This window comes from Gossypium arboreum, chromosome 12 (assembly GCF_025698485.1).
Source record: "Gossypium arboreum isolate Shixiya-1 chromosome 12, ASM2569848v2, whole genome shotgun sequence".
Classification (NCBI taxonomy): Eukaryota; Viridiplantae; Streptophyta; class Magnoliopsida; order Malvales; family Malvaceae; genus Gossypium; species Gossypium arboreum.
This window is the reverse complement of record NC_069081.1, coordinates 6822405-6894493: the sequence shown is the minus strand read 5'-3', so window position 1 is coordinate 6894493 and position 72089 is coordinate 6822405. Positions and strand designations below refer to the sequence as shown.

The 72089-nt window shown below is 36.1% G+C and overlaps 2 protein-coding genes and 1 long non-coding RNA gene across 3 annotated transcripts; 2 read left to right on the top strand and 1 right to left on the bottom strand.

Moving 5' to 3' along the window:
* Window positions 1-6894: 6894 nt before the first annotated feature.
* LOC128285700 (uncharacterized) lies at window positions 6895-7334 on the bottom strand. The gene is made up of 3 exons (XR_008276242.1): window positions 7268-7334; window positions 7071-7141; window positions 6895-6961 (listed from the first exon to the last, which is right to left on the bottom strand). It is a non-coding gene; the product is annotated as an uncharacterized LOC128285700 (long non-coding RNA).
* Window positions 7335-51416: 44082 nt separating this feature from the next.
* LOC108478904 (uncharacterized) lies at window positions 51417-52676 on the top strand. The gene has a single exon (XM_053022874.1). The coding sequence runs from the start codon at window positions 51834-51836 to the stop codon at window positions 52674-52676; it is 843 nt and encodes a 280-aa protein (XP_052878834.1). The 5' UTR covers window positions 51417-51833.
* A 672-nt stretch (window positions 52677-53348) lies between these two features.
* On the top strand, window positions 53349-54472 carry LOC108479038 (uncharacterized). The gene has a single exon (XM_017781470.2). The coding sequence runs from the start codon at window positions 53579-53581 to the stop codon at window positions 54470-54472; it is 894 nt and encodes a 297-aa protein (XP_017636959.2). The 5' UTR covers window positions 53349-53578.
* Window positions 54473-72089: the final 17617 nt, after the last annotated feature.

Here is a 72089-nt window from a genome sequence, read left to right as displayed (position 1 = left end):
CCAACTGTGCAACCTTCCCAAAATGTACAAAGCAGCCGTTCCTTGCACAAGTTGAAAAGATCACCTATTAAGGGACATGGACGAAAGCATCAGCCCCGTAATGTGGAGAAGCGATGAATACCCTATTGAGAAGGCTAAGCCCTGATTCTAAGCCTCATAAACCTTTTTGGGAATTTTGACAACCGTCGGCTAGATTAGATTTAGTGGCTCATGATTTTTGGGGAAAAACAAAAAATAATAAAAAGGGAATTTTTATTGAAAGAAAATATGGGCAGAACAAAAAGGCTAAATTTATGGTGGAGAAAGTGTTTACAGCAAAAGATAGACCCAATTTGTGTCACTTCATCCCCTATTTATGGTACTAAGAAACCTAGTCTATTCCTAATTAAATTCTAAAAGATAAATACAAATAAATAAAGATAATTAAAGATAAATAAAAATAAATCCTAAATTCAAATCTAAATAATTATCCTTAATAATTATCCTAACATAATTAAACATTATATAGAATCTTGTGCTATAAAATCTCTTCTTTTGCATTTTTTTCCCCAAAAGTCTTCCACACTTTGCATTTTCGGCACCAGTTTTCTCCTACTTCGCATGTTGGCCCACTTTATTTCCAAATTCACGCTTTTCGCTTTTAAATTTACTTTTCTCTTCAATTTAGTCCCTAAAAGATAAAAGACCATAAAATAACCCAAATTAGTAGGATCATACTCAAAATAAACATGCAATTAGCACATAAAATATGTCGTTCTAGAATATTATAAAAAAATTTGCATGAAATTAAACAATCTTATCTTGCATTTAAGCCCGTCTATCTTAGTCTAATCTCGAATTCTTTTAATCGAATCATATGATGTGCCCGATATCACGTCAGGGACGCTTGGAATTCCCAGTAATGGGACTTATATTTATATATAGAGAATTGGTACTTGTATATATAGTAAAAGATAGATCAACAATGGAGCACCAAATTTTGTAGAATGCATATCCAAAATTCATTGAAAAATGTAAAGGGCTCGGAAATAGAACATTTTTTTCTCTTGTTGAGATGATAATGGTAGCAAGGCCATGGTTAACTTGGTAAGAGAGATTGAAACCGTGACTTGTTCCATGTTTGAGAATTTGTTATCCCTTATCTCAAGGCCAAAAGAACAATGAAAGAAGACTAGCTGGTTGTTAGTTTCCAGAATCGAATAGTAAACAGGAAAAGACATGTTGGTTTTTTTACACAGGAAGAAAAACAGAACCAAGTTATCTGGATGAAATATGAAGCTCTTGTTGAAGCTAGAGCAACAAAGCAATAATTCTGGATAAAGTATGAAATAAGTTTGAGATTCAAAGACTTGAGAGTTGCAAGGAAAACAATAGAAAAATAGAAGCTAAAAATGAGAAATTGAGAGAATAAATTTTTCCATCTTCTTACAATAATGTATGATGTACATATATGGTACTATTACATTTGAAGAACAATATTTTTAACTTGAAGAAGTGAACAAACTTTAAATGCATCCTAACGATATCTTAGAACCTGTCTAAAACTGGAAAGTACTTGACCATCTTTATCCAGTCAAAAAGTTTTCTGTCAAATCATATACAGGTCGTTTGTTACAAAAACGTACTTCATCCGGATAACATACGTGCTTTTGTAGCTGATGTATTTCATCCGGTAACATATATACTACTGTTTGTTGCCACCTTTAATACTCATCCTTGGTTACAAGACAACAGACTCCAATTTGCTTTTTCAAATACCCGAACCTGGTAGCAGCTAACGACTTGGCCAAAATGTCTGCCTATTGAACTTTTGAGTACCAATGGACCAAGTTTATCTCATTTGACAACTCTGCCTCCCTCACAAAATGGTATTTGATCTTGAAATACTTAGTTTTTCCATGAAACACAGGGTTCTTGGCAATTGCAACAGCTTACTAATTGTCAACTTTGATCTCTGTTGCTTTTGGTTGACCAGCATTCAAGTCATCCAACAGCTTTCTAAGCCAAATTGCTTGATTAACAGCAGTAGCAGCTGCAATATACTCAGCCTCTGCAGTGGATTGAGCTACTGTTGTTGTTTCTTTGAACTATGGCTAAAAACTCCTGATCCTAGAGTGAAGAAGTATCCTGATGTACTCTTCATGTCATCAGTTGAGCCATCCCAATCACTGTCTGAATAACCAACTAGCTTCTGCTCTTCAGCTCTCTCAAACTTTACACCATAGCCTAAGGTTCCTTTGACATACCTTGAGACTCCTTTTGTAGCTTTAAAATGAGCTACATTGCAGCAATGCATGAATCTCGATAGAAGACTAACAACATACAAGATGTCTAGCCTTGTTGCTGTCAAATAGATTAGGCAGCCAACCAAACTCCTATACCCCTTTTCATCCACTCGATCATGCAACAGGAGTGCTAGCAGGCTTGCACTTTGACATGCTAAATTTGCTTAGAACTTTTTGTGCAAATGCTTGTTGGCTTATGAAAATGTCATGCTCATTCTGATTCACTTCCATACCAAGGAAGTAGGTCATCAAAACAAAATCAGTCATCTCAAAAACATCTTGCATCTGCCTTTTAAATTCTTCAATCAGCCCACTTCTGCAACTAGTAACCAATAAGTCATCCACATAAAGTGAGACTATCAGCAAGGTTTCTTTCTTAGCCTTCTTCACATAGAGTGTGGGCTCACTAATGCTTTTCTCGAATCCCAACCTTGACAGGTATGCATCGATCCTATTATACCAGGCCTTTGGAGCCTGTTTTAGGCCATACAAAGCCTTCTTGGGCTTGTAGACTTTGTGTCATTCACCAGTAACCTTAAATCCATCAGGCTATTCTATGAAGATTTCTTCCTTGAGAACTCCATTTAAAAATGCTTATTTGTCATCAATTAATGGACTTTCCACTGCTTCTGAGCAGCTAAGGCGAATAACAGCCTTATGGTGTCTAACCTTGCAATAGGTGCAAAGGTTTCAAAAAAATCAACTCCTTGCTTCTGACTATACCCCATTCACAACTAGCCTAGCTTTGTGCTTGTTCAGAGACCTATCTGTATTTTTCTTGGTTCTGAACACCCATTTTACACCTATAATCTTCCTGTTTACTGGCCTATCAACCAGCTCCCATGTATCATTCTTATGGATCATTTTCATTTCAGCTTCCATGGCCCTTTTCCAACATTCTTCTTTAGCAGCCTCTTCAAAATTGGAAGGTTCAACAATTGCAACATTACATCTTTGATAGATGTCAGCAATGGTTCTGGTGCCTCTCACAGGAGCAATATCAAAATCTTCATTTTTAGGCTCATTTTCAACTAGTTCCAAACTGCTGTCAAGCTGATCTTCTCTAGTCAACTTTGCATTAGCATCAATCCAGCTCCATACTCTTCCTTCATTAAAGCTCACATCCCTACTCACCAAAATCTTCTTTTTGGAGGGATCATACACCCTATAGCCTTTATTGGTGCTGCTGTAACCAACAAATGTTCTTGGAACCGCCCTTCTTTCAAGCTTGGTTCTCCTCTCAGCTAGAATAAGAACATAGCAAACACAGCTAAACAACTTTAGGTGTGAAACAGAAGGCTTGATTCCATGCCAAGCTTCAAAAGGAGTCTTTTCTTTCACAACATGAGTTGGCAGCTTGTTGAGCAGGTAAACTAAGGTATTGATAGCCTCAGCCCAAAATTTGTTTGGCAGCTTACTCACAAATAGCAAACATCTAGCCATATCGAGTACAGTTCTATTCTTCCTCTCACATACTCCATTTTGCTGAGGAGTATAGACTGTTGTTAGCTGGCGGTGAATCCCAGCTTGCTCACACATTTTCTGAAACCTTTCAGACAGATACTCAGTGCCATTGTCAGTTCTTAAAGCCTTAATCTTGCAGCTAGACTGATTCTCAGCCAGTGCTTTGAATTTGCTGAAAGCTTCAAACACTTCAGACTTCTGCTTTAAGAAATAAACCCAACAAAACCTGGTCAGATCATCAATATATAGCACAAAATACTTACTTTCATTCAAGGAAGAAGTCTTTATTGGTCCACGGACATCAGAATGGACTAACTCAACTCTTTCTCGAGCCCTTCATGCCACATTAGCAGGAAAAGGTAACCTGGTTTGCTTACCAAGCTGGCAAACCCCACAGACAGTGTCCTTGGCTTCAACTTTCGATATGTCTTCAACCAAGTTCAACTTGTGCAACTGATCAAGTGACTTGTAATTAACATGGCCTAATCTCCTGTGCCATAGACCATTATTATCAATAAGGCTGGTGTAAGCCTTCTTTTCAAGTTGATTGACATCAAGCATAAAACACCTATCAGTCATTGCTACTGTGACCAACTCCTGACCATAAGAGTCTTCAACAATGCATGAGCCATTCTTAAAAGCAAGTGAGTAACCTTTTTCTACAAGCTGACAATGCTAAGTAGATTTTGATCTATGTCAGGCACAAATAATACATCAGAAATCACTTTGTTACCTGACTGTGTATTGATCACCACATTGCGCCTGCCTATGGCTTCAATCAAGTTTCCATTACCAATCTGATATTTGAGGCAAAGCTTTTGTTGAGCTCGTTGAACAGTTTTTCATCAGCTGCCATATGGTGTGTGTAGCCACTATCTACTATCCAGTCACATCTGACCTTACTTGAGGTTGCAAAGCAGAAGGCTGTAAAAACATGCTCCTCCTGAGCTTGAAGATCCTCAGCAGCCTGAGCTTGCATTTGCTGCTGAGCTTGTGCCTTCCCTTTGTTTTTGCACACCCTCTCAACATGTCCTAACTGTTTGCAGCTCCTGCACTGAACATCTGGTCTGTGCTAGCAGTTCTTCTCCAAATGTGAAGTCTTCTTATAGTGAATGCATGGTGGAAACCTCTTCTTCCCTGCATCTCTCCTTGATTTCTCCATTCTATCGACCCAAGGTTTTCTTCCCCTTTTGACTAGAACCTGAGCCTTCCTTGGCCTTTGCTTGGAAAGCTCTTTCAGAATGCTCTTCCTGCCTATTGGCCTTCCTTTGCTCAAGTGCATATAGGGAATTTACCAACTCAAACAATGAAATGGCTGATAAATCCCTCGAGTCCTCTAATGAAGAAATCTTTGACTCAAATTTCTCAGAGAGAGTTGTAATGACCTTTTCAACAACTCTGCTCACACTGAAATCATCACCAAGGAGCCTAATGTTGTTGACTATGGCCATTATCCTATTAGAGTACTACTTGATGGTCTTTGACTCTCTCATCTTCAAGTTCTCAAAATCTCTTCTAAGGTTGATCAGTTGTTACTGCCTTGTCTTGCTTGACCCCATAAACTCCTCCTTTAGCTTTTCCCATGCTTGCTTTGGTGAGTCACAAGCCATTATCCGAGTGAATATCACATCAGATACCCTATTTTGCAAGCAAGCCATTGCTTTATGTTTCTTAGCACACTCTTCACTGTGTTGCCTCATCTGAGCAATGGTTGGATTGGCCCTCAATGAAGGTGGTTCAACATCATTCTCGATCACACTCCATAAATCATGTGCTTGAAGGTATGTTTTCATCTTGACTACCCAAATATGGTAGTTTTCACCAGAAAACACAGGTGGTGGTAGTGGTGTAAAACTCATCCTTACAGCAAACAAACAGACACTACAAGAGAACAGACTTTTAGCGGCGCTTTTTTTGCCTTTAAAAGCAACGCTAAAACTATTAGCGACGTTTTCACAAGCGCCGTAAAAAACGCAGCTATAGCAAACGCCGCTAAAGATCATGACTTTTAGCGGCGCTTTTCCCACAAGCGCCACTAAAGACCATGACCTTTAGCGACGCTTTTTCCAAAAACGCCGCTAAAGACCATGACCTTTAGCGGCGCTTTTCCTGCAAACACCGTTAAACACCATGACCTTTAGCGACGCTTTTCCCGCAAATGCCGCTAAAGAATATAACCTTTTAAAAAATATATTTTAATTAAATAATATTTATTTTCTATGATAAATATTTTATTTTATTTTATTTTTAAATTTGAACTTTAAACTTTATACTTTTAAGGATAAATAAAAAATATTAATTAAATTAAATTTTCTATTAAAATTTTAACTTTAAAACTAAATATAAAAATTAATGAATTTAAATTTAGAATTTAAATATTATGTTTAAATAAATAGGCAATCTACCTCACAGGCTCACAGCTCATCTGATCTATATAATTAACTCGGCCAATAATAAAAGAAGCTACAAAACTCGTAATAATTAACCATCATGGTTAAAGAAGCTGGTACACAACGCAGCTACAAAACCCTATTTCCATAACACAATTCAAGTTCTGACTAAGATGAATGACCATGGAATGCAACATTAAATAACGCTTCACTTGAAGAAGTACTAAGCCTTGGCTTTTCACCTTGAAGAGATTGATCCTCTGCTGCACCTTCAATATCTAAAGGAAGCAAAACCAAATTATCGATTCATCGTCACTTTGGCGAGATAAATCTAGTTACAATCTATTATCCACGCCGAGGTGCTGGATTCTAGACTCTAGAGTTTGATATTAAGAGGGCACAAACATTTTCCGTGGTTTTACAATATAATTCAACACAATTTACAATCAAATATTAAAGCTTTGTTTATTTTCTCAAGTCAGTAGTCCGTGAGCTAGAAACACCGTAGCGAAATATGTTTAACGAATGCCAAAAGTTTTAAAAAGAAAATCAACATAAGAAAAGGAATCAGAGCCTTCTACAAAGATTAGTGACAAGATCAACAGATACATCGAGGCATGACCGACACATCACTGTTTAACCACCAATCAAATACACAATCAGAGATTCTAAATTTCCACTCCTCACTAAATTTAAGTAATTAATCGATAATCACTAAATTCACACTCAAATTAAATTGCCTAACTAATAAACTCATACCAGTTCCATGAACTTTCGTGAAAACATTGATATCAAAACCACCGGAAAACCTTCCTCCCTTGCCTTCGTCAACCAATTAAAAAAAAGAAAACAAAAAACAAAATTCAGCGAGCTAAATTCAAAGAATCAACATGCAATAAAATGATGATTCGATTAAAAACTCGAGACTCACCGTAAGAACAATAGCTTTAACATCGTTTTGCCTCGTCGCCTCAGCGAATTTCTCCTTCAATCCATCAATTACTGCAAAAATTCAAAAAAAAAAAACAAATCACCGAATCATAAATAAAAAATAAAGAAATGAAAAAACGGGTAAATCAAAAGCTTTAATTGGAATAGCTAGAACAACGGAATGTCTAGAACGATCACCTTATGACCTTTTATCCAAAGCTTGAAAATTTCTAAAATATGCCAAAAGATATATAGGGAGCCAATAACCAACGAAAAGACAAAGATGGGAAAGAGAAGTTAGACAAAATTTATTTTATCTTTTTTTCATTTACTATTTGTTCATGTATATATTACATTTCTATATATAATTATTTTTATTCTTTTATTCAAATTTATGATCTCAACTATTTGAGACCACAAAATATTTGAAAGAATATAAAGTTTGAATGGCATAAAATTAACTAAAAAGTCATGAAAATTTTGAAATAAAGAATGGAAATTTTTTATTTTATATCATTTTAATATTATTTTATATGAATTATGTTTTACTAAGTTAGACCTTATATTAGAATAAATATCTCATGTCAACTTTTACGAGATGATTCGTGAGATATGTACATAATAAAGGGTGTATCTAAGGGAGTATCCTTACCAAAAATAAATTAATCTTGGATACATAATGGGCTGGATAGATAGGGGTAAACTATGATGAGTGTTCAAGTGGATTTGAACAACTTACATCTTTTATCGCAGCAACAGTGGTAGTCCAAACAGCAGCTTTCAAGTGATGCATTCCCAGCAACAGACGTTTCCATCGCAAGAGCAGTAGTTCCAGATGTAAAAGTAGCAGTACTTTTAATATTTGAACATTTGACTATTGGTATCATTAAAAGAAACTTTTCACATTTACAAGTTCATTTTAGACCATAAAAATTTATTACTAACCAATCAAATAAGCTTTTATCTCTCCATCGAGATTAGTGTTATTTTGAACGAATTCTTTTTGCTAATGTGTTCAGTAATTAAACCACCTTGTCTTCAAAAACACTAATCTCGGTTAACTTTTCTTGTTTTCCTCACCTAACAAACATTATCCTTCGCTATCAACCATCCCATACCCCGTTTAACAAAATTACATACTTCATGTTGTTGAGACATAAATAAAATATACAAAACATTTATAGATTTCCTGAGCCCATTCAACATGCAGCACTTCAAAACTCAATCCAAGAACCATGGTTCATACAGAACAAATATTTCTTGCAGAGCATATTTTCCAAAGAACTAATTACTGAAGATTTATTTTTCCCCTTTTAGTGTGCCATAGTAAATTTGTGGACCCTGAGTATGCTAGTAAATTTTCATTTAGAAGGATTGAGCATCTCAGAAATATGCAAAAGGAAATGAAGATAATAAACTAAGAAATGCAGTTCCCTTTTCATGAATGCCAAGACAATGAGAGAACATTGCAGGATTTAACAAACATGGTTGGCGTAACTGATATGTAACACCCCGTACCCGAGACCGTTGCCGGAGTCTGACACGAGGGGTTAACGGGCTTAATCCACTTACTTGCACAGTTCATTTTAAAAATTTCCAGACAGCCGGCTAACTGTGTCACTATCACCTTAAAAATCATATCTTGAGTTCCACAACTCGAAAATCAGTTTCGTGATTTTTCCCTGAAACTAGACTCATATATGCATCTACAAATTTTTTTCTATAAGTTTTGGTCAGGCCAATTAGTACATTTTATTAGTTAAAGTCTCCAATGTTACAGGGATTGACTACACTGACCTTTGCGCATTACGACTTGGATATCTCCCTGTACAGGGCTTCAATACTGATGCTGTTTGTTTCTAAAGAAACTAAAGTCGAAAAGGAATCTGTACATATATGGAATGGCTTCTAATTATCTCTGGTAAATTTATAATGAATTTCCAAATTCGGAACAGGGACTCCAGAAACCGTTCTGGCCCTGTCTCACGAAAACTTAAATATCTCTTAACATACTATTCATATGATCGTTTTGTTATTTTCCAATGAAAATAGACTCGTAAAGGTTCGTTTACATAATTTATTCACTATTTAATTCCATTCCTACTATTTTTAGTGATTTTTCACATCCACGTCACTGCAGCTGTTAGCATCTGTCTTTGAGGTAGGCTTTACCTATTTCATAGTTTCCATGATTCAACTAGCCCTTTAACATAAATAGCACAAAATATGATCATGATTAACCATCCCAATGGCTAATCGTTTCCAAACATTTCCATACCTCTTAATGAACAACATACAATGATTATAATACCATGCCCAAAGTATACTTAAGCCATTTTCGCATGGCTATCCAAATTTACACAAAACCGAAAGGTACATGACCTACAACAAAAGGGTAGTCCTATACATGCCATTTCAAAGTTCAACCAAAATATACCGAAAGGAGCTTTGATAGTGTGGGCGACTTGGACTTCAAAAATCCGAGTCCGATAGTGAAGAACCAAAATCTATAAAACAGAGAATCAAAGAAACGGAGTAAGCATTTAATGCTTAGTAAGTTTGAGTCATGAATTTAGACACAACCAAAGTATAGCATTCATGTAGCTAAATAGATAATTTCATATGCACAAATTCTCAATATCATACTTACTTCACATTACCAACCCTTATATTCATACACAAAGATCAACTTAGCTAAAGGCGGTAGCTCATTTATCAACCGGCGAATACTTATTTGTAAGGGCTCAACTAATTCAAAGCACATACGAAACATACCTCATTGTTGGGATTTCACAAGCGTATTAACTGAAATTTTTACAGCAAGTTCATTCATTCCGAACCACGTACCTTCAGAGTTTAACCGGATATAGCTACTCGTTCAAATGCCTTCGGGACATAGCCCGGTTATAGTAACTCGCACAGATGCCTTCGGGACTTAACCCGGATTTAGTAACTCGCACAAATGCCTTCGGATCTTAGTCCTGATTTAGTAACTCGCACGAATGCCTTTGGATCTTAGTCCGGATATAGTCACTTAGCACAAAGCCTTCGGGACTTAGCTCGGACATCATTCGAATAACCATGCACATTTATCAATAAATCATGACACATTCGTATTTCATTTTCATTAGCAAAACTCAAACACAAGGCACTTTTCACACTTGCAATTTCGGCTCAATAGCCACACACAAGAGCATGATTTTGATTTGCTTAAAACATGATCTAATCAAATCATAATTTAAGCTCTATTACTCAAGAACTTACCTCGGATGTTGTCGAACGATTTCGATGGCTATTCGACCACTTTTTCCTTCCCTTTATCGGATTTAGATCCCCTTTGCTCTTGAGCTTAATTAAACAAATAAATTGATTTAATCATTTGAGCATCGAAAAGAGGAACACAAGGCACTTAGCCCATATTTATACATTAGACATTAAAGTCACATACATGTGAAATCATGCATCAACTCAACATATTAACCCACACTCCCTTCTAGCCGATTGTCCTAACCAAGATAAAGGCATCAATATGCTTGCCTCTAACCGAATGCATGCAACACTAATCTTCTCATGTGGTCGAGTATGCATGTATATGTTGAGGCCAATTATATGCTTAATACTTCCTACAAGTATGGTTACTTGTATTGATTATATCTCGCTTCGCTTCAAATTCAAAACTCAAGCTAATACGCATTTATACACTAGTAATCCAATACTAACATTTTGCATTTCATCTTACTACCATTTCACATCTACTTTCTACCATGGCTGAATGCATCAAGACACCATTTACCCTTGCAAGGCATAAATTTCACCATCAAAACTAACAAGCTTATAATCTCATGACCGAAATCTCTAACAACACCAATTAAAATACTTCATGGGTTTGAGGTAAAACCAAGAAAGAAACTCATGAATGTCGAGATATAAGCACTAACATTGTTCATCTAGATTTAGCATGACACAACATCCATCACCCTTATATTTACCATAGCTGAAAACCTTACTCATTCCAAAAATTCAAATCTCAACTTGGTCACAAAAATAACTTGATATCTCACCAACACAACATCAACACCAAGCAAGAAAACAACACCCAAGGCCGAGTATCATCTTCATCACATAGCAAGATTTAGACCATGGGCTAGGTAAAACTCAAGCTAACAACTAAAACATGCATGCATCTCATGGACAACATCAAACATACCTTAGTCTAGCAAATCACCATAGCCGATTTTCTCAAGCTCCTCCCTTTCCTTTCTTTCCTCTATTCGGCCAAGGATGAACCAAAGGATGAACACTTGTTTTTTTTGTTTTTCTCTCCTTCAACTCACGGCAATGGGAGGGACAATCACTCACATCCTTTCTTTCTTTTTTTTTTTTGTTTCTCATCCTACTAACACTAATATTTTATTGCCCATGCCCTTTATTTTATTAATCCTTACATAATGCATTACCCCAACATGTTTATGACATGTTTTTAGCCATAACATATTGTCCACCCATGCTCATGGCCGGCCACTACATATTAGGGGGGGAAAATTGACATACAAGTCCTCCCTTTTGATTACATGCACTATTAGATCCTTGTAGATTAGCCTATCACATTTCAAAAGTGTCACACAAGTCCTTTTGACTAAATTCACATGCAATTTACTAAATCGAAGCTTAAAATTTTCGCACATTCATATTCACATATTTTAGACCATAAATATCACATTCAAATAATTTGGTGACTCGGTTTAGCGGTCTCGAAACCGTTTTCTGACTAGGGTCACTTTAGGGCTGTCACAACTCTCCCCCACTTAAGAAATTTTCGTCCCCGAAAATCTTATCGGTAAATAGGTTTGGGTATCGCTCTTTCATAGAGTTCTCAGGTTCCCAAGTAGCTTCTTCGATTCCATGTTTGAGCCATAACACTTTTACTAACGGAACCCTTTTGTTTCGCAACTCCTTCACTTTACGAGCTAGGATGCGAATCGGTTCTTCTTCATAACTCATATCGGGTTGGATTTCAACCTCTGATGGATTAATCAAGTGTGACGGATCGGATCTATAACGTCGAAGCATTGAAACATGAAAGACGTCGTGAATCCTTTCAAGTTCAGGGGGTAAAATCAATCTATACGCAACTGGACCGACTCGTTCGGATATCTCATATGGCCCGATGAACCTCGGACTCAGTTTGCCCTTACGGCCAAATCTGAGTATCTTTTTCCAAGGTGAGGCCTTAAGAAACACTTTGTCTCCCACCTGATACTTAATATCTCTTCGTTTTAAATCCGCATACGACTTTTGACGATCTGATGCTGCCTTCAGACTTTCACGAATTATTCTTACTTTGCTCAAAGATCTTTAATCAAATCCACTCGAAAATTTTACTCTCACCGAGCTCGGTCCAAAACAATGGCGTACGGCATTTACGCCCGTACAAAGCCTCGTAAGGTGCCATCTTAATACTTGATTGAAAACTATTGTTGTAAGCGAATTCAATCAAAGGTAAATACCGTTCCCATGAACCACTGAACTCGAGGATGCAACATCTCAACATATCCTCAAGTATCTGAATTATCCGCTCGGATTGACCATCGGTTTGAGGGTGAAAGGCGGTGCTGAAATGCAACTTGGTACCCAAAGCTTCTTGCAATTTCTTCCAAAATCGTGAGGTGAATCTCGGATCTCTATCCGACACGATAGAAATAGGTACCCCATGTAATCTCACAATCTGAGAAACATACAATTCAGCTAGTTTATCCATTGAAAAATCCGTGCATACGGGGATAAAGTGAGCCGACTTAGTCAATCTATCAACAACGACCCATATCGCATCTTTCTTACTTGCCGACACTGGCAACCCAGATACAAAATCCATCGTTACTCGATCCCATTTCCATTCAGGTATCATGATCGGTTGGAGTAAACCCGTAGGCACTTGATGTTCGCCTTCACTTGCGACATATTAAACACTTCAAACAAAATCGAAATGTCTCGTTTCATACCATACCACCAAAATCGACATCTTAGGTCGTTGTACATTTTCGTACTCCCGGGTGGGTGACATTCGGCTACAATGAGCTTCATTCGAATTATCAAAATAAGTTCGAATTTCTTGGAATACACAAACGATTTCGAACCTCAAACAATCGTCATCATCAACTTGAAACTCGATTCCATATTCGAACACATTCAATTGCTTTTGCAACCAATTCATCATCGACTTTTCGATCCTCACGAATTTGATGAATCAATAATGGTTTGGCTTTTAATTCACTACTAACACATTGTCGGGTAGAACAGATAAGTGTACATTCATCGTCAGAAGTTTAACAAAGGATTTACTTACTTAAGGCATCCGCAACCACATTAGCCTTTCCGGGTGATAGTCAATGACAAGCTCATAATCCTTTAATAGCTCGAGCCAACGTCTTTGTCACAGATTTAAGTCTCCTTGAGTCATCAAATATTTGAGACTTTTGTAATCCGAATACACATGGCACTTCTCACCAAATAAATAATGTCGCCATATTTTCAAAGCAAATACGATGGCGGCTAATTCGAGATCATGAGTCGGATAATTTTTCTCATGTGGCTTTAATTGTCTCGACGATAGGCCACAACTCGACCTTCTTGCATCAATATGCAACCTAACCCAAGTAGGAGGCGTCACTATAGATGACAAACTCTTTGCACGATTCGGTCTGCACTAAAATTGAGCTTCATCAAATAAGTTTTCGATTGATCAAAACTTTTCGACATTTTTCCGTCCATTCGAACTTAACATCTTTTTGAAGTAGCTTCGTCATGGGTGTGGCTATCATCGAGAAACCTTTTACAAACCATCGGCGAAGAATCGACAAGTCCCAAAAGCTCCAAACCTCAATAATATTTCTGAGGCTTCCAGCTAAGTATGGCTGAAATTTTGCTCGGTCAACTCGAATACCGTCGCGGTTACCACATGACCCAAGAAGCTAACCTCTCTTAACCGAACTCGCACTTCATCGAACTTAGCATATAATTGCTTATCCCGTAAAATTTGCAATACTAATCTCGGTGCTCAAAGATGTTCGGTCTCATCTCTTGAATAGACCAAGATGTCGTCAATGAACACAACTACGAACCGGTCCAAATCTTCTCAAGATCCGATTCATCAAATCCATTAATACCGCAGGGCATTAATGAGCCCAATCGGCATCACTAAGAACTCAGAGTGGCCGATCTCGCTCGAAAGTAGTTTTGGGTATATCCGAATCTCGAATTCAAGAATCGTAATACCCGATCTCAAATCTATCTTTGAAAACACTGAGGCTCCCTTTAGTTGATCAAACAAGTCATCAATACGCGGTAACGGATATTCATTCTTTATCGTCACTTTATTCAACTGACGATAGTCAATGCACAACCTCATGGTTCCGTCCTTCTTTTTCACAAACAATACTGGTGCACCCCAAGGTGAGAAACTTGGTCGAGCGAAACCTCTATCCGTCAACTCTTGCAACTGAGCTTTCAATTCTTTTAACTCGGTTGGTGCCATACGACACGGAGCTATCAAAATTGGCGTAGTCCGTGTACAAGCTCAATACCAAACTCTACTTCCGAACAGTGGTAAACCCGGTAATTCTTGGGAAAAACATTCGGTATTCACAAACCACCGCACAGATTCGGTTTCTTTTCCAATTCCTTTTCATCAAGTACATACGCAAGGTATGCTTCGCACCCCTTTCTTACATATTTCGGGCCAACATTGCCGATATTACGGTGGCAACCCTTTAAGTCCGTAGACTCAACTCGAATTATCTCGTTATTTATGCACCTCAAATCAATAGTCTTGCTTTTGCAATTCACAACCGCATCATGCACGGTCAACCAATCCAATCCAAGAATAACATCAAATTCATCGAACGGCAAAAGCATCAAGTCCGCCGGAAAACAGAACCTCGAATTACTAGGGGCATTTCTTACACACTTTGTCAACAAGCACGAACGACCCAAGGGATTTGACACCGATTACGAACTCAAGAGACTCAATAGGTAGAGTCTTACTGGATGCTAAGGTTTCACATATATGAGAATGAGTAGAACCAGGGTCAATCAAAGCAATCACATTAGTATCAAAAAGAGTAAAAGTACCGGTAATAACATCCGGCGAGGAAGCATCCTCGCGCTGCCAGATTGCATAAGCCCCGGCAGAGCACGAGCCTCGGATCTGGTCGCAGATCTCTAGATCCTCTCTGACCACCACTAGTATTGCCCGTATTTCTAGATGGTCTACCCCGAGCAGTGGTAGCACCCGGTTTCCCACTCTGATTTGCATTCTATTCAGACCACCTTGGGCAATCTTTGATAAAGTGGTCGGCTGACTCGCACTTGTAACAGGAGCGGTCATGGAACCTACAACTCCTCGAATGCCATTTACCACAATACTGGCATTCCGCTCTGTCTCGACGGTCATTTCCAACACTGGCGATCGAAGTGACTCGTGTGCTTACAAGGGGTCGATCGCGATCTCGTCTAGAAAGGCCCGTAGTGTCTCTAGATCGCCTAAGCCATCTCTAAATTTCTTCGATGATCGTGGGAAGGGTTTCCAAGACCTCTTATGAAACTCCCTTGCTCCCATGTCACTTTTCTTTTCTCCATATCGAGCTCCTCGGCTTTGCAAGCTCGCTCAACAAGTACCACAAATTCTCGGATTTCCAAGATGCCAACATACGACTTTATATCATCATTTAGTCCATCCTCAAACGCTTACACATTACGGCTTCGAGGAAATGCATTCTCGCATGCATCTGGCTAAGCCTCACAAATTTCCGCTCATAGTCGGTGAACCGACATGGAACCTTGTTTGAGTTCAAGAAATTCCTTCCATTTTGGTCAATGAATCTTTGACTGATATACTTCTTTCAAACTTCGGTTTGGAAGAACTCCCAAGTTACTTGCTCTCTGGCACGACAGTCAACGTGTTCCACCAATAGTAGGCGTAATCACGTAGCAAGGAGATAGTACACTTTAGGCACTCATCGGTGTGCAAGATAGTTCATCTAGTACCGGATAGTGTTGTCCAACCAAAATTCAGCTTGCTCGGCATCATCGCTATCCGTAGCCTTAAATTCAAGAGCCCGTGTTTTTGGATTCTATCAAACTGGGGCTTATTTGACCTTATTTGGTGGGCCATCGGAGGCATTGTAGGTACAGGGGTGGTATTTGTCGGGAATGGAGGTTGTGGAACAGTCAGATTAGTTCGAATGTATTGGTTGAACCAATCATTCATCACGCTTATAAAAGCTTGCCTAGCCTCATCATTCAATTGCTAGCAATAGGTTGAGAGTCCGCCGGCGCTGTCTCTTGTGCGGGAGCAGCGCTACACTCTCAAGATCATCACCACCGCTTCGGTCGGGATCAGGATCCATTACTATAAATAAACATATTTGCAAATGTCGAAATCACCACACTATCAAATAATCACATAAAATGGCATGTATAGCTAAACCCAACGCATTATAGTAGTCCTAGAATCGACTAAACCGTAGCTCGATACCAATAAAATCTGTAACACCCGTGCACTTCGAGACCGCTGCCCAAGTCGGACACGAGGGGTTAACGGGCTTAATCCACTTACTTGCATTCATTTTAAAAATTTCCAGACGGTAAACTTCATGTGTCACTATCACCTTAAAAATCATATCTTGAGTTCCACAACTCGAAAATTAGTTTCGTGATTTTTCCCTGAAACTAGACTCATATATGCATCTACAAATTTTTTTCTAGAATTTTTGGTCAGGCCAATTAGTACAGTTTATTAGTTAAAGTCTCCAATGTTACAGGGATCGACTATACTGACCTTTGCATATTACGACTTGGATATCTCCCTGTACAGGGCTCAATACTAACGCCGTTTGTTTCTAAAGAAACTAGACTCGAAAAGGAATCTGTACATATATGGCATGGCTTCTAATTATCTCTGGTCAATTTATAATGAATTTCCAAAGTCGGAATAGGGACTCCAGAAACTGTTCTGGCCCTGTCTCACGAAAACTTAAATATCTCTTAACATACTGTTCATATGATAGTTTCGTTATTTTCTATGAAAATAGACTCGCCAAGGTTCGTTTACATAATTTATTCACTATTTAATTCCATTCTTACTATTTTTAGTGATTTTTCACATCCACGTCACTGCAGCTGTCAGCATCTGTCTTTGAGGTAGGCTTTACCTATTTCATAGTTTCCATGATTCAACTAGCCCTTTAACATAAATAGCACAAAATATGATCATGATTAACCATCCCAATGGCTAATCATTTCCAAACATTTCCATACCTCTTAATGAACAACATACAATGATTATAATACCATGCCCAAAGTATACTTAAGCCATTTTCGCATGGCTATCCAAATTTACACAAAACCGAAAGGTACATGACCTACACCAAAAGGGTAGTCCTATACATGCCATTTCAAAGTTCAACCAAAATATACCGAAAGGAGCTTTGATAGTGTGGGCGACTTCGACTTCAAAAATCCCAGTCCGATAGTGAAGAACCAAAATCTATAAAACAGAGAATCAAAGAAACGGAGTAAGCATTTAATGCTTAGTAAGTTTGAGTCATGAATTTAGACACAACCAAAGTATAGCATTCATGTAGCTAAATAGATAATTTCATATGCACAAATTCTCAATATCATACTTACTTCACATTACCAACCCTTATATTCATACACAAAGATCAACTTAGCTAAAGGTGGTAGCTCATTTATCAACCGGCGAATACTTATTTGTAAGGGCTCAACTAATTCAAAGCACATACTGAAACATACCTCATTGTTGGGATTTCACAAGCGTATTAACTGAAATTTTTACAGCAAGTTCATTCATTCCGAACCGCGTACCTTCGAGTTTTCTTGGATATAGCTACTGTTCAAATGCCTTGGGACATAGCCCGGTTATAGTAACTCGCATGATGCCTTCAGACTTAACCCGGATTTAGTAACTCGCACAAATGCCTTTGGATCTTAGTCCGATTTAGTAACTCGCACGAATGCCTTCGGATCTTAGTCCGGATATAGTCACTTAGCACAAAGCCTTGGGACTTAGCCGGACATCATTCAATAACCATGCACATTTATCAATAAATCATGACACATTCAGATTTCATTTTCATTAGCAAAACTCAAACACAAGGCACTTTTCACACTTGCAATTTCGGCTCAATAGCCACACACAAGAGCATGATTTTGATTTGCTTAAAACATGATCTAATCAAATCATAATTTAAGCTCTATTACTCAAGAACTTACCTCGGATGTTGTCGAACGATTTTGATGGCTATTCGACCACTTTTTCCTTCCCTTTATCGGATTTAGATCCCCTTTGCTCTTGAGCTTAATTAAACAAATAAATTGATTTAATCATTTGAGCATCGAAAAGAGGAACACAAGGCACTTAGCCCATATTTATACATTAGACATTAAAGTCACATACATGTGAAATCATGCATCAACTCAACATATTAACCCACACTCCCTTTTAGCCGATTGTCCTAACCAAGATAAAGGCATCAATATGCTTGCCTCTAACTGAATGCATGCAACACTAATCTTCTCATGTGGCTGAGTATGCATGTATATGTTGAGGCCAATTATATGCTTAATACTTCCTACAAGTATGGTTACTTGTATTGATTATATCTCGTTTCGTTTCAAATTCAAAACTCGGCTAATACGCATTTATACACTAGTAATCCAATACTAACATTTTGCATTTCATCTTACTACCATTTCACATCTAGTTTCTACCATGGCCGAATGCATCAAGACACCATTTACCCTTGCAAGGCATAAATTTCACCATCAAAACTAACAAGCTTATAATCCCATGACCGAAATCTCTAACAACACCAATTAAAATACTTCATGGGTTTGAGGTAAAACCAAGAAAGAGACTCATGAATGTCGAGATATAAGCACTAATATTGTTCATCTAGATTTAGCATGACACAACATCCATCACCCTTATATTTACCATAGCCGAAAACCTTACTCATTCCAAAAATTCAAATCTCAACTTGGTCACAAAAATAACTTGATATCTCACCAACACAACATCAACACCAAGCAAGAAAACAACACCCAAGGCCGAGTATCATCTTCATCACATAGCAAGATTTAGACCATGGGCTAGGTAGAACTCAAGCTAACAACTAAAACATGCATGCATCTCATGGCCAACATCAAACATACCTTAGTCTAGCAAATCACCATAGCCGATTTTCTCAAGCTCCTCCCTTTCCTTTCTTTCCTCTATTCGGCCAAGGATGAACTAAAGGATGAACACTTGTTTTTTTTTGTTTTTCTCTCCTTCAACTCACGGCAATGGGAGGGACAATCACACACATCCTTTCTTTTTTCTTTTTTTTTTGTTTCTCATCCTACTAACACTAATATTTTATTGCCCATGCCCTTTATTTTATTAATCCTTACATAATGCATTACCCCAACATGTTTATGACATGTTTTTAGCCATAACATCTTGTCCACCCATGCTCATGGCCGGCCACTACATATTAGGGGGGAAAATTGACATGCAAGTCCTCCCTTTTGATTACATGCACTATTAGATCCTTGTAGATTAGCCTATCACATTTCAAAAGTGTCACACAAGTCCTTTTGACTAAATTCACATGCAATTTACTAAATCGAAGCTTAAAATTTTCGCACATTCATATTCACATATTTTAGACCATAAATATCACATTCAAATAATTTGGTGACTCGGTTTAGCGGTCCCGAAACCGCTTTCTGACTAGGGTCACTTTAGGGCTGTCACATGATACCCATGTTTGCCCAAGCACTCACATAGTTTGGCTTCAAATCTAGTGCCTAAAGATCCAGACAGAGACCAAAAGACTAAATTCAATAGTGCTAAAAATATAGCCAACACAAGCAAAGGGAAGTTTATCATCAAATAATTTTAAATGGACAATCTCAGTAACAGAGGGTAAACAAATCAAACTGCATATGCAAGATCTGAATGCATTAAAAAAGGCATTTTTGAAAGAGATAATCAAGGGTATATGTAAATTGAGGAAGTGCATAATCAAATCATCTAAATTAACCAATAGCTTCAACGAATCAAATAACTAATTACATGGAGCTTAATAGAAGAGCTAGTTTGTCTTCTAAGGTCCAACTAGGTGCAACATGATATTTGGAGAATCTTTTTACCAGCCTAAGGTTACAAAGATGGAGCAAATAAATAATTCAACCCTATAAGAGAGCTGTATAACACTCACCATTGAAAGATAAGAAAGAAGAGAAATAGAGGAAAAGATTATGCAACCCATATGAGTTTGGCACATAAAAGATTGACATGTTGGGTTATCGCATTTCTTTATGCCATCCTTTCAATTGATTAGGCACAAGCCAAGTCCTAGGCACACTTTTTTGTATAGAAGCGAAAATAAATTTGAAATTATAAAAAAAATAATTATGAAATTAACAAATCAGGAGGTATACAGATAGGCCACCACTATTCAAGGGGGAATCATGAAGAGGCTACCTGTTGATAAGCTAATATTGCATCAGCACTCTGCACATTGTTGGCTTGTGTTGCACCAAGCTTGTTCCAAAGAGAATAATCATTAGGTTTAAGTTTCAAAGCAGTTTTGAAAGATGCAATGGCCTCATCATATTCTCTCGACAAATTATGCAGAACACTGAGGACAATTCATACATCGGCATCCTCAGGAGACATCTGAGCAGCTTCATTGGATAATCTAGCAATATGTATGGCAGAAAACACTTCGATTAACACCAGAATATAACAATAACATTTCTAAAATGTAATGTTAGGGATAAGCTTCATTATTCAACTAATCAACAAAACCCAGCTTCATCAAACGAAAAATGCTCTATCTTACACAGTAAAAGCCACTCTAAACTAACAACAAAGAAATTCAAAATCGAACCCTCTAAACTCCACGATTTTACATCTCAATCATACTTCATCGAACCACAACAATTAGAAAAAAAATCGTAGAAGAACCCTAAAAACTAAACCAAGATTAATATCATAAAATAAACTGAAATTTCAACCAAACAAAATTAAAAAAAAAACAGTGAACAATTTTTAAAAAAAGAAAACCCTAGAGCTTGTAATCAAAGAATGTGAGTATATAGAAATAATATACCTTCAATGAATCACAAACAAGATTCGATTGCAGAGGCTATCCTTTTTTTTAAGCAAATAATTAAAATTTTTCTTTAAATTAGGGATACAAAATTTGGCTTTTTATTTACGTAATTTTGATTGAAAGCTCTAAATCGAAGAGTGGGAAAGTGAATTTAGTGCAAAAAAGAAAAAGAGTAGCTATGCAGTGAAATGAAAAGGAAAAAGAAGTGTGATTGGTGTAGGTGTATTGAGAAGCAGGTAACCAAAAATTATTTTTTGGTTGTGAGCGGGATTTTGAAAACGGGATAAAAAATAATGGTTTTTGTGGCGTTTTTATCTAGCTCAATTTTTTATGGTGTTTTTAGTAAAAATTTCTGTAATAGCTCAAATTTGACCGGGCTCAAACAAAACAAAAGAAAATAAATAAATAAATATTTATTTAACAATCCATTAAAAAGGGTCCGTGTACAAAACCAAAAAATAAAACACTTAACCCCACAACCCATTACACCTAAGCCCAGATTTAAATACTCAGACCCATTTACATTGGATGATCTAATATCCTTGACCTAAGGATACACGGGGCCCAAGAGGCCCAAAACAGTAAATGGATCTGGAAACCTTAGGGCTCCCTGAGAAGTTAGGCGCCGCAAAGGGGGATTCTAGATGCTTCGAGGTTCCAAAGGTCACGACTTTTCAGGTCCAATGGCTCAATCGTCGCCTTCATCAGTGCGCCGTGACCCCTCAACTTCGCCACCATGCATTGCGCCACCATCAGCGCGCGAATCACGCCAGAATCGTCATGCGCTACAATCCAGCACTAGCCCCATCAGCGCGTAGTCATGGGTGCTTGAACGAAATCCTCGCGATTCACCTGCAAGAAAAGGAAAGAAATCAAGGGAAAGAGATTAGAACAGGGTTTGGAAAGAAATCTTTCGATTTCTTTCCAAAATAGGTAGTAGATTAAGGCTATAAAGCCTTTTCTCAAATCTGTAAAAAGGACACAGAAAAAAAGAAAGAACACAAAGATATTGTACTCCAAACATTTTTGCAATAATATATCAGAAATATTTCGCGAGAAACGAAGGTGATCTATTATTCTTACTCTACTTTATTTTCTTTTCTTTTACTTTATTATAAACAACCTACACATAATATATTAAAAACAGAGAAGGGAGAAGTACCTTCTAAACTCACCTAGAAAAGCGAAGCTTTTCAGATCCTAACCTCTGTGTGTGGCGAGGTCGGCGACGGCGCGTGAGACCGAGCATGTAAGTCCGATGAACGGAGCAGACCGGCCTTAGGTCGGAGCTCAGAGTGCTGAAAAAATCTCAGAGGATTTCTTTCATTTTTTTCTAAACCAAGTGTAAAAAATGATTTTAAAACTCTGAATTTGGCATATATAGCCCAAATGAAACGACGTCGTTTTAGTTTAATTCAATAAGCATAAAACGACGTCGTTCCAAGGCCCAGGATCAGCGCGTTGACCCGATTACCAGGGGAGGATCCGAGCATTTTTAGAAAATGGGTTAATTACCCAATTAGTCCCTCCACCTTTTTTATGTTTACAATTTTGTTTTATTTTATTTATGATCTAGCCCTGTTATTTTGTTTCAGTTTTAATTTAGTCCTTGCAGTAACTATTTTAAGTCCTGGATTGAAACGACGCCGTTTAGGGACAAGGGAAAATTTCCTGATGAGTCCCTAGGGTTTTAATGGCCATTTCAATTAGGTTTGATCACAATTATTTTCTTATTAAATTAGCTATTGACTTTTATTCATGATTCAATTTAGTCCTTTTATCCCTTTTAATCTATTTATGACCTATTTATTTTAAAACTTTATACATATACTATTATATTTTAATATGAATATATGTATTATATATCTTATAATTATTTACTTATATTTTATTATATTATTACTACATATCTTTCTATTATCATATTAATTAACATATATCATTATTTATTATTTATTATAGTATATTTATATCGCGTAATGATTATATATCTTTGTATTATATATTATAATTATATTATTATATATTATTTATATTATTATTATTTACTATATATTATTTTTCACAAATTAGTATTATTTTACATTATTATTTATATAATATTATTATATTGTATTATTTATATATATTATATATTATTTTTACATATATACTTTCATATTATATATTATAATTATTTTAATTATTATGTCATTTTTCATACCACTATATATATATTTTATCTATATATTATTATTATTAAAATTTTTAACTTATATTATATACTTATTTTTATTTATATGTTAATAATTACTTTACTTATATTCTATTATTACACATTTTGAAGATATTATAATATAGTAATTTGTGTAATATGTATATTTCATCATTAATTACTTATTTCATATTATTCTAAACTTATATTTGTATATATTATATAATTATTTTATTATACATATAAATTCTTTCACATATTTGATATTTTATACATTATTTTTTTAAATCATTATATTTTTGTTTTATATAATTATTATTCTTTTATAATTTTTTATATTATATATTGTATATTAAATACTATTTTAAAATTATTATTAACTATCATACTTTTATTTGTATTATAAGTATATTTTTGTTAACAATTACTCACTTTATTTTATATTATGTATATACTAATTCTTTTATGTATTTTTATATTGTATATATCATTTATGTATTAAATGTCATTTTCTAATTATTATTTGATGTTATATTTTACGAGCATGTACATTGATACTTTTTTTATATATATTAAATTGTATATCATGCATCATTTCTTAATTATTACTTTGTATATTTGTATGTTTTTGCTTATTTTCAATATATGCTATGTGTATCTCTCAGTATATATGATGTTACCTGTATGTACATAGTATATGATCTTTGTATGATTGCCATTGTATCGTTTAAAAGCATGTTTTATTCACTTATTATTGCAATATTCTATTCCATAATGATAATATGTTCCATCATGCATCGTTTTTAAAAAAGAAGAGACTTCAAAGTTTTCAAAAATAAAAAGGCAATGCTTGGCGTTTGGAAGCTTCGAGAAAAGTAGTGCCCTAACTTATTGGGTTGTAACGTTTCTCGTTGAGTTCGAATAGTCAAGCACCCTTCTAAGTTTTTAAAGGTTTTCAAGATACAAGTAACTGTCTTGGAATTGCAAGGTGTTGTGTCCTAACTTACTGGATATGGCGTTTTGTTATTTTCGAGATAAGGATTTCCCAAAATGCTAACTTAGCGTCAATATTTTGATAAAGTGAATCCCAATTTTCAAAATCAAAATATTTAAAAGAGGATTGCATCTTAAAATTTTTAAATTCCGACCTTAAAGACATTTGATAATTAATTAGGTACCAATTTTTGGGCGTTACTAGGATGCTAATCCTTCCTCGTACGTAACTGACTTCCGAACCCGTTTTTCTATTTCGTAGACCAAAACTAATGATTTTAAAACAAAATGTTTTAAAGGTGATCCAATCACACCTAAAAAGATTGGTGGCGACTCCCATTTTCGTTTTTCTTAGACTCGATTCCCATTTTCCCAAAACTCGATTTAAAAATGGTTTCGACAGCTTGGCGACTTCGCTGGGGACTAATAAGAGAGTCAAGCCGTATAATTGATTACATTTTGTCTTAATGTCAGAAATTTGAAAAATTTTAAAATTCAATCCTCCTTGCATTACATGTGTTTGCATTATTGCATATGTTATATATTCTGATACGCATTGCATTTGCATGACCGTTGTGATCACACCCTTAAGTGGGAGTGAGAAACTACGCCTTCGTGAGGTTTTCGCCTCCGTGCAGGATAGTGGATCACTTTCGGGATACATCCGTACTTATGGTTTCGTGAGATTTTCATCTCCGTGTAGCCATACGGAAATGTATTCCCCTGAACTGAACTCGATTCAAATGAGCCTATAATGGGTGAGAATCGAGGAATCTGCTCGTTCGGGTACCTCAAACTTTAGAACTAACCTCATATAGAAAAACCGTAAGAGCCCAACTTAGTTAGAGTAAAACTTTAGATATTACCCTTATAAATTATTGTTGAGATTTATTGATATCATGTGATACTAACTATTTCTTTTCTTTTGTTTTGTACATGTCATTTTGCATTTAAAAGGTATCGATTCACGGTCAGTTTCTAAATTAGGGAGTTTTATTATGGAGAATGGACTTCTTGATAGAGTGGAAGGCAACGCCAACGTCCATAGATGGTCTGAGCAAACTCAACTAGAAAAGGGAGATAGTGTAATACCCCTACCCGTATTCATTGCCGGAATAGGGTACGAGGCATTACCGGAGTTTACGAATTAATTTTTTTTTTTATATTCAATATAGCCCTTTTATAAATATCTAACCTTCCCTGTAATATTAAATCGAGACCAATCCACATCAACCAAATCAATTCAACATATTTTCATGATAGATTCATGCATTTATATAAAATAACGTCATCACATATCTATAACTGTGTTTGTTAACCATACTAATGGCTAACTTTACATTCATTTCACGTTAACATTTACTTTGTTAGCTTATACATGCCATTGATTTCCAAAATAAAGTTTCTTTATATACCGAAATCTCGAGGTTGATAAATGTGATGTGTCTCCACCAAATCCGACCTCCGAGCTCTTAACACTACAAAACAGGGAAAAGGAAGCGGGTAAGCACTTTGTGCTTAGTAAGCTCATGTAACAAGAATTATACTTACCTAATATTTTCAATACAATATAATAAACATTCATATATCCATTCAATGCATTATTACCCTAACATGCACAAACTCAACATTCAAGTTAGTACAATAATTTCCATGTATCAATAATATATATATATACCATGATTGATGTACTCATCAATACCATGATTTTCATTCCTTATTATTTTCATATTTATCCCGTTGAATTTATCGAATTTCAATGGATTTTCAGAGGTACACTTTTAGTGTACAATTCGGTCCGTCAATTCATATTCATGTGCACATTTCCATTTCAGAGAGCACACTCATGAACCTCAACCTTGCGGCGGGATTACCAGTCGAGCTAAATCCTCGCAATATAAACTCATAGAGTATTGTCGGGATTACCGGTCAAAGCTAAATCTCGCAACGATAATTACTCTAATGAGCTTGGATTTGAATTACAGTCCAAAGCTAAATTCAGACCCTAATTCGGATTGCCCGTCCGGGCTAAATCCATTTTACACATATTCTTCGGGAGGGCTATATCAGGATAGGATCACCCGTCCGGGCTAGATCCTTTTTACCGTCAATTCCTTTTCAGAAATCCATCGAATTTTCCTTTCATTCAAACGGGATTTCTTCCCATTTTATCAAATATATCAATGTTTCATAAATTTCCATATAATGAACATTCAAATCATATTCATATCAAAAACATACAATCTCAAGTAATTTAAGAATATAATTCAAGTTACACGAACTTACCTTGATACTTGTTTGTAAACAGTAAAAATCTATTAATCCCGAACTTTTTCCTTTCCTCGATCTAGCTTCGTATTTGAATCTTCTGGATCTAAATAAATAAATTTAATTATCAATTTAATACATTTCATGTTCATATGCAACATTCTCTATAATTCAACTATTATTTATAGTTCATTCAAAGTTGTCTACTTGAGTCATAGTCACTAAATTATTTATAACTTGAGCTACGGAACTCCAAATTAAGATCCGTTAATTTTCCCTGAAGCTAGACTCATATATATTTTTACCATAAAATTTTCAGAATTTTTGGTTTATCCAATCAGTACAGTTTATTCTTCAAAGTCACCCCTGTTCTGTTGTCTAACAGTTCTAACCCTTCTTCACTAAAAATAAATTATCTCTTTATACAGAATTCAAATGATGTTCTTGTTTGTTTCTATTAAAAATAGACTCATTCATAATTCTATACATATAAATTTAAGTCCCTAATTATTTTTATTCAATTTTTTATAATTTTTAAAAGTCAGAACAGGGGAACCCGAATTCATTCTGACCTTGTCTCATAAAATTCATTATATCTCAAAATTTAAAAATCCATTGCTTACAATATTTCTTCTATGAGAAACTAGACTCAATAAGCTTTAATTACATATTTTGTTCATCTTCTAATTCGATTCTTACAATTTTTGGTGATTTTTCAAAGTTAGTCTACTGCTGCTGTCCAAACTGTTTTAGTGCAAGCTGTTTATTACCATTTTTCCCCTAAGCTTTTAATAAATGATAATTTCGTCCCTACTCAATTAGCCTCTCAATTGAGCTGATTTTTCTCAATTAACATTTTATTCTATCACCTTAAACTAGTTTACAACCTTTAGGAATCAGAATTTCAGCAATAGACTTTAATTCCAAACATTTTCACAATTAGGTCCCAAAAATCAATTTCCATTGAAATTGCCTAATAAAATCATCTCATAAACAAATTAAAGCTTTAATTTCATTCTATTTCATCATAAACTTACAGAAATCAACCATGGTGACTTTAAATTTCATCCATGAAATCAAAAACTAATGAATTTAATAGTAGGATCTAGTTGTAAAAGTCTTAGAAACACAAAAATTACAAGAAAAAGGCAAGGATTAACTCACTTGGTGCAAAATTATGAAATACCAGCTTAGAGAACCCTCCTATGGCGTTTTTAGCTGCTGGAATTGAAGAGAAATGAAGAGAAATCTAGATATTTCCTATTTAGTCCTAGTTTTATTTAGTTAATTTTGCAATATTCCAATTTTACCCTTAATTTATCAATTTTTCTGCTGATTGCATACCCTTGCCGGCCAGCCCAAATAAATTTTGGGTCTAATTGCCTTTAAATCCTTTCTCATTAGACTAATAAGCTATTTAATCACTCTAGCAACTTTTACACCTATTACAATTCAGGTCCTTTTCATTTAATTGACTACCCAAACATTAAAATTTCCTAACGAAATTTTAATACCACATTAATAACATTTCATAAATATTTATAAAATTATTTTTGACTCGGTTTTACGAGATAGAGGTCCCGATACCTTATTTTACCCAATTTCTTCAATAATTTCTTTTTCTAACTAATCACTAAATCGATAAAATTTTCCTATCAATATTTTCATACGATTTTCCTATCATATAAATTTTCAAGCAAAAATATTAAAATAAATTTTTCTTTAAATCGGATCTATGGTTACTGAAACCATTGTTCCGATAACCTTGAATTTAGGCCATTACAACTCTCCCCTTTTAAGGATTTTCGTCCTCGAAAATCTTACCAAGAAAGAGGTTTGGGTATTGTTTCCTCATTGCCTCCTCCGGTTCCCATGTTGCTTCCTCAATCCGTGCTTTTGCCACAATACTTTCACCAAATTTATCTTTTTATTTCTAAGCTCTTTTGTCTCCGTGCCAATATCTTGACCGGTTCTTCACCGTAAGTCATATCCGGTTGAATCTCTACTTCTGTCGGAAAAATAACATGTGAAGGATCTGATCGATATCGTCATAACATAGATACATGAAAAACATTATGGATTCTATCAAGTTCCGGTGGTAATGCCAATCGATAAGCGACCGGTCCAATTCTTTCTATGATTTCATAGGGCCCGATAAATCTTGGACTCAATTTACCCTTTCAACCGAATCGAAGAACTTTCTTCCAAGGAGACACTTTCAGAAATACCTTGTCTCTGACTTGAAATTTAATCTCTTTTCGCTTAAGGTCGGCATATGATTTTTGACGATCGGAAGCTGCTTTTAGACTATCTCGAATAACCTTTACTTTTTTTTCTATTTCCCGAATCAAATCAACCCCATGTATCTTCCTTTCACCGAGCTCATCCAATATAACGGTGTTCTACATTTTCTACCATACAAAGCTTCATACAGAGCCATTTTAATACTAGATCGATAATCGTTATTGTAAGCAAATTCAATCAAAGGTAGATACCTCTCCCAATTACCTTCAAACTCTAGTATACAACATCGAGCATATCTTCCAATACTTGAATTACACGCCGATTGACCATCCATGCGAGGATGAAATGCGGTGTTGAAATACAACCGAGTACCCAAGGCTTCTTGCAATTTGTCCCGAAACGAGACGTAAATCGGGATCTCTATCGATATAATGGAGACAGCACTCCATGTAACCCGACAATCTCGAGATATGTACAGTTCAAACTAGTTTATCTAAAGAATAATCCATACGCATCGGAATAAAGTGAGTGACTTTGTCAATTGGTCTACAATCACCCAAATAGCATCTTTTTCCCCGGAGACAAAGGTAGCCCGATACAAAATCCATAGTGATTCTTTCCCATTTCCATTCGGTATAGTAATTGGTGAAGTAACCTCAAGGTACCGATGTTCAAACTTTAACTTGTTGACATATTAAACACCTTGATACAAACTCGTAGATATCACGTTTCATTCCGACCACCAAGACATCTTTTTCAGATCATTATACATTTTATTACTCCCGGATGTACAGACATAGTACTACTGTGGGCCTCGCGTAGAATCTTCAGATGAGCTCAATTCGAGGTACACATACCCTACCTCGAATAATAAACAATCATCGAACCAATCAAATTCAGAATCATTACCTGACTCAAACTGTGCCCGTTTTACCTGTAACTTCTCATCATTTTTCTGAGCTTCACATATTTGTTGTAAAAATGTCGGTTTAGCTCTCAATTCAGCTAGGATTGAACCATCATCATCAATGATAACCGGTATTCATAGCTCGTAAAGCAAACAGAGATTTTCGCTCAAAGTATCACTACAACATTAGCCTTACCGGATGGTAATCAATAATCAAATCGTAGTCCTTTATTAGTTCAAGCCACTGCTACTGTCTCAAATTCAAATCTTTACGTGTCATCAAATATTTCAAGCTTTTATGATCAAGATAAATATGACATTTCTCACCATACAAGTAATGCCGCCATATCTTCAAATAATAAATACAATAGCGACTAATTCAAGATCATGTCTTGGGTAATTTCTTTCATGTGGTTTAAGTTGTCTTGAAGCATAGGCTATTACTTTACCTTCTTGCATCAAAACACAACCTAAACCATTTAATGAGGCATCACTTGTAAATAACAAATTCCTTACCGGTTCAGTTGCACTAATACAGTGCTTTCGTTAATAGGTCTTTCAATCGGTTGAAACTTTGTTGACATTCATCATCCACTCGAACTTTACATCTTTACGCAATAATCGAGTCATTGGAGAAGCTATCATAGAGAATCCCTGTACAAATCTCCGATAATAACCAGCTAAACCCAAGAAACTTCTAACTTCAGATACATTCTTCGGTGGACTCCAATTGACAATAGCTGAGATTTTACTTGGATCTACCCTGATGCCTTCGGCAGATACAATGTGTCCAAGAAAACTCACTTCTCGAAGCCAAAATTCACATTTACTGAATTTAGCATACAACTGCTTCTCTCGTAGAATTTGCAACAAATTCTCAAATGTTCTGCATGTTCTTCTTCATCCCGAGAATAAACCAAAATATCATCAATGAATACTACTACAAATCTGTCTAAGCACGGTCTAAATATCCGGTTCATCAAATCCATGAATCTGCAGTGCATTAGTTAGCCCAAACGGCATAACTAGAAACTCATAATGCCCGTACGGTTCTAAAGGTGTTTTTGGCACATCGACTCCTTTACCCGTGAATCGATAATAACTCGTCGAAGATCAATCTTTGAAAACATAGTAGCACCTTTCGGTGATCAAATAAATCATCAATCCGGTAACGGTACTTATTCTTTATGGTTACTTTATTAAGTTGCCGGTAGTCGATACACAATCTCAAAGACCCATCTTTCTTTTTCACAAATGTAAGCAGGAGTACCCCAAGGTGAATGACTCGGTCGAACAAAACCCCTGTCAACAAGCTCTTGCAATTGTGTCTTTAACTCTTTTAATTCTATAGGAGCCATCCGGTACGGAGCTATGGAGATCGGAGTAGTTCCCGGAATCAAATCTATAGAAAATTCCACTTCTCTTTCTGGTGGCAATCCTAGTAATTCTTCTCGAAACACATCAGAAAATTCACATACCATCGAATCGCTGTATCTTTGACTCAGATACCTTGGTGTCGAGTACATAAGCCAAGTAAGCATCATACCCCTTTTTGACATACCTCTGTGCTGCCATTACTGAAATCATATCAGATAACCCCTCTGTCTAATCAGATTTCACCCGGAGCAACTCACCATTCTGACAACATCAAATCAGCCGGGAAACAATAACCTCTTACCATCAGTGGACAATTTTTACAAATTTTATCCACTAACACAGACTGGCCCAGGGGGTTTGAGACTTTAACCACAAATTCAGTAGGTTCAACAGATAAATTTTTAACAATTGCAAGTTTAACACATATATATGAATGCGTAGAACCAGGATCAATCAATGCAGTAATATCAGTATCAAGTAAAGAAAATGTACGAGTAATAACATCGGGTGCTGAAGCATCTTCTCTGGCACGAATGGCATATGTCCTAGCAGGTGCTCGTACCTCAGGCCTACCTATAGTATCTTTTGTAGCTCCTCGACTACCACTGACATTACCGGATGGTCGAGGTGGTCTGCCCCTCGAAACTAGATTACTCGGCTTCGATATATGTTCAACTTCTTTTTAACCCTTTCGGACAATCTCGAGAAATGGTCAAAAGAACCACATCGGTAACAAGCCCCACTCTTAAATCGGCATTCACCAAAATGAGCTTTATTACAAGATCGCATCTCGGTTTAGGAGTGCCAACACGCTAACACCGGTCATCGATGGAGTAGAAGGCCTTGGATTAGTGCGTTGAAAACCTCGCTCTTTGCCCGAATACCCAATGGTCAAGTAGAACGATCTCGATATTTCTTCAATTTCTTTGAAGCGAAAACGGATTTTCCCATCGGTCTTTTACTAAAAATTGAGCTTCCTCTCACTGTTTCTTTTCTTTGCTCAATTCTTCGCTTTATAAGCTCTCTCGCCAATGTAGCAAACTCTCGAATTTCAAGAATTCGATCAAGAACTTAATGTCTTCATTCAACCCTTCTTGAATCGTTTGCACATTTCACCGATTGTACCCATTCTCGAGCATATTTACTCAATCGAACAAATTCTCTTTCATATTCGAGATCATCGATCTATTGCCTGCTTTTAGCTCAAGAAATTCTTTTCTTTTCTCGTCAAGGAACCTCTGGTGATATATTTTTTTCGAACTCGATGCGAAAGAATTCCCATGTAATTTCTTCTTTGAACAACTCAAGCTTTAGTATTCCACCAATGGTAAGTCAGTATCTTTTAGCAAGTGAGACGGCACATTTCGGACATTCTTCGGTGTACAAGATAATTCTTCCAAAACCCGAGTAGTATTTTCTAACCGAATTCAACCCGCTCGAATCATCATCAATCGCTGCTCAAATTCTTTACCCCATATTTTCGAATTTTATCTCTGGAGCTTTCCTTTTCTCGATGATTCAAGACTGCATACCTTGTGGGATCTCGAACCGTGAAGGAGCAGGAGGGGAGCTTGAACTTGCTGCACTACTGTGGTTAGTTCTTAAGTATTGATTAAACCATTCATTCATCATTTGAAAGAAGGTTGTTTTTGCCTCCTCCCTCGACCTCCGTCTCGTGCCTTCTATCGCTAGTTTCTTCTCTTTGTAATCAAGCGGAGCATGACTCCACTTCCTCAGATTGAGCTCGGTCGGATGACATTACTATAAGAAAACACATTTTAAATGGTCGGAGATATCACACTATCAATAACAATTTAAATGGCATGTATAGCTAATCCCGTATTTGCTACATCGGTCCTAGAACCCGCTAAACTATAGCTCGATACCAATAAATGTAATACCCTACCCGTATTCATTGCGGAATAGGTACGAGGCATTACCGGAGTTTATTTAATTAATTTTTTTTATATTCAATATAGCCCTTTTATAAATATCTAACCTTCCCCGTAATATTAAATCGAGACCAATCCACATCAACCAAATCAATTCAACATATTTTCATGATAGATTCATGCATTTATATAAAATAACGTCATCACATATCTATAACTGTGTTTGTTAACCATACTAATGGCTAACTTTACATTCATTTCACGTTAACATTTACTTTGTTAGCTTATACATGCCATTGATTTCCAAAATAAAGTTTCTTTATATACCGAAATCTCGAGGTTGATAAATGTGATGTGTCTCCGATCAAATCCGACCTCCGAGCTCTTAACACTACAAAACAGGAAAAAGAAAAGTGGTAAGCACTTTGTGCTTAGTAAGCTCATGTAACAAGAATTATACTTACCTAATATTTTCAATACAATATAATAAACATTCATATATCCATTCAATGCATTATTACCCTAACATGCACAAACTCAACATTCAAGTTAGTACAATAATTTCCATGTATCAATAATATATATATATACCATGATTGATGTACTCATCAATACCATGATTTTCATTCCTTATTATTTTTAATATTTATCCCGTTGAATTTATCGAATTTCAATGGATTTTCAGAGGTACACTTTTAGTGTACAATTCCGGTCCGTCAATTCATATTCATGTGCGACATTTCCATTTCGAGAGCACACTCATGAACCTCAACCTTGCGGCGGGATTACCATCCATGCTAAATCCTGCAATATAAACTCATAGAGTATTGTCGGGATTACCGGTCCAAAGCTAAATCGCAACGACAATTACTCTAATGAGCTTGGATCCAATTACCAGTCCAAGCTAAATTGAGACCTAATTCGGATTACCCGTCCGGCTAAATCCATTTTACACATATTCTTCGGGAGGGCTATATCAGATAGGATCACCCGCAGGCTAGATCCTTTTTACCGTCAATTCCTTTTCGTAAATCCATCGAATTTTCCTTTCATTCAAACGGATTTCTTCCCATTTTATCAAATATATCAATGTTTCATAAATTTCCATATAATGAACATTCAAATCATATTCATATCAAAAACATACAATCTCAAGTAATTTAAGAATATAATTCAAGTTACACGAACTTACCTTGATACTTGTTTGTAAACAAGAAAATCTATTAATCCCGAACTTTTTCCTTTCCTCGATCTAGCTTCAGTATTTGAATCTTTTGGATCTAAATAAATAAATTTAATTATCAATTTAATACATTTCATGTTCATATGCAACATTCTCTATAATTCAACTATTATTTATAGTTCATTCAAAGCTGTCTACTTGAGTCATAGTCACTAAATTATTTATAACTTGAGCTACGGAACTCCAAATTAAGATCCGTTAATTTTCCCTGAAGTTAGACTCATATATATTTTTACCATAAAATTTTCAGAATTTTTGGTATAGCCAATCAGTACAGTTTATTCTTCAAAGTCACCCCTGTTCTGTTGTCTAACAGTTCTGACCCTTCTTCACTAAAAATAAATTATCTCTTTATACAGAATTCAAATGATGTTCTTGTTTGTTTCTATTAAAAATAGACTCATTCATAATTCTATACATATAAATTTAAGTCCCTAATTATTTTTATTCAATTTTTTTATAATTTTTCAAAGTCAGAACAGGGGAACCCGAATTCATTCTGACCTTGTCTCACAAAATTCATTATATCTCAAAATTTACAAATCCATTGCTTACAATATTTCTTCTATGAGAAACTAGACTCAATAAGCTTTAATTACATATTTTGTTCATCTTCTAATTAGATTCCTACAATTTTTGGTGATTTTTCAAAGTTAGTCTACTGCTGCTGTCCAAACTGTTTTAGTGCAAGTCGTTTATTACCATTTTCTCCTAAGCTTTTAATAAATGATAATTTCGTCCCTACTCAATTAGCCTCTCAATTGAGCTGATTTTTCTCAATTAACATTTTATTCTATCACCTTAAACTAGTTTACAACCGTTAGGAATCAGAATTTCAGCAATAGACTTTAATTCCAAACATTTTCACAATTAGGTCCCAAAAATCAATTTCCATTGAAATTGCCTAATAAAATCATCTCATAAACAAATTAAAGCTTTAATTTCATTCTATTTCATCATAAACTTACAGAACTCAACCATGGTGACTTTAAATTTCATCCATGAAATCAAAACTAATGAATTTAATAGTAGGATCTAGTTGTAAAAGTCTTAGAAACACAAAATTACAAGAAAAAGGCAAGGATTAACTCACTTGGTGCAAAATTATGAAATACCAGCTTAGAGAACCCTCCTATGGCGTTTTTAGCTGCTGGAATTGAAGAGAAATGAAGAGAAATCTAGATATTTCCTATTTAGTCTTAGTTTTATTTAGTTAATTTTGTAATATTCCAATTTTACCCTTAATTTATCAATTTTTCTGCTGATTGCATACCCTTGCCGGCCAGCCCAAATAACTTTTGGGTCTAATTGCCTTTTAAATCCTTTCTCATTAGACTAATAAGCTATTTAATCACTCTAGCAACTTTTACACCTATTACAATTCAGTCCTTTTCATTTAATTGACTACCCAAACATTAAAATTTCCTAACTAAATTTTAATACCACATTAATAACATTTCATAAATATTTATAAAATTATTTTTGACTCGGTTTACGAGATAGAGGTCCCGATACCTTATTTTACCCAATTTCTTCAATAATTTCTTTTTCTAACTAATCACTAAATCGATAAAATTTTCCTATCAATATTTTCATACGATTTTCCTATCATATAAATTTTCAAGCAAAAATATTAAAATAAATTTTTCTTTAAATCGGATCTATGGTTACGAAACCATTGTTCCGATAACCTTGAATTTAGGCCATTACAGATAGTATAGCTATGGGATACGTGTCAGAGCTATCGGATTACACTCGTATTGGTGTCACGTAGAATAATCTCCAAGAGCTTAAGGAAATTTGGGATCAGTGGGGTAAAAAGACCAAGCAGTTATTCTACGATAATTACAGAGACTTACCTTTCTTGCTCGATGTTCAGGTAGACGAGCACTTATTCTGAGCCCTTGCTCAGTTTTGGAACCCGGCGTATAGTTGTTTCACTTTTGGGGAAGTAGACTTGGTACCTACTATGGAAGAGTACGCTGTCTTACTTTGTTGTCTCAGGTTTCAGAATGATAGGATCTATTCTCGAGCTGCTTGTGTCCCTACCTTTTGGAAGAAATTGATGACTATTACGGGGATGAGCGAGCAGTGGATTACGGCTAGAATTAAAGAGAAGGGTGAGTGCAAGTGCATTTCGTGGGACGCTTTGAAAGATCTGATTCTGACACACCCTGATGAGACGAAGAAGGTAGATGTTTTTGCTTTAAGTTTGTATGGACTGATGGTTTTTCCTAGGGCTTTGGGATATGTAGATGAGGCAACCACGGATCTTTTTCATCGACTCAGTAAAAGGGTCACTTCTGTCCCTGCGATTTTGGCAGAGACGTTCAGGTCCTTAGACGCATGTAAGAGGGCTGGTGCAGGCAGGTTTGTTGGTTGTGCTCAGTTACTTTTAGCTTGGTTCTACAGTTATTTTCGATTGATAGATAGGGTGGTTTGTCGGGTCTTCTTCGAGGATTATTCACCGTTGAAGGACATAGTAGCTTCAACTAGGAGAGTTGATGTTCCAGAAGAGAATTGGATAGCGCTACTTTAGAACCTTCAGTCGAAAGATGTTGAGTGGAGGGCTCTGTGGATGATTCCTGGTGAGATTCTTTACCGATACAGCAGTTTTGATTGGGTCCCTCTGTTGGGAATTTGGGGTGCCATTGGTTATGCCCCTTTGCTCGTGCTGAGGCAGCATGGATTGAGACAGTTCATACCAACGACTTAGGGGTTAGCTCAAAGTGAGTTTGTATATAAAGGAGCCGATTACAAGAGGAAGGTTAGCGAGGTTTCTAGTGCTTGGAATAAGACTTTTTAGTTGAAAGGAGTAGCTATTAGCCCTGCTACGACACCAGAATACGTCGAATGGAAATGCAAAGGGTTAATGATAACATCCCAAAGCTAAGCGTGGAAGGAGCTAGACCGATAGAGGTATATTTACAAGTAATGCCCTCAGAGTTAGAAATTATGAAGCAAGAGTTCGAGAGAAAGAACTTGGAGTTCGAGAAGAGGGTAGCAAAGCTCGAAGAAGAAAAGATGTACTTGAGCTTGGACGTCGACGTTCAAAAGATGGAGGTCGAGAAAGAGAGGAAAGAAAAGAAGAAGATTGAGGAAGATCGAGACGATCTAAAGGAGCATTACGAAAAGACACAAGTATCCTTGAGGAGAGTGAGAGTAGGAGGATCTTTAGATCAGTTGCAAAAAGAGGTCTAAGAGGAAAAGGCTAGAGCCGAGTATTAGGAGAGGAAATTCCAAGAAATGCGGTCGCAGAATTTGGCGTTAGAGGAAGAGAATAAAGGGTTGAAGACCAAGGTAACTGAGCTTGGAAGATCCCTTCGTTGGCATCAAAACCATGACTCTACGGTCGAGTTAAAGGAGCTAAAAAGTAAGGTTGAGGATTTGGAAATGGCATTGCATGATGGTGAACTTCGGGTTGAGCAGCTCGAGGCGCGAGAAGATTATCTGAAGGGAGAGCTTCATCAGTTTAGAGGACAGGTCAAAGAAAGAGATCACGTCATTGGTGAAGCCGTACCCTAAATTCGAGAGGTTGCTGAATATGTGCAAGACTTGGCAATACGAGCTGATGTATTGAGTCTGATGTATTCATCGTCGTCGAATATAGGCCGAGAGTTAGCCCTTTTATTAGATAGAGTTAAAACTTTAGGCATTAAGGTGAAAGCGTATTTGTAATCCTCTTATATGTAAAGATATTCTTTTTCTAAATAAAGTTTTCTAAATGAAGTTGAACCAGAATCGATATCTTTTTGCATTCATGCATTTGCATCTCATAGCATTTCATCGCATCGTTTACATTCAAAGTTATAGAAAGACCCTAATTAGTTAAAGTTTAGTTTCGAAGGTAGAAAAGAAAATCTGGAAATCACACATCCCTACGGCATTCGCACTAAAACTAAGAGTATGGATCAAAGGTTCAAGCAATTACAAAAGGATATGCAAGACCAATTGCAAGAGCAGTTGGCCAAAATGCAGAATGAAATGAGTGAACAAATGCTAAAGGCTCAGAGGAATATGATGGCTGAAATGGCTCAGCTGTTGAGGGCCACTGATAAAGGAAAAGCTCCCATGGCAATCACTGAAGAGGAGAATGAAGGTCCTCCTCCAGGCTTTACTCCGCCTCATGTATCACTGCAAACCGAGGCACCTCCTAGAAGGCCATCTGTCACTGTGAGGTCTCAACACTGGCTGGTTGATGCTGGGATCCCCGTGAATTTCCCATCTGGGTTGGGAAATAATTTGGGTAATAGCCTGATCAACCCTATCACTCCTAATCTAGATCTGATGGAGAAGGAAAAAATGGCAACCGAATCCGCGAAACAATTGGAGGATTGTTGCAAGTGGTTGGAGGAGAAGTTTAGGGTTTTGGAAGGCGCTGGAAATCATCATGGGATTGATGCCAAAGACTTAAGTTTGGTCCCAGATTTGGTGCTTCCTCATAAATTTAAGATGCCAGAGTTTGAAAAGTACAACGGGACTACTTTCCCAGAGGCACACATAACAATGTTTTGTAGGAAAATGACTGGGCATGTGAACAATGATCAATTATTGATCCATTGTTTTCAAGACAGCTTAGTAGGAGCAGCGGCTAGATGGTACAATCAGTTGAGCCGCGCAAGAATCAGTTCATGGAGAGATCTGGTGCAGGCCTTCATGCAACAGTACAACCATGTGATTGATATGACACCAGAAAGGATCACACTTCAAAACATGGAGAAAAAGCCTAATGAAAGTTTTAAGCAATATGCACAACGATGGAGGGAGGTGGCAATGCAAGTACAACCACCATTGTTAGAAAAGGAGACTATCATGTTATTTATCAACACTCTGAAGGCGCCATTCATCACTCATATGATTGGAAGCACCACAAAAAGTTTCGCGGATATAGTTATGGCAGGAGAGATGATTGAGAATGCTGTAAGGGGCGGTAAAATTGAGGGGGAAATGGCTAAAAGATCTGCCCTAAGGAGAAAGGACAACGAGGTGAATAATATGAATAGCCTCAACTTGAGGACCATCACAGTTGGTCAACCCAAAGCAGCTGCGGTTGAGCAACAAAGTACTTAAAGTCAGGAATCAGGTACAAGACAGAATTCGGAGAGGATGCAATTCACGCCTATCCCTGTGACGTATCGTGAGCTTTATCAAAGCTTATACGATGCACATGCCATTGCTCCATTTCACTTGAAACCGCTACAGCCATCGTACCCAAAATAGTATGATGCAAATGCTAAATGCGAATATCACGCGGGAATACCTGGGCATTCGATTGAAAACTGCACCGGATTCAAGAAGGTCGTGGAGAGGCTTATCGAAATAGGGGTTATGAGGTTCGATAATACCCCTAATGCTGAAAATTTGTTACCAGATCATGGCAATCAAGGAGTGAATGCCATTGATGAAACCAGGGAAGGAAAAATCAAGAAAGATACTGCTGAGGTGAGACACCTATAAAAGTAATATGGGAGGAGATAGTGAAGAGAAGTATGTTGACCTCTGGGAAAGGTAGAAGAGGAATAGAGAATTATTGTGAATTCTATGGAGAGATGGGTCATATGATCCAAAATTGTGAAAAGTTCAAGGCCATGGTGCAAGGCTTTATGTTTAACAAAGAGCTACAGATTTTTAAGGGTAGTTCTTGCGAAAGACAAATATGCATGCTGAAAAATGAACAACAAGGAACTAGCCGACCAAGAATTATTATTTCCTTGCCGGGGAATAATGAAGTAGGGGCGCGAACCGGGCCCAAGGTCGTCATCCATAAACCACTCCTCTTCCTTACAAGGATGACAATGGGGTGCCATGGAGCTATGACTATAGTGTAACAGTACCTTAGGGGGAAAGCATAGCCAGTGCATCTAGGAACAAGCAAAATGAAGGTTCCCATACGCGAAGTAGGAAGCGTTATGATGGGGGGGCATCATAGTGGAGCCCATAAAAACAAAGGATGTTGATATTGAAAAGAAGAAAGAGGTTGAAATGCCTATCAAGGAGCCGGTAAAGGAAGATGAGGATAAGGAGTTTCAATTCCTTAAGCATAGCAAGTACAGTGTGGTTGATCAGTTCGTAGGCAGCCGGCACGTATATCAGTATTAGCCTTACTTTTGAGTTCTGAAGTGCATCGGGATACATTTTTGAAGGTACTTAACGAAACATATGTCACCCATGACATATCCGTTAACAAGTTGGACCGATTGGTAGACAATATCAGTGCTAAGAATTTTATCTACTTCAAAGACGATGAAATTCCACCTGGGGGCATAGGGTCAACTAAAGCCTTGCACATAACTACTCGGTGTAAAAGACACACGCTGCCAAGTGTACTCGTTGATAACGGATCTGCTTTAAATGTCCTTCCACTATCCACATTGAACAGATTACCCATTGACAGTTCGCATATGAAAACATGTCACAACGTGGTAAGAGCCTTTGATGGAATTGAAAGGAAAGTGATGGGACGAACCGACATCCCTTTGGAAATTGGGCCAAATACATATGAAGTTGATTTCTTGGTGATGGATATCAAACCCTCCTATAATTGTTTATTGGGGAGACCATAGATACACTCGGCAGGAGCAATGCCTTCCTCTTTGTACCAAAAATTGAAGTTAGTGACAGATGGACGGTTAATAACCATCAATGCTGAAGAGGATATTATAACAGCAATCACTAGCAAGGCCCCTTATGTCAAGGCGAATGAAGAAACTATTGAGTGTTCTTTTCGCTCTTTAGAAATCATCAATGCAACCTTCATTTTGGAAGGAAGTGAGGTGCCGGTACCCAAAATGTCTAGAGCCACAAGGATGGCCCTGCAAATTATGATGGGGAAAGGGACATTGCCAGGAAAAGGACTAGGAAGACAGTTGCAAGGAGGGATTCAAATCCCAAAACTAATTGAAAAGAAAGATTGCTTTGGTTTGGGCTTCAAGCCAGACCATAAGCACAAGAGGCAAGAGATTGAGAAGTGCCAAACGAGAAGAAAGACGAGTTTGAACGGAGGAGAAGTGGAGTGGGAACCGATGACATTCCCACCTATATCCAAATCCTTTAAGTCGAGAGGATTACTGGTAGAAGAGAGTCATCAAATTAATGCTATACACGATGAAGGATTGGAGTAAGGAAGCCTCGAGGGCATTCGCCCTTACGAACCGGGGAGCTCTCTGAACAATTGGAATGCGGAAGACCTTCCTGTAGTCTTTAAGAATTTTTCAGAGTAATTCTCGAGACATGTCTGTTACTCTACGGCCTAGGAGTAGTAAGATTACGTTTGTAAAAATAGGCTTATGTTCATCTATTATTATTTAAATAAAAAATAACTTTTATCAATTTAAACGAGTATTGTTTCATTTTTATCAACCAATATTCCTTTAAATTTTGGCAATTCTTATTCTTTTATTCATAGCACATAAACAATCATTCTTAGATTCATTCATTCTTTGTATATTCTTTCATACCCCTACAGGTCCCTAGATATCAATGATATGAACACCGATACTGCAACTCCTGATTTCTCTTGCGAGCAAGACATGTGTTTAGAGGAACCTCAGGATTTTGAAGATGTTCAAGATTATGACGTATCTCTTGATCTGTTAAGAATGGTAAAGTAGAAGGAGAAACAAATCATGCCACATGAGAAAGAGGCAGTAGAGAATATAGCCTTAGAGAAGGGGAAGGAGTTAAAAATTGGAACACTGATTACCGAGGACACAAGGCATGGTCTGGTTGAGTTGCTTCAAGAGTTCAAGGATATCTTCGCCTGGTCATATCAGGATATGCCCGGATTGAGTACCGACATTGTAGTACATCGTCTTCTGATAAGATAGGATTGGAAACAGTCTAACAGAAATTGCGAAGAATGAGGCCGGATATTGTTCTGAAAATAAAGGACGAAGTCAAGAAGCAGTTCGATGCAGGATTCTTGCAAGAAGTGAAATACTCCGAATGGGTAGCTAACATTGTACCAGTTCCTAAAAAAGATGGGAAGGTACGAATGTGTGTTGATTACAGAGATTTAAATAGAGCTAGCCCCAAAGATAATTTCCCTCTGCCACACATAGACACTTTGGTGGACAACACAGCAGGATATTCGTTGTTTTTCTTCATGGATGGTTTCTCAGGATACAATCAGATAAAGATGCATCCAGAGGACATGGATAAAACGACGTTCATAACCTTATGGGGCACTTTTTGCTACAAAGTAATACCGTTTGGACTGAAGAATGCAGGGGCAACATACCAACGGGCCATGGTAAACTTATTCTACGACATGATGCATAAGGATATTGAGGTATACGTTGATAATATGATTTCAAAGTCACATACAAAAAAAGAGCACATTGAGGTCTTGAGAAGATTGTTCTTGAGGTTGAGAAAATTTCAGTTGAAGCTCAATCCAGCAAAGTGTACATTTGGAGCCAGATCGGGAAAGTTATTAGGCTTCGTAGTCAGTGAAAGGGGAATTGAAGTCGACTCAGACAAGGTCAGAGCCATATGAGAGTTACCTTCACCACGTACTCAGAAGGAATTTCAAGGATTCCTAGGAAGGTTAAATTACATCGCTCAGTTCATTTCACAACTGACCGAGAAATGCGATCCTATCTTTCGCCTCCTCAGAAAGCACAATCAAGATACTTAGGATGAGGAGTGCCAGAATGCCTTTGAAAAGGTCAAGCAGTATTTGTTGAATGCTCTGGTATTATCTCCACCAAGCCCAGATAAACTGTTGATACTGTACTTATCAGTGTTCAGTAATTCTATGGAGTGTGTGCTTGGCCAGCATGACGAGTCGGGAAAAAAGGAGAAGGCAATTTATTATCTTAGTAAGAAATTCACTGACTGTGAGATGAGATACCCACCAATTGAAAAGTTATGTTGTGTGCTGATTTGGACAAGTCGGAGATTAAGACAGTACATGCTATACCATACCACTTGGCTCATCTTAAAGCTTGATCCATTGAAATACATGATGGAGTCAACGACTCTAAATGGGAGAATGGCGAGATGGCAAATTTTTCTTTCAGAATTTGATATAGTCTACATAAGTCAGAAGGCTATAAAAGGAAGTACGGTAGCAGAATTCTTGGCCAGTAGGGCTCTAGAGAATCATGAGCCATTGAATTTTAATTTTCCAAATGAGGAGTTAATGTGTATAGCAATGACCAAAGATTCTCCTTGGAAGCTCAATTTTGATGGGGCTTCTAATGCAGTCGAAAATAGAATTGGGGTAGTCTTGGTATCCCGAATGGCAATCATTACCCGTTCACGTGCAAGCTGGACTTTGATTGCACGAACAATATGGTTGAGTATGAAGCACGCATCATGGGACTTCAAGCAGCTATAGAGCGAGGTATAAAAACCCTAGAAGTATCTGGAGATTCTGCGTTGGTAGTTTATCAGCTTAGAGGCGAATGGGAGACAAGGGACCCTAAATTGATCAATTATCAAAAGGTAGTTTTGGGGTTACTTGAGGAGTTTGATGACAGCACCTTTAATTATCTCCCACGAGACAAAAATCAGATGGCAGATGCTTTAGCAACCTTGGCCTCAATGATCAAGGAGAATAAAGAAGAAGAGATGAAGCCAATCCAAATGAGTGTCTACGAGGCTCCAGCTCATTGTTGTAACATTGAGAAGGAAGGAAATGACAATAACCCTTGGTATCAAGATATATTGCGATATGTGATAGATCGTAAATACCCTGAACAGGCCAGTAAAAATGACAAACGAACTTTGAGGAGGTTAGCTTGCGACTATGTCTTAGACGAAGATATCCTGTACAAGAGACGGAAAGACCAAGTACTTTTGAGATGTGTTGATGCTGTAGAAGCTAAGCTAATTTTAGAAGAAGTTCATAAAGGTGTATGTGGGATGCATACAAATGGGTTCTTGATGGCAAGGCAAATCATGAGGTTTGGCTATTATTGGGCCACTATGGAAGGGGACTGTATCAACTATACCAAGAAATAACATAAGTGTCAGATTTATGGGGACAGAATTCATGTTCCACCTTCACCTTTGCGTGTTATGACTTCTCCATGGCCCTTCTCCATGTAGGGCATAGATGTTATTGGACCAATATCATCGAAAGCTTCGAATGGACATCGGCTTATCTTCGTGGTAATTGACTATTTTATAAAATGGGTAGAGGCCACTTCTTATACGAATGTTACTAAGTCAGCAGTGAGTCGATTCTTGAAGAAAGAGATCATTTGTCGGTATGGAATGCCTAAGAAGATCATATCTAACAATGCATTGAACTTGAACAACAAAACGATAGCAGAGGTTTGTGATCAGTTCAAGATCAAGCATCACAATTATTCCCCCTATCGTCCAAAAATGAATGGGGCAGCGGAAGCCGCCAACAAGAACATTAAGAAAATAGTGGGGAAGATGACTGAGACCTATAGAGATTGGTATGAGAAGTTACCGTTTGCACTCTTGGCCTATCGAACATCTGTCAGAACCTCTACTGGGGCAACCCCATTCTCGTTAGTTTATGGGATGGAAGCCATGGTACCTATTGAAGTAGAAATACATTCTCTTCAAATTTTGACAGAGATAAGGTTAGATGAAGCTGAATGGGTTCAATCCTAGTATGACCAGTTAAACTTGATTGAGGAAAAGAGGCTAAAAGCCATTCGACATGGTCAGATGTATCAGAAGCGAATGATGCAAGCTTATGAGAAGAGAGTTCGACCAAGAGAGTTCCACGAAGGAGACCTTGTACTGAAAAAGATCCTTCCTATTCAAAAGGACTTTAGGGGAAAATGGATGTTGAACTGGGAAGGGCCGTATGTTGTGAAGAAAGCTTTCTCTGGTGCTGCATTGATCTTAACGGAAATGGATGGGAAAAGTTTACCCAACCCAGTAAACTCAGACTCAGTTAAAAAATACTTTGTCTAAAGGAGAAGAGAATCCAAGGTGAAAACCCGTAAAGGGCGCCTTGAGATTTAAAAAAAAAACGGAGAGGCCAAGGTGAAAACCCGCAAAGGGCACCTTGTGACCAAAGGGGTTTTGAGTTGAAAACCCAAAAGGGCAGCTCAAATTTTGAAAAGTACACAGTGATCTTGCTATATTTGATTCAATAAAGAGCGAAGCACGTTACATATTGGGGTATCAACAGAGTACTTTGGATCTTTTAAACACATGTTGAACTCAAGAAAGACTTCATGGAGCTGGTGTATAGATACTCAAGCAGAGATATCTTGGGTATTTAACTTTTATCTTGTTTGCTATCTTTAGATTCTATTTCTTCTTAAAGATAGGCTTTCAGATTAATTCCCTTTGTATCTTTTTGATAATTCATTCAAATCCAATTATTCTTAGAGATTTATTTATCTTCCATTATTCTTTAAGTATGTTGCATTGAAATAATGATAGACGAACTAAATATGTTCACAAACGAAGTTTTGCGCATTACTCTGGAAATTCTAGATAATACAAGAAACTAAAATAGGATAATTGTTCGAGAAATTCACGTAAGTAAGGGATGAAGGAACTCGAGGGATTTCTTCTTCCAGTCTAAAAGGAAAATAGACAAAACCAGCGATTCAATTTTAAGGAAAGATTGTCTTACAGACATTCTCAGTGGATCGTAGCATGAGAAGAAGGGAACAGGCCTACAGGTTGAGCAAAATTGATACTTTGAAGAAACAAAAGAAGGAATGAGTGATGACGTTTAGGATAGGGGTCATATTCACAACATTTTACATCATAGCATGTTTAATTAGGAACATTTAACTCACTTCGATCATAGCATCCTAATTATCAAGCATAATCATTCTACAGGTTATCAAAGATGGCACACCTTAATCCCCTAAGCAGTAGGGTAATAGGCCGCAGCATAGCAGATCTGGCGGAAGTAAGATCCAAGATGGTTTGGCATCCTTGTACTTACAAGGAACAAACCGAAGACATAGCTGATTCAGCTTTCACGTGTTTACGTTGAAGCAAATCTAAGATGATTTGGCATCTCTATATTGTCAAAGAACAAATCGGAGTTTGGCGTCTCCATATTCGGTGGAAAGCAGACACATTGCAGATCTGGCCTTCATATGTTTATACTGAAGCAGATCCAAGATGATTTGGCATCCTTGTGTTTACAAGGAACAAATCGAAATCATAGCTGATTTGGCTTTCACGTGCTTACGATAAAGCAAATCTAAGATGATTTGGCATCTCTGTATTGTCAGAGAACAAATTGAAGTTTGGCGTCTCCATATTCGACGAAGGGCAAACACATAGCAGATCTCACCTTCAGATGATTTCACTGAAGCAAGATCCAAGATGGTTTGGTATCCTTGTGCTTACAAGGAACAAATTGAAGACATAGCTGATTTGGTTTTCGCGTGTTTACGCTAAAGCAAATCTAAGATGATTTGGCATCTCTGTATTGTCAGAGAACAAATCGAAGAAGCAGATTTGGCGTCTCTGTGTTCGGCGGAGAGCAGATCGAAGATATCAATATGGCAATCTTGAGTTTGCATCGAGCAGATTAAAGACCATGATTTGATAAAGACCGGTCAAATTTGGTTTTCTAAGTCTTTGCTCGATTCCTGTTACATAGCAATGAGCAAAGAGGGACAACTGTAATAGCCCATATTTGACCGGGCTCAAACAAAACAAAAGAAAATAAATAAATAAATATTTATTTAACAGTCCATTAAAAAGGGTTCATGTACAAAACCAAAAAATAAAACACTTAACCCCACAACCCATTACACCCAAGCCCAGATTTAAATACTCAGACCCATTTACACTGGATGATCTAATATCCTTGACCCAAGGAAACACGGGGCCCAAGAGGCCCAAAACAGTAAATGGATCTGGAAACCCTAGGGCTCTCTGAGAAGTTAGGCGCCACAAAGGGGGATTCTAGATGCTTCGAGGTTCCAAAGGTCACGACTTTTCAGGTCCAGTGGCTCAATCGTCGCCTTCATCAGTGCACCGTGACCCCTCAACTTCGCCACCATGCATCACGCCACCATCAGCGCGAGAATCACGCCAGAATCGTCATGTGCTACAATCCAGCACTAGCCCCATCAGCGCATAGTCATGGGTGCTTTATAGATTATTTTTTTTAAATCATTATATTTTTGTTTTATATAATTATTATTCTTTTATAATTTTTTTATCTTATATATTGTATATTAAATACTATTTTTAAATTATTATTAACTATCATACTTGTATTTGTATTATAAGTATATTTTTGTTAACAATTACTCACTTTATTTTATATTATGTATATACTAATTCTTTTATGTATTTTTATATTGTATATATCATTTATGTATTAAATGTCATTTTCTAATTATTAGTTGATGTTATATTTTACGAGCATGTACATTGATACTTTTTTTTATATATATTAAATTGTATATCATGCATCATTTCTTAATTATTACTTTGTATATTTGTATGTTTTTGCTTATTTTAAATATATGCTATGTGTATCTCTGTATATATGATGTTACTGTATGTACATAGTATATGATCTTTGTATGATTACCATTGTATCGTTTAAAAGCATGTTTTATTCACTTATTATTGCAATATTCTATTCCATAATGATAATATGTTCCATCATGCATCGGTTTTTTTAAAAAAAGAGACTTCAAAGTTTTCAAAAATAAAAAGGCAATGCTTGGCGTTTGGAAGCTTCGAGAAAAGTAGTGCCCTAACTTATTGGGTTGCGACGTTTCTCGTTGAGTTCGAATAGTCAAGCACCCTTCTAAGTTTTTAAAGGTTTTCAATATACAAGTAACTGTCTTGGAATTGCAAGGTGTTGTGTCCTAACTTACTGGATATGGCGTTTTGTTATTTTCGAGATAGGGATTTCCCAAAATGCTAACTTAGCATCAATATTTTGATAAAGTGAACCCCAATTTTCAAAATCAAAATATTTAAAAGAGGATTGCATCTTAAAATTTTTAAATTTCCGACCTTAAAGACATTGATAATTAATTAGGTACCAATTTTTGGGCGTTACGAGGGTGCTAATCCTTCCTCGTACGTAACTGACTCCCGAACCCGTTTTTCTATTTCGTAGACCAAAACTAATGATTTTAAAACAAAATGTTTTAAAGGTGATCCAATCACACCTAAAAAGATTGGTGGCAACTCCCGTTTTCGTTTTTTCTTAGAGTCGATTCCCATTTTCCCAAAACTCGATTTAAAAATGGTTTCGACAACGTCACTATAGTTCAATTTTTTGTGGAGTTTTACCCAAAAACGCCACTATTGCTCAATTATGATTTTTTTTCATTTCTAATATATTTTTTTTCTATTTTTTCTTATAAATTTTTGTGCTTTGAGATTATCATTTTTAGAATTTTTTAAATTTTGAATATTGAACTTTTAACTGAAATATGAACTAAAATATTAAATATTAAATTTTAAGTTTTTTATTTTTATTTTCTAATTTTTAAGTTTTAATTTTTAATTTTTAATTTTAATTTTTAATTTTAATTTTTAATTTTTAATTTTTAATTTTTAAATTTTAAATTTTTTTGAAGATTTTTTATAATTTTAAATTATCTTATAAAATACAAAAGGAAACTTGAAAATGAAATCGATGAATTTAAAAATACAAAATGACACAATAATACTAGCATTATTCTTTTAAGTATGGTTCGCATTAGTTGTTTAGATTTTTATATAAATGGCATTTAATTATATGTATACACTTAAATTTTGATAGAGATACATCTCGTAATTATATATGAATTTTGGTTTAATGTGTAATTGTAGACGTGAAATTCTAATTGTGGTTTAAATGTATAGTTAAAACTTTAATTTTGATTTAATCATACACATTTTAAAAAATAAATACATCAATATATATTTCATTGGATAAATATAGATATTTATGTATGCAATATATAAATATAAAATGATGTTAGATCAATAATTGTGTTAATAATTTACAAGAATTGGATCAAATTAAAGTTCATGTATACAATTGCACACTAAACCATTGTTAGAAAAAGAAACATTTACCAGGGATTTTGGATTTCGAATTGGGGAAAAATGGGTGATTATTTTAAGGATTCGGATTAGGGAAAATGGGGAAATTATCTCTTACATAACCATAAATCATAATCCCTAAACCCATAATCCATAAACCTTAAAATAATAACTCATACACTTTAAACCCTAAACCATATACCCTAAACTATAAACCCTAAACTATAATGATAATTAATTCAATATTTTAAAATTAATACTATCTCTTTTATAATTATATAATAAAATATTTATCATATAAATTAAAAAACACTAACTAATCTAAACCTTAAACTCTTAACCCCTAAACCCTAAACCATAAATCCTAAAACATAAACCATGAACTATAAACCCCCTCACCCTTAACCCTTAACCCCTAACACCTAAACCTTAAACCCCAACCCTTAAATCACCTTTAAACCATAATCCCTAAACCCATAATCCATAAACCTTAAAATAGTAACTCATAAATATTAAACCCTTAACCATATATCGTAAACCCTAAACTATAATGATAATTAATTCAATATTTTAAAATTAATACTATCTCTTTTACAATTATATAAGAAAATATTTAACATATAAATTAAAAAACAATAAGTCATATACCAAAAATCTTTAAAACTATTTTAAATAATAGTATTTTAATTTTTTCATTTCTTGTGGCGTTTTTCAAAAAGCGCCGCTAAAGCCACTAAAAGCTCAATACAAAACGAAGGCGTTATGCAAAATTTTTTTGCGGCGTTTTTTGAAAAAACGCCACCAAAGATCAAGCATTAGCGGCGTTTTTAAAAGGCGCCGCTAAAGGTGTAATTATAGCGGTGTTTCTTAAAAAAGCGTCGCTAATGCTTGATCTTTAGCGGCGTTTTTGAAAAGCACCGCTAAAGCCACTAAAAGCGTCGTTTTGCAAAATTCTTTTGCGGCGTTCTTTCAAAAATGCCGCTAAAGATCAAGCATTAGCGGCGTTTTCTAAAAGGCGCCGCTAAAGGTGTACATATAGCTGCGTTTTCAAAAAAGTGCTGCTAATAATCGATCTTTAGTGGCGTCATTAAAAAGCGCCACTAAAGGCTCAATACAAAACGGTAGCGTTGTGTTAATTTTTTTGCGCCGCTAAAGGTGTACATATAGCAACGTTTTTTAAAAACGCCGCTAATACTTGAAGTGTTGTTTTTAAAAAGCGCCACTAATGCTCATTCTTTAGTGGCGTTTTTCATTCAAACGCCGCTAAAAACCTGTTTTGGTGTAGTGAGACCAACAAAAAACAGCTTCTGCTTCTTTTCTCTCAAGCACAAGTCACTCACAAACAAAACACAACCAAGGTCCTCGAAGACTTAGGCTCTTGTTACCATTTGTTGGTTTTTTCACACCGGAAGAAAAACAGAACCAAGTTATCCGAATGAAATATGAAGCTCTTGTTGAAGCTAGAGCAACAAAGCAATAATTCCAAATAAAATATGAAATAAGTTTGAGATTCAAAGACTTGAGAGTTGCAAGGAAAACAACAGAAAAACAAAAGCTAAAAATGAGAAATTGAGAGAATAAAATTTTCTATCTTCTTACAATAATATATGATGTACATATATAGTACTATTACATTTGAAGAACAATATTTTTAACTTGAAGAAGTGAACAAACATTAAATGCATCCAAATGATATCCTAGGACCTGTCTAAAATTGGAAAGTACTTGACCATCTTTATCCAGTCAAAAAGTTTTCTGTCAAATCATATACAGGTCATTTGTTACAAAAACGTACTTCATCCGGACAACATACGTGCATTTGTAGCTGTTGTATTTCATTCGGATAACATACATACTACTGTTTGTTATCACCTTTAACAAGACATTAATGAATTTGAAAATGTTGATGCTGGTTGTGGGTCAGGAGATGAACACATCATGTTGAGTTGCAAAACCGGCTAAAGGACTAGCATTGGCTAAAAAAACAGTAGTAATAATAATAAAGAAATAATTTCATTCCCATACATGTGTTGCTGCATAAAAAAAAATAAATTGTTAGAAGCAAGCGTATCTTGCCTCCTTGCAGAACCTAATCAACAAGACAGCAATAACAAGAAGAAGACGAGACAAGTTAAAAGCAAATGATTCATTAATACAAGGCATTGAATGTAGTACCACCATGCGCATTATTATATAATATTTGTATATATGGATATTATGGCATTGAAAACTAGTAGTGTTTGTTGCTACCGAAGGGTGATGAGTTGTTGTGATTGTGGAGAGGAGACACAGCAGAAACATTTTGGCGATAGTTATGGGGATCGAGATCATGTTAGTTCATGTTGCTTGCTTCCAATTGATATTTAAAATGGTTGAGATTCCTCGTGTCTGCCCTCAACCTGTAATATATATGTTGAGCAGATGGTAAGGGGACTACAGCAAATAGCTAAGCAGAGTTGAAAACACATATCGCTTTTGCATAACAAGAAAATGGCAGCCTCTTACCATGCTCGATCAAACAGCTTGCCCACAAGGCAACACCCCATCGTTTCACAAATCGACGAGAACTTGAACCGATTGAGGGCATCTCAATCAGCCTCCACATCATCATCCATAGGCCACAATCTAAGTGGTCTTCAGGATTTGCATGAATGTGTTGATGTATTGCTTCAATTTCCCCTCACCCAACAAGCTCTCGACCAAGAGAAGCAAAGGGAAATGGTTGAAGAGCTTTTGGATGGATCTCTCATGCTCTTGGATGTATGTACCACTGCTAAGGATGCCTTGTTGCAGACAAAGGAATGCACACGAGAGCTTCAATCAATTTTGCGCAGAAGACGTGGAGCCGAAGGGCTTGCTAATGATTTTAGGAAATACTTGACATCTAGGAAAGCCATGAAAAAGGAAATCTGCAAGGCGTTAAAGAACTTGAAGCATATACAGAATAAACTCAGTACTCCTGGCGAGAATGGAGCTGTGATTAGCGTCTTAAGAGATGTAGAAGCAGTTACCATCAGCGTGCTAGAATCCGTATTGTGCTTTATTTCAGGGCCAGAGGCAGAATCAAAATCGAGCCGTTGGCCGCTGGTTTCGAAGCTAATGCACCAGAAGAAAGTAATGTGCGAGGAAGAACAGAAAGCAAATGAAATTTTGAGTGCTGAAGCTGCAGTGCGTTCCTGCACCAAATCTGAAAACATGAAGCATGTCGAGAACGTGCAAAAGGAGCTTCAAGGCTCAGAGTTGGGCATCCAAGATCTTGAAGAAGGCCTTGAAACCCTCTCCAGGCGTATGATCAAAACTAGAGTTACTGTTCTTAATATCATCAGCTGTTAAATATTGGCACCGCAGTTGTACATATATACTGTAATTTTACGGGGTTATACAATAGAAAAGAAATACAAAGATTATACAATCTTCTTTCTCAAAATTCTACCTCTTGTGAAATCATTTAGTTATATTTCCAAAATGGTTGCAGTAATTTTTTACTTCAAACATATTCAACCACGAGCAAGAAAAAACTTGAAAAATACTTTTATCCAGCACATGCTAATATCCAAAACTTACACCCCAATCCCAGTAACTTAAACCTACCTTTAATTTTCCCAAGTTGAATTATTGAGCCTCGTCATCACTACTGGTATCTTGGAATATCTCAGGAAACATTTCTATGAATATGTGACCTGCCACGATTCCTCTTGTCCCACTGAAAACAATGGAAGACTTGCTAAAAATTAAAAACTCCATGCCCGTCAGTTTATCACATGGAAGATGGCAATGAAAAGATGCTAATTGGATATTATGTTAATCATAAAATTTTCTTATGTTAGGGGAAAAGGAAGCAAGGATCAGAAAGTGGATCTTGTTCAACTTCAGACCCTTCTTTACTTGGTTATCAAATTGCATGAAAAATAATGGTAAGTGCTAACACACACGTGGAAATAATGAATTGGTTGTTTGTTTTTCCTTAATATATTTGAAAAATGTCACCAACTCCCGTGCGTTGGCAACTAGGATGGTTTCAACGTGTGCAAAGAAATGGCAAGGATATATATATTAAAGTTCTTGGATAGTGAGCTGGAGAGATGGTAGAGGGGAGACATTTCATGAACATTGCTGCCACCCTTTTATCGAGATCTTAATTAATCATGTCAACATTAGCAGATAGAAGAAGCATTTGAGGTTCCCTTTGTCTCCGTGAATTGATATGAATATACATATATATAACTTGGGAGCAGATGCCTAGTATTTCAGTGAAAATTGCAAGAAACGTTGATTCAACAAATAGGCTTCTTTGCTCAGAACAAAAAAAAATGGCAGCCACTCGATCCAACAGTTTCCCCCGCTCATCTAGACAACACCCACTAGCAACAGAAGTTAATGAGCATTTGAATAGATTGAGGGCTTCTAAAGAGGCATCTACTTCATCATCATCAATAAGCCATAAACTAAATGGCTTTCAAGATTTGTATGATTGTGTTGTTAAATTTCTTCAGTTGCCTCTGTCCCACCATGCTTTAGCCCACGAATGTGCTGATGAGTTGTTGGATGGTTCTCTTAGACTCCTCGACCTTTGCAGCACTGCTAAAGATATTGTGCTGCAAACAAAAGAAAACGCAAGTGAACTTCAATCGGCTTTGCGTCGAAGGAAAATCGGTGAAGCCGAGATCGTAAGTGAAGTGGGGAAATACATGAGCTCCAGGAAAGTTGCCAAAAAGACTATCCACAAGGCATTGGGAAACGTGAAGGTCATACAAAGGAAAAACACAGTCTCGCCTTCAGAAACTGTTAGCATGCTGAAGGAGATTGAAGCAGTGACTTGTTCTATGTTTGAGGATTTGTTATCTCTCATCTCCGGACCAAAGCCTAGAAGTTGGTTATCAGTTTCGAAACTATTGCATCAAAGAAGAATAGCGTGCGAAGATGCTGGAAGGAACGTGAATGAATTCGAAAAGGTTGATGTTGCTTTGAAATCCTTCGGAATAACCAAATCTGAGATCATAAATCTTGAGATGCAAAACCAGCTAAAAGACTTGGAGCTGTTTATTCAGGATCTTGAAGATGGATTTGAATGCCTCTTCAGGTGTATGATCAAAGCAAGAGTGTCGTTTCTTAACATCCTTACCCTGTAAAAAACCAAACCCAATTTTGGATTACATCATGTATAGAAATCAAATATACATACATACATACATATAAATGAAATACTCTTTTCCATTTCCATACGACAAAAGCTCCCTGTTATTTTTCCTCTCTCAGTAGCATTTGTTTTAACCTTCTTTTCTTCCAGAGAAAACAAAAAAGTTACATAAAACAGTAACTAGATAGTAATGAAACAAAGTTAACCTTGGGTTTTTGTATATTACTTTCTTCTTAAATATGATGCAATTAATTTATCAAGTTTGAGGCTGGTAGGATTACTTTTGTCTCTAAATTAAACAACAATCAATCCATTCACATGGATGCATGCATTAATAGTGATAACAGCAAGCTTATATTCAAATCTATCACTCGTTTCAATTGATGAAAAATGGTGAGGCCAGCTTATTACCAAATATCAACCATTAAACTGCACTCTTTTTTTCTATTTGTTGGCAATATGTGTAGAAATTATTAAGCTTGCATGCAGATATTGCCTCCCTCTGCCACAACAAGATAATCGTATAATAAACTCCACCCATTTTTCTGTTTGTTGCCAACATGTGCAACATGCACCTCTTGCATGCAAATCACTTGTTTTTACAAATAGTTGAATTGTTGTAGGAACAAAACAACTCTCCAAATAGATAAGGGAGGTGAGTTTATGTCAACTGAATTTAACACCTTTCGTGAAGCAAATAGAACGAACAAAGAGTTCACAACATCTTATACATCTAAGCAAAATCGCGTGGCGAAATGCAAGAACTGCACTGTTGTTGAAATATGCAGAAGCATGGTGAAACAGTTGTCGCAAAAAGACCTAAATTGCGAAATCAATAAACCAAAAAAAATATATAAAACTTAGTCTAAAGTTAAATTTAAATTTGTTAAATACCTAAAATTCTAATTAAAACCTAAAAATAAATAAATATAAAGGGCCTAAATTTTATCAAATTTAAGTAAGATCTAAACACCTAAGCAACTTGTTAGAATTAAGTGATCCGAATCCTTATTTAAATAAAATACAGTGGTAAAATAAAATAAAAGCGTAATCCATATAGAATTACACTTCTTTTATTTTATTTTAAAATAAGGTTTTATTAAACCTTATTAAATTCTATCTATTTGATATTTATTAGAATAACGTGTTTCAGTCTTATCAGAATATTGCTTCACAAGCCTATAAATAGACATAGTCTATTCCTCTTGTAATAATTCGAATTCGACTTAGTGAATTTTCTTCTCCTCTGCCCGTGGTTTTTTTCCCGAAAGGGTTTTCACGTAAAAATTTGTGTGTTCTTTATTTTATTTTATTTTATCTTATTTTTTCACAAATTGGTATCAGAGCTTCCGAGTTGTTCATCTCGATCATGGTAATGGCGTCTTTGAAGTATGAAATTCTACTATTGGATCGCAACACCAGATTTACATTGTGTCAGATTAAGATGCAAGCAGTTCTTACGCAGATGGATATGGAGAATGCCCTGCTAGGGATAGATAAGATGCCTTCGACATTAATAGATGAAGAGAAGAAGCGTAAGGATAGAAATGCGTTAACACAATTACATCTGCATTTGTCCAACGAAATTTTGCAGGATGTGATGAAAGAGAAGACCACCGCTGCATTATGGAAGAGGCTAGAACAAATATGTATGTCGAAAACTTTAACAAGCAAGTTGCATATAAAACAGCGTCTTTATGCTCATCGTTTGGAGGAAGGTGCGTCTGTACACGAACAGTTAACAGTGTTTAAAGAAATTCTCTCAAACTTGGAGGCCATGGAGGTTCAGTATGATAAGGAAGATCTAGGGTTGATTCTACTTTGTTCGTTGCCCCCGTCTTATTCAACCTTTAGAGACACGATTTTATATAGCCGCGAGTCTCTCATAGTTGATGAGGTTTATGATTCTTTGACCTCGTATGATAAGATGAAGCATCTTGTGGTTAAACCCGACTCTTAGGGAGAGGGTCTCATTGTTCATGGGAGACAAGATAGAAATGCTGATGATGATCGTGAAAGGACACAGGAACGGAATCCTCGCGGTAAATCTAAAGGTAGATCAAAGTCTTCAAACAGAAGTAAAACTTGTAACTTCTGCAAGAAGAAAGGGCACATTGAATCTGAGTGCTATAAGCTACAAAACAAGACTAAAAGTGAGGCTGCAAATCAAAATGGAAAACAACCAGAAAATTTCGGTGAAGCTGATGTTGTAGAAGACTACAGCGATGGTGAACTTCTAGTCGCTTTAGTTAACAATTCTAAAGTGAGCGAGGAGTGGATACTTGATTCAGGCTGCACCTTCCACATGAGTCCCAATCGGGATTGGTTTACAACTTACGAAACAGTGTCTAAAGGTGTTGTTTTGATGGGAAATAATACTTCGTGTAAAATTGCAGGTGTTGGAACAATTAAAGTTAAGATGTTTGATGGAGTTGTCAGAATACTTAGTGACGTACGAAATCTTCCAGAATTGAAAAGAAATTTAATTTCATTGAGTACTCTTGATTCAAAAGGGTACAGATACACAACTGAAAGTAGGGTTTTAAAGATTTCAAAAGGTTCCCTTGTTGTGATGAAAGGGCAGAGAAAGACTGCCAAGTTATATGTTTTGCAGGGTTCTATTGTTACTGGTGATGCAGTTGTCGCTTCCTTTTCCTTGTCAGATGATGATATTACTAAACTTTGGCATATGCGCCTAGGGCATATGAGTGAGAATGGCATGGCAGAATTGAGCAAAAGAGGACTTCTTGATGGGTAAGTTGTAAACTGAATTTCTGTGAGCACTGTGTTTTTGGGAAGCAAAAGAGAGTTTGATTCACCAGAGGAATCCATAACACGAAGGAAACATTGGAGTATATTCATTCTGATCTATGGGGGCCATCCAGAGTGCCTTCGAGAGGTGGAGCTAATTATATGCTAACCTTTATTGATAATTTTTCCAAAAAATTTTGGGCGTTCTTCTTGAAGTAGAAAAACGATGTGTTTTCCTCATTTAAGTCTTGGAAAATTATGATTGAAAAACAAAAGGGAAAACAAATAAAATACCTCCACACAGACAATGTCTTAGAGTTCTGTTCTAATGAGTTTAATATATTGTACAAGTCAGAAGGGATCGTGAGACACTTGACAGTTCGTCATACTCCGCAACAAAATGGAATTGCAGAACGAATGAACAGAATGATCATGGAGAAGGTTCAATGTATGTTTTCAAATGCCAACTTACCAAAGTCGTTTTGGGCCGAAGCAGCCTCTACTGCATGCTTTTTGGTCAACCGATCCCCATCCGTTACCATTGAGAAAAAGACCCCACAAGAGGTATGGTCTGGTAATCTTGCAAATTATTCTGATTTAAAGATCTTTGGGTGTCCTGTGTATGCTCATGTTGATAATGGAAAATTGGAACCGACATCCATTAAATGTGTTTTTCTTGGTTATAAAGTTGGTGTAAAAGGGTATAAGTTATGGTGTCCTAAAAATAGAAAAATTGTGATTAGCAGAGATATTGTTTTTGATGAAACTGCTATGCTGCCCAACTTATCTCTTAAAGACTCTTCCAATAAAGAAGATCAAAAGCAGGTGGAGCATCAGATCAATACAAAGTCGACTCCTTAAGCTAGTACAAAAATTGAGAATAGAGTTGCTTCTTCACCACAATACTCTATCGCCAAAAACAGAACTAGAAGAGAAATTAAACCTCCAAATAAATATGCCGAAGCTGATCTAGTTGCTTATGCTTTAAATGTGGTTGAAGATATAGATGCAAACCAAGAGCCATCTAATTACTCTGAGGCGGTTAGCTGTGAAGACTCAGAAAAATGGATGTTTGCTATGCAAGGGGAGATGGAATCACTTTACAAAAATAAAAAATGGAATCACTTCACAAAAACAAAAACTGCATTTTTGCATAGAGAACTTGAAGAGGATATTTACATGCAACAACCAGATGGTTTTACAGTCTCAGAAAAAGAGGGCTATGTTTCCTTGCTGAAAAAGTCCCTTTACGATTTGAAAAATAACTGAGGCAGTGGTACAAGAGGTTTGATTCCTTTATGACTTCTCATGATTTTAAAAGAAGTAGTTTTGACAGTTGTGTTTACTTTAAGAAAAATAGTGATGGTTCTTTTGTGTATCTACTTCTTTATGTTGATGACATGTTGATAGCAACAAAAGATAAATGAGAGAAAAGAAAAGTTAAAGTCCAACTAAGTAAAGAATTTGAGATGAAAGATTTGGGACCAGCAAAGAAGATACTTGGTATAAGATTCTCAAAGATAGAAAAGCAAGTAAATTGTACCTAAGTCAGAAGGGGTACATTGAGAAAGTTCTTTGCAGGTTCAATATGCAGATTGCTAAGCCTGTTAGTACTCCTTTAGCAGCCCATTTCAGACTTTCATTTGCTTTGTTTCCACAATCAGATGATGAGATTGAGTACATGGCACATGTTCCATACTCTAGTGCAATGGGATCTCTCATGTATGCTAAGGTTTGTTCACGTCCAGATTTATCATATGCAATTACTGCTATTAGCAGATATATGGCGAATCCTGGTAAAGAACATTAGAAAGCAGTTCAGTGGATTTTAAGATACTTACGAGGTACTACTGATGTTTGCTTACATTTTGGAAGAACTAGAGATGGAGTCATTAGGTATGTTGATGTTGATTTTGCTAGAGACCTTGATAGAAGAAGATCTCTCATAGGTTATGTCTTTACAATCGGAGGTTGTGCAATCAGTTGGAAAGCCACTTTGCAAACTACAGTCACTTTGTCTACCACTGAAGCTGAGTACATGATGATTACTGAGGCTTGTAAAGAAGTCATTTGGTTGAAGGGACTCTTTAGTGAACTCAATGAAGACCTTCAAATCAGCACAGTATTTTGTGGCAGTCAGAGTGCCATCTTTCTTACAAAAGATCAAATGTTTCATGAGAGAACAAAACACATTGATGTTCGGTATCATTTTGTTTGTGATATTATTGCTCGTGGTGATATTGTTGTGAGCAAAATTAGTACTCATGAAAATCCTACAGATATGATGACTAAGTCACTTCCTATAACCAAGTTTGAGCATTGCTTAGACTTGGTTGGTGTTCATTGTTGAAGTTAAACCCTTAAGGGGTTTTATGGAAGAGGTGGAGAACTTGTTCGTTGAGAGTTCGCGATGAAGAAATTGTTCATTGAGAATTCGTGTCAAGCTGGAGATTGTTAGAATTAAGTGACTCAAATCCTTATTTAAATAAAATACAGTGGTAAAATAAAATAAAAGAATAATTCATATAGAATTACACTTCTTTGATTTTATTTTAGAATAAGGTTTTTAAACCTTATTAAATTCTATCTATTTGATATTTATTAGAATAAGGTGCTTCAGTCTTACTAGAATATGGCTTCACAAGCCTATAAATAGACATAGTCTATTCCACTTGTAATAATTCAAATTCGACATAGTGCATTTTCTTCTCCTCTACCTGTGGTTTTTTTCCCGAAAGGGTTTCCACGTAAAAATTTTTGTGTTCTTTATTTTATTTTATTTTATTTTATTATTTCACACAACTCAAATCAAAAAAAGAACTTAACTTCTAGATGTAAATTTATACACAACTAATTATCACAATATACCAATTTCATCAACATTCCATGTAGAACTTGTACATTCAACCATCCGGATGACCCAACAATGATGACTTTTACTGTTTGCATATTCTACCATCCCATGTGGCCCAACAATGATGGCTTTGAATATTTGCATATTCTATCATCTTGAGCGGCCTAACAATGATGGTTTTGAATCATTATTTCGTGTTAAAGTAGCAACACCAACATTGTTTATGTTGCTTATGTTTGGTCTATTGGTCTGATTAATTGTTTTTTGTTGATTTGTTAATTGATTCTTTAGTCAATGTTTAATTTAATCAGTTATTCTTGTTTTCTAGCACGGTCGGTTGTCGTGGGATATGTCCCTAATTTTAAGGGTAGTAGTGTGTAATGGGGTGTAAGCCTATATAAGGCACTCAGTTGATTTCAGAAATTATCTATTAGTTTAGTTCAGCTTCCTTTGTTTTTATTTTTTTCCTCTATTATCTGCTGTGTGTTCCTCATTTTGGTATCTGAGCCAGGTTTTATATTGTTTGTTGTGTCTCTTCTTGGCAAAATCAGCAGCCTTCATGCCATCGGTGGAGTTAAGAAACTCAAAAATAAGAACTACAACACTTGGTATGCATGTATAATGTCGTACTTGCAAGGCCAAGACCCGCGGGAGATGGTGAATGAAAGCGAAAGCATGCAACTGGTGGCAGAGCCTATAATAACCCATTTTTTAGTGATGCAAGAAACAGTGGTTTCGAAACCCTATTTTTGATATTCGAGTCCTTCAATATTATTATTTAACATTTATGAGGTTACTATAAAATTTAATTAAAGTTTGATCCATTAATTTTTCAACTGGATATATAATTAATTATGATACAAGAACTAAATTCTAAAAGTGGTAAAATTTTATCGCTATGAATTTTTAATTAATTGAAGACCGCTTGATCAATTGAGCCCTTTTTAATATAGTGAATGGTGGTGATGGACAACTATCATCCACCTAATTGGCTAATTAAGGTTAACATTAGTTAATTATTAATTAGTTAAGTTAATTATAATTAATTAAAGTTTAATCTTAGTATAAAAGATAAATCAAAGAAAAAAATAGTCACTTTTCGTGTTCATCTTCTCCCCATCATATCTAAGAAGAAGAAAAAGGGTTTCAAAGCTTTCAAACTTTGGTCCCTAAATTGGTAAGTGACTTTAAGTCTGTTTATTGTGATTTTTATATTTCTGAGGTCCTAGAAGCTTGATTTAGCTAACTTGTGCACCAATTTGTAAAACCTTTAAAGTTTTCAAAATTTTTCATTTTTGATTTCTTGAAGTTTTTGGTGCTAAATTGTTTGATTTTAAGCTTAGAAGTGAAAAATGACAAGTTTGTAAAGTTTAATTGCTAGTTTTTTAAAATAAGGACTAAAATGCATTAATTTAGAAAATGGTATAATATTTCTACAATTTTGTATAATATAGGGTTATAAAAGGATGAAACTGAGATCGGTTTCAAAATCGAAGCTCAAATTTGAAAGTTATGGAAATCTCAATTTTAGGGACTAAATTGAATCAAATTCAAAACTTTAGGAAATATTTGAAAAGTGAAATTGAAGTGACTTATTTTTATAATAAGATGAAATAAAGTATTTGGAATTGATAAATTGAAATGAATTATCGTATAGATCGGGAATTGAATCAATCAAAGGATCATTGAGGAAAACGCAAAATTATGTATTAGTCATTGACATCTTATTTGTTGTTGTTTCGGCCAAGTAAATTCATATGGGACTTACTTTATTAATTCATGATTTTTTTTTTTTTTTGCTTTCTAGTTTGAATTGTTATGAATATAATGTCTTTTGGCATCTAATGGCCTAAATCTTAAAATATGAAATATATGAAAAATACGAATAGGTGCATGGTATGGAATGGATGTGAAATGTTATATGATTAGATGATATGTATATGACGCTATTACAAGGATTGGAATGATACAAAAACTATAACAGTGCCCATGTGAACTTAGTAATCAATTAGGATACGAATAACTTACCATTAGGGTCCCAAAAAGGAAAACAAGTGTTTGATTAAGGATTAATATGATGAATTGAGATCCAAAGATCTATTGCGATTCTCGAAGCTTGTGAGAGCAACTTTAGTTTGAAGCTTGTGTGAGCAAATCAGTATCATGTATCCGATTTCAATTTATTATAATTCTCTAGACGAAAATAGAAATGAAAACGGTATTAAATGGTAACAAAATGATTGAAAAGAATTCTTATGAACGGAATTATACATGTTTGCAATTTGATTATTGATAAGTTCTAAAAGTAACATGTTTCAACCTCATTCTTAATGCGTTTTTGGGTGATTATTCGATGTTAATTGTGAATTTTATGCTCCTAATCCTTTAAATACATGTTTTGATGCTTAATGGAGCACTTGAGAGCGAAAAATGAGCAAATATCGAAAAATTGGAGCAAGCTACAAGGGCCACACGAGTTGACCCATTGCACACAAACCAGCCACATGGTCGTGTGACCCACATAGACACGTGGTAGGTCATCTCGTTTTCACGAGATTTCACACCCAACTTCGAAAAATCACTATTTATAGGTTTTTCGGGCATTCTAAGACGTATGGTTGACCAAAATAAGAAGATTGAGTGAATTGTCATATAATAATTAAGAAATCAACTTGAAAAACATCATTGAAGTCAATTCTGAAGCAGGTTTCCATCAAGATTAAAGATTCTCATTTGAATTCTTAGGAGATTATGATGAGTCTTTCGGTTCTATTATCTCTTGGATCTTTTTATTTTAAAAAATCATCTAATTTTTTAAATACTTAGGAAGATAAACCCTATGATGGATTTTAACATTTGATTTTTATTTTACGTAATAAATACTTAGTTTCCTATTTTCAATTATGTGTGCTTAATTCTTATTTTCATATTTCTAGTGATATCTGCATAATTTAGAGATTCTACGGATCAAAGTGCTAAGTGAAGAAATAGCATAATTTAGATTGATAGTGACTGATGAAATCTAGGCAGATTCTTTCCTAGGTATTGTTTCGCTTCTTGGTTGTTAATCGATTATTTTCTTGGTTTTTTCTTTGATGTGTTTGTTAGTTAATTAATTTAGTTCATTTTAACTTGTACTTTTAATCTTTGTAGGAACGATATATTTGCTCACCATATCTATACTATTAATTGATAGGTGCACTTGCCTTAGTGAAATTTTAGCTAGTTCCATGGACATCAAATTTTGGCGTCGTTGTCGAGGACTAGAATAGTAGGAAAAATTTGTTTCTACTAATTTAGCCATTTTATTTTAATTTTAGTTTTTTTTACTTTGATTTTTATCTTCTATTATTTTTTCTTTTGTTTGATTCTTATAGGTTGTTTTGGTTTATGACTAAAGGCAACCCGTTGGAATCATTAATTTTTTACAATGAGATTGAAAAAACTACTCGCAGAAATCGAAGAGAAGTTAGAGAAGCAATGCAATGTCAACAGATTTTAATAGACGATCAAGAGTAAAAGGACATTACCGTTGAGATGGATAATAATCCAAGTAATCAGCAACCTCTTGTAGCTCCTGCTCCTCGTGAATCGAGTATTCTCAGACCAACTATTGCTGCAAATAATTTTGAGATTAATCTGAATATAATTCAGATGGTGCAGCAGTATGTTTAGTTTCATGGGTTGCAAGGTGATGTCATACGTTTACAGTTGTTCCCTTTCTCTATGAGAAGGAAGACAAAATTAATGGTTGAATTTACTTCCACGGGGTTTCATCACTACTTGGGCTCAGATGACTAAGAAGTTTTTGTTGAAATATTTTGCACCCTGGCTAAAAAAGTAAGTTGAGGAATGACATCTTTTCTTTTGTTCAATTTGACATTGAGACGCTTTACAATACATGGAAGAGATTTAAGGATTTGTTGAGAAAGTTTCCTCATCATGGACTACATTTGTGGCTCCAAGTTAAAACTTTTTACAATGGTTTGAACCCCTGACCAAACAGATGATTGATGCGGCAGTTGGCAGAACATTGAATAACAAGACACCTGAGGTAGCCCAATAAATTATTGAATAGACGACACTGAATAACTATTAGTGGTCAGTTATGAGAACGAAGCCTACTAAGGCAACCAGTGTTTTTAATATAGATGCAGTTGCTATGTTAGCGAGTTAGGTGGAAGGTCTGAGTAAGAAAATTGATGGTTTGAGTAAGAATAAATAGATGAATCCAGTAATGCAACTTGATGCGACAAGAATGGGGATGATCAATCCGGAATGTTTACCCTTTAGTTCTAACATGGAGTTTGAGGGTAACAATCTTAGAACTCAGAATAACCCTTATAGCAATAATTAAAATCCAGGATGGAGGAATCATCCAAATGTTTCTTAGGGGGTCAAGGAAATCAAAGGTCACAACCCCCTCCGGGTTTTCGGTAACCTTATCAACGAGAAAAGAAGCCGAATCTGGAAGAGATGTTGACTAAATTCATTTCAGTGTCAGAAACTAATTCCAAAACATTGAAACGACTTTGAGGAATTAGTAAACATCTATTCAGGGCCTCGAGAATAAGATTAGTTAGCATGCTCAGTTGATTTCGGAGAGACAACAAGTTAGTTTACCTAGTAACACTGAAACCACCCTAAAAGAGCAAGTTCACGCAGTCACTGTACGAAGCATGAAAGGGTTAGTCGAGCCTTCAAAGAAGCTGAATCTAGACGCTAATGAGAAAATTGATGGGGTTGAAGGTTACAAGAAAGACCATAAGCTAGTGGTTAGATAGTACAAACCACCAATTTTAATCCAAAAAAAGTGAAGAAAAACCGCATTGATGAACAATATGGTAAATTTCTTAAACTTTTGAAAATTTTACATACTAACTTACCTTTTGTTGAAGTCCTTTCGTATATACCTAATTATACAAAATTCTTAAAGGAGGTGCTAATAAATAAAAGGGAGTTAGACGAATTTTCCACTGTGCCAATAGAAGCTAAAATGTGCACCTATTTCATGTGGGGTCTGAATGAAGATATACGAATGTTGGTGGTAGCACTTGAATTGAAAAAGTTTGTGGTTTTATCTGAAAGAGCACAGAAGATGGATGACATGTGCAACAAAAAGAAACAGGCCAAATCGAAGCTCTGAGATTCCGGTAAACGTAGTATGACCAGATCGTTTCCACTCCTCCATCGCAAAAAATCAAATGATTGTTTCTCATTTCTGTCAAGGTTTTTAAGACGCCAAAACCATTTAAATTATTCGATAGCCTTGCGAACGAGAAAAACCTGACTCTAATTAACACTCTCAATTGCGCAGATCATTTAAATTAGATGGCTAGCTCCCTTCACATCATCCAATTTCACACCCAATTAGACCAAGACAATTTGTTCTTCAATAAAACAAAATAACAATTATGAATAGAGTTAAACTTAACAATCGTGTATTGTTCAAAGCATCGAACAATGAGCCTTTATCAAAATGAAGCCAAAAGCGATACTAAGAGACAATCTTTATCTTTCTCGTAATTTAGAGAAAAAAGCGAATATTAAGGAAAACATGAAATGAATTGCGGTTTTAGGTCTCAAAGTTCAAACACAAAATTTTTGTTAGCCTTGGTCTAGATTGAAATTTAACTAGACATAATAAAATAATAACAAAAGAAAATTACAAATGAAATAAGGAATAAAAGTTGGGACTGGTGTGAACTCGGCTATGAGTTGATTCACGATTTAAGTGTCTCGTTCGTCCAAATAGATACTTCCTCAGTTACTAATAGAAAATATGATGAAAATAAATAAACAAAGGATAAACTTGGATATAACTTGCGAATATAGACAACCAGAAAAGAACTAAGCTATATAACAACGCGACCCGTTTTCTATATTGTTGTTAACACTCAAAAGTTTTGGTGGATAAGTTTGACCTCCACACTTTGGGATGGAGAACAAAGTGATAAGATAGGGTTGGTGAACTCCACAAGAAAGGAATTTCTTAATAAGTTCAGTAAGTTCTTAAAGAACAAAGAGCTTTACTAAAATGAATAGTTATCATACAGCGTCTAACCATTACAAAGTTTAAACTAAACTATTTATAGGCAAAAAAAGGTAACACGAACGACCACAAATCAACCATTAATATTGTTCTAGAATATTCCTAAAGTTATTAAATTGGTTCTCTCCATCGAACATCTAAGGGAGTTTCATAAATTCGTTCATCCATGCTTAGCTAAGAATAAAGATGTTCAAGCTTCCATCTATGCACTAGAAATAATGTTGGTGGTTGCTCATTAGGACACCATAAATGCAACAATAAAGCTATAGTATATTTAGACATAATTTAACACACTTTTAAGACACATTAAACACACTTAAATAAACATGCAATAAAAAGACATAAAATTAAAAGACATATTTAAGACTCTCCACCTTAAGACACATTAAAACCATGTAATAACAATGACACAATTATAGCACATATTAAAGACAAAATAATAAATAAACTTAATTTCAAAAAAAGCTATAGAATTAAATTACTAAAGTAAAATGAATCATTGGCTTCCAACCTCCACATGCAAAATTTTGCATGAAATTAAACAATCTCATCTTACATTTAGGCCCTTCTATCTTAGCTCAGTTTCAGATTCTTTTACTCGAATCACATGACGTACCCGATATCACGTCAGGTACGTAATGGGACTTACATTTATATATAGAGAATTGGTACTTGTATATATAGTAAAAGATAGATCAACAATGGAGCACCAAATTTGGTAGAATCCATATCCAAAATTCATTGAAAAATGTAATGGGCTCGGAAACAGAACATTTTTTTCTCTTGTTGAGATGATGATGATAGCAAGGCCATAGTTAACTTGGTAAGGGAGATTGAAACCGTGACTTGTTCCATGTTTGAGAATTTGTTGTCCCTTATCTCGGGCCAAAACAACAATGAAAGAAGACCAGCTGGTTGTTAGTTTCGAATCGAATAGCAAACAGGAAGAGACATTAATGAATTTGAAAATGTTGATGCTGGTTGTGGGTCAGGAGATGAACACATCATGTTGAGTTGCAAAACCAGCTAAATGACTCGCATTGGCTAAAAAAACAGTAGTAATAATTATTAGAATATATCCCATACCTTGCCCATACCTTTCCCATACCTACCCATACCTTGGAAAGGTCAAAGTTATGGGCACCAAATATTTATTTAGTGTTGGGCATGGGATAATAACAATTTTTGGTCCCTAAGTGAATAGGGAATTTGCAAGGTGGCCCTTAAACCTCAACTATAAATAGGCCAACCATTGCTCATTCTCATCATCCCATATTTGCCATTCTCTACTTAAGGCATTGTTCTCTCTCCCTATTTGTAAAGTTTCACTTGTATTTTGGAGTGAAATATAGTTGGTAGTGCCCGAGGACGTAGGGAAGATTTGCCGAACCTCGTTAAAATTCTAGTGTTCTTTACTATTTATTGTTCATATTTTGTGAATGTGATTGTAGTGATTTATTGTGCTATTAAATTACGATAGAGGGATATTCTGGCTAGGAAAGACTTGGTACTTAAGTGATCCTCGTGATCCACCTTTCTTTCCTAGGAATTGAACTTAGTGTGATTTTTTAGTACAATAATTTTACTCTTTCACACGCTTCCGCACAACAATTGGTATCAGAGCTAGATTCGTACTTGGGGAATACGACCGTTTACTATACTATTCACGATACTGAGTCTGTTCACATATCTGATGAGCTGGGATTGAGGAGAAAAATGGCGCAAAGATCGTCATCGCAAGGACTCATCGTGACAAATACAAAATTTGAAGTAGAGAAATTTGACGGTACCAATAATTTTGGTATGTGGCAATGTGAGATCTGGATGTCTTATGTCGCAAGAGCTAGATATAGCCCTTGAAGAAAAACCCGACAAGATGGATGACAAGGAGTGGGCCAAGATCAATAGACAAAGTGTGGTACAATCCGCCTATGTTTGGCCAAAGAGCGTAAGTACTGTCATGAGGAGACATCGCGAAGAAGTTATGGGATACACTGGAAGAAAAGTTTCTAACGAAAAGTCTTGAAAATAGGCTTTATATGAAAAAGAAACTTTATCGATTCACGTATGCACCCGGTATGTCGATGAATGACCATGTGAACTCATTCAATAAAATTTTAGCAGACTTGCTAAATTTGGATGAGAAATTTGAAGATGAAAACAAGGCATTATTGTTGTTGAATTCCCTTCCTGATGAATATGATCATCTTACCACCACATTGCTTCATGGGAAGGACACGATCACATTTGATGCGATCAGAGTGCGTTGTATAGATCTCGAGACTCGAAAGAAAGATAAAAGAGATCACAGAGATACAAGCTGCGAAGTTTTAACGAAGAAGAGGTCGTTCACACAAAGAAGAATCTGTAGAAGGGAAAGTCCAAAGGAGACCCGCTAAAGATGAATGTGCCTTTTGCCGTGAAAAGGGCATTGGAAAAGAATTGTCCTAAGTCGCAAAAGGAAAGGCTATTTCTAATGCATATGTAGCGGAGCATGATGAGGAGTCAGACTTTAGTTTGGTTGGCATGGCAATGGCATGTCAAACGGATGAGTGGATTTTGGATTCAGGATGTACTTACCATATGTGTCCTAATAAGGACTGGTTTTCTAGTCTTAAAGAGCTAGAAGGTGGAATTGTTCTTATGGGCAATGATAGTACTTGTAAGACAATGGGAGTGGGTACAGTCCAATTGAAGAATCACGACGGCTCAATCCAAGTCTTGACAGATGTTCGCTATGTACCTAGCCTGAAGAAAAATCTCATCTCATTAGGGGCCCTAGAATCTAAAGGGCTCACAATCACTTTGAGAGATGGATTACTAAAGGTAGTAGCTGGGCAATTGACGGTGATGAAAGGCACAAGAAGAAATAACTTGTACTTTTTAAATGGAAGTACAGTTATTGGATCAACATCAACAGTTTCTACAAAAGATGTAGATTCAGAGGCTACCAGATTATGGCATATGCGATTGGGACATGCTGGTGAAAAAGCGTTGCAGACATTGGCGAAGCAAGGCTTGTTGAAAGGTGCAAATTCTTGCAAAATGGAATTTTGTGAACATTGTGTTCTGGGCAAGCAGAAGAGGGTAAAATTTGGTCCAGCAATTCACAATACAAAAGGAATTCTAGACTACGTTCACAGTGATGTGTGGGGACCTACCAAAGTGGCTTCTTTGGGAGGTATGCACTATTTTGTTACTTTTGTTGATGATTATTCAAGAAAAGTATGGGTGTATCTAATGGAAAGAAAAAATGAAGTTTTGGATGCATTTCTGAAATGGAAGAAGATGGTGGAGACTCAGACTGGTCGAAAGGTCAAACGACTTCGATCAGATAATGGTACTGAGTACAAAAACGATCCATTTCTACAAGTATGCCAAGATGAGGGCATTGTGCGACACTTCACTGCTCGAGATACACCATGCAGAATGGGGTGGCAGAACGCATGAATCGAACTATACCGAGAAAGTTCGATGTATGTTGTCCAATCTTGGATTGGGCAAGGAATTTTAATGAGGCGATTACATATCGTGCCATCTAATTAACCGCTTGCCATCACCGCAATAAATGGAAAAACTCCTATGGAGACGTGGATCTGTAAATCACATCGATTATGATTCTTTACATGTATTTGGTTCCACCGCATATTATCATGTAAAAGAATCAAAGTTAGACCCAAGAGCAAAGAAAGCATTATTCTTGGGTATAACTGATGGAGTAAAAGGATACCGTCTCTGGTGTCCTGATACAAGGAAGATTGTTTTTAGTAGAGATGTGACTTTTGATGAATCAACTATGTTAAAGTACAATGATTCACAAAAGAAAGACAAAACCAGTAGTACTTTGCAGCAGGTGGAGCTTGAAAAGGTTAACGATGATCCAGCTAATATTGGAGGGACAAATGATGAAGAGGTTCCTACCCAAGAACCTCTACAGCAACAAGATTCAATTGCATATAGGAGGCCAAGAAGAGAGATTCGTAAGCCTGCTCGCTTTGATGATATAGTGGCCTATGCACTTTCAATTGCAGATGATGATGTTCCTTCTACTTACACAGAAGCAATAAGTAACCCTAATGGTGTAAAATGGAAGCAAGCAATGAATGAAGAAATCCAGTCTCTTCATAAAAATAGGACTTGGGAGTTGGTGACACTGCCCAAGGGAAAGAAGGCAATTGGATGCAAATGGGTATATGCAAAGGAGGAAGGATTTCCTGGTAAAAATGAAATTCAATACAAGGCTAGATTGGTAGCAAAGGGTTACGCTCAGAAAGAAGGAATAGACTACAATGAAGTGTTTTCTCCTATTGTGAAGCATTCGTCTATTCGGATTTTGCTAGCCTTGGTTGCGCAATATGATCTTGAACTAGTTCAGCTTGATGTGAAGACCGCATTTTTACACGGTGATTTGGAAGAAGAAATCTATATGACTCAACCAGATGGATTCAAAGTTGCTGGAAAAGAAAATTAGGTTTGCAAACTGACAAAGTCGCTTTATGGATTGAAGCAATCTCCGAGGCAGTGGTACAAGCGATTTGATCAGTTCATGAAAGGGCAGAGGTACACAAGAAGCAAATTTGATCATTGTGTATATTTTCAGAAGCTACAAGATGGAACTTTCATATACTTACTCTTATATGTTGATGATATGCTAATAGCATCTAAGAACAGAGTTGAGATTGAAAGATTGAAGACTCAACTCAATCTCGAGTTTGAGATGAAAGATCTAGGAGAAGCTAAAAGGATTCTCGGCATGGAAATATGGAGAGATAGAGCTCATGATAGAGTTAGCTTGACTCGAGCGAGATTTGAAAAAGGTACTCCAGTTAGTTTGGCATGAACGAGCATACAAAACACTGTAAGTACCCGTTGGCTTCTCATTTCAAGCTTTACGCACAACTATCTCCTTCGACGAATACGGAACGAGAATACATGTTACAAGTTCCGTATTCTAATGCGAAGGTAGCTTAATGTATGCAATGGTGTGTACAAGACCGAAATTTCACAGCGAGTTAGTGTAGTGAGCGGTATATGCATAATCTCGAAAAAGACATTGGCAAGTGTGAAATGGATTCTACGGTATATTCGTAAGACCGTAGATGTTGGATTACTTGTTCAAGCGAGGATAATACACTTGGTAAAGGTGTTATTGGGTACGTTGATTACGACTATGCGGTGATTTGGACAAGTGAAGATCAACCACCGGTTATGTGTTTACACTTGCTGGAGGACCAATAAGTTGGAAGTCTACATTACGATCTCTGATTGCGTTGTCAACCACGAAGCCGAGTACATGGCTGTAACAGAGGTCAGAAGGAGGCTATTTGGTTACAAGGTATGGCTAAAACCTTGGGGTTGGTTCTGGAGCATATTAACGTGTATTGTGATAGTCAAAGTGCTATTCATTTAGCAAAGAATCAAGTCTATCATGCACGTACAAAGCATATCGACGTCGATTCCATTTTGTGCGGAAATTATTGAAGAGGGAAAATTTGTCTTCGAAGATTAAGACTGCAGATAATCCCGCAGATATGATGACCAAGGTGGTAACAGCAACCAAGTTCGAACATTGTTTGAACTTGATCAATATCCTGCAAGTTTAACAGTTGAAGAAGGCACTATCAAGTATTGTTGTCAAAGGCAGAAAGAATTGTGTGAAGATAAGATTATCCTAATCAAATCTTCAAGGTGGAGATTATTAGAATATATCCCATACCTTGCCCATACCTTTCCCATACCTACCCATACCTTGGAAAGGTCAAAGTTATGGGCACCAAATATTTATTTAGTGTTGGGCATGGGATAATAGCAATTTTTGGTCCCTAAGTGAATAGGGAATTTGCAAGGTGGCCCTTAAACCTCAACTATAAATAGGCCAACCATTGCTCATTCTCATCATCCCACATTTGCCATTCTCTACTTAAGGCATTGTTCTCTCTCCCTATTTGTAAA

Coding starts and splice junctions, on each gene's coding strand:
- LOC108478904 (XM_053022874.1), top strand. CDS start 51,834: ATGGCAGCCTCTTACCATGCTCGATCAAACAGCTTGCCCACAAGGCAA.
- LOC108479038 (XM_017781470.2), top strand. CDS start 53,579: ATGCCTAGTATTTCAGTGAAAATTGCAAGAAACGTTGATTCAACAAAT.